General features: G+C 43.8%; 1 protein-coding gene across 1 annotated transcript; it reads left to right on the top strand.

The window, feature by feature from the left end:
• The first annotated feature begins 1,721 nt into the window (after window positions 1-1,721).
• RUBCNL (rubicon like autophagy enhancer) lies at window positions 1,722-23,953 on the top strand. The gene is made up of 16 exons (XM_074148704.1): window positions 1,722-1,811; window positions 2,424-2,548; window positions 4,637-4,745; window positions 6,843-7,511; window positions 11,624-11,709; window positions 14,984-15,191; window positions 16,074-16,178; window positions 17,437-17,479; window positions 17,845-17,977; window positions 18,390-18,535; window positions 19,358-19,422; window positions 20,106-20,344; window positions 21,081-21,142; window positions 22,600-22,753; window positions 22,882-22,972; window positions 23,479-23,953. The coding sequence occupies exons 2-16, from the start codon at window positions 2,477-2,479 to the stop codon at window positions 23,589-23,591; spliced, it is 2,295 nt and encodes a 764-aa protein (XP_074004805.1). The 5' UTR covers window positions 1,722-1,811; window positions 2,424-2,476; the 3' UTR covers window positions 23,592-23,953.
• Window positions 23,954-60,948: the final 36,995 nt, after the last annotated feature.

Here is a 60,948-nt window from a genome sequence, read left to right as displayed (position 1 = left end):
GTGGCCAGAGGCTACCTCTAAGTTTCCACAGCCCAAATCCACTGCCCTATTTCCTGGTCAAAACATCATCTGTGCTTGAAAAGGAAGGCAATTACTCCAGAGCATCTGAAAGACACATTTTCAAGGGCAGCTCTGTTTTGCATTCTGTTTACTGCTTCTACTTATTTCTGCATGGTACCATCTGGATTCTACCTCCTTTCTACTTCCTCATAGTTTGCAGTTTCCTAAGTTCTTGTGCATATTTTCTGCATTTTATGAACAATCAGCAATTTTTTTAGCTCCACAAATACAGCTCAGCATTCCTTCACTTTATTTTTAGCCCAAAGTGGCTACTAGGAAACACAGTTTGCTAGCTTTGAGCAAGCTAAGGCAGCTGACTCAGGGCCTGGCCTGGCAGATGGCTGGATCCCTTTCTAAAGCTAAGTGAGAATGGATCTTTGTCATTTCCAATGTGCCAGCTGGTTGGAAATCCCGGAATACAGCTGATCCTTGAGGTGTGTCCGCATGTTCTGCCTGCAGGCCTCAGCATCCCCCAGACCCCAGACCCCCATTTCTCAGACTGAGAAAACACCCTCCATTCACACCCAATGGACTTATCTTGGTTTTGTTTGGGTCTAGAACAGGATAGAACAGACTATTTAAGCTGGAAGGGACCTACAATGATCATCTAGTCCAACTGCCTGACCAATTCAGGGCTGACCAAAAGTTAAAGCACATTGTTAAGGGCATTGTCCAAGTGCCTCTTAAACACTGACAGGCTCGGGGCGTTGACCACCTCCCTAAGAAACCTGTTCCAGTGGTTGACCAGCCTGTCTGTAAAGGAACACTTCCTAACATCCAGTCTAAACCTCCCCTGCCACAGCTTTGAACCATTCCCATGTGCCCTGTCGCTGGATCCCAGGGAGAAGAGCTCAGCACCTCCCTTGCTGGATCCCAGGGAGAAGAGCTCAGCACCTCCCCCTCTCTTTGCAGACGACTCCAAATAACTAATTAATTGCAGCTTCCTGAGGAGGGGAAGGGGAGATGTTGTCCCAAAGTGAGAGACAGAGGGAGACTAGTCCCTAGACTCCCAAAGAGAGACTGTCACCGGAGACGTCTAACTCCTTTTTTGGGACTCTCTTAATCACATCCCAAGCAAAGAGTCTGACACGACATAGGGGTTCCTGGCAATACACACGTACGTAAAGAGAGCAGCATGGAAAGAAAAAAAAAGGCACCAAATGAAAATCGTCGAAATGCTACCACACTCTTCTTGCGCAGTAATGCTTTCAGACATATTCAGTATTTTGCATCTGTATAATGCTCCCAACATCTCCACGTCCCCTCCTCAGGAGGCTGCGGAGAGCAACAAGGTCGCCCCTCAGCCTCCTTTTCTCCAGACCAGACGAGCCCAGAGTCCTCAGCCGCTCCTCACGGCTGGTGTCTGGTGCTGCCTGGGTTTGGGTCGGGGTTGCTTCTGTTTGTTTAGGTTTGGGGGTTTTTGTTTTCTCCCGGTTGTGCTGCCGCACCCCGGGCTGCCCATCGGTTACCACAGGGCCGCGGTTACCACGCACGCCAACCCTACGGTCCCCCAACCACCGACCCTACGCTCCCCCAACCACCGCCGGGGCTGCGGCCGGGACCCGGCGACGCCGCCCGCCCCCGCCCTCCCCCGGCCGGCCCCGCCCCGGGGCGGAGCTCCGCGCCCCCTCCCACTCCCCCCCCCCCTATTTTCCGCCGCGGGAGGGCCCTAGCGGCCGCCGCTGCAGCGCGGGAGGTGGCGGGACCTGCGCTGAGCCCCGGCGGGCAAGAGACGGGCGCCGCGGCCGCAGGTGGGGACCGGGAACCTTGGGGGGGGGGGGGGGTCGGCGCCTTGCGGGGCGCACGGTGCGCGTTGCCGGGGCTGGGGGGGGGGGGGCGTTCGGTCGGCGGGATGTTTCGCTGCCTCTCCGCGGATGTTTCGAGGCTTTCCAAAGCCGTCCGGCGGGCTGGGAGCTTCCGTGAGGAGGGCTACGAGGCTTTCCAGCGCTCTTGGCGGGTTTTATTCCTCGTCGGTGCCATCCTCTACCCGGCACCGGAGGGGCAGAGCAGCCGCTCCGGCGCGGAGCCGGGGCTCGGGGGCTCCGTCCTTCCCTTCCTCCTCTTACAGCAAGCTGCGGGGTACGGCACATCAATACACTCCTCTTATGCCTGGGGAGGGGGAGGGCACAACGTGCCCTTGTGTTGTTTTGGGTTTTTTTTAAGAAAAAAAAAAAAATAATCTAAATTAGGTTCTTTCTAACCCAGATTCCCGTTGTTGCTGAGCTCTGCTTTTCGGTAAGCCTATAAACATGCAAGGTCAAGACCGAAAACCAGTTCGGAGTATGAAATGCGGAATCTGCAAAACACACGGAGAGCCGCGGTTAGCGCGGTGGCGACTGTAATTCCTTCTCTGCTCTTTCCAGGTACTTTACAGCAGCAACAACAACAACAACAAAAAAATGAATGTTTTCCCATCATGTCTCTCCATGCAGTAGCCCTCGCCAGCTACAGCGCACCAGAAGTCTTCAAGCCCCCCCGCTCTAAAAAGGTAAGGGAGGCATCTAAATGTTGGCTTAGTGTTTTTCTTAGCTGGGAGGGCTTCCCCCTCCCTTCCTCTCCCTCCCCCCCCCCCCAAAAAAAATAAAAATAAAAAGCTTTTTAGGTGTTAGTGGTCGTAGTAAATACTTTATTTTTAAATGCTGACATTTCATTGCGGAGTTATTTTTGGAAATACAGTATTGGGGAGGGGGAAAGGCTGACTCATTTATGCTGTGAAAGATATCAAACTGTCAGTGGTTTATATTGGTTATGGCAGTGTGTTGTGGTACTTCTCATGCACTGCTGTTGTCATATTTCCTTGTAAATGCTCTTTAATTGCCCCCCTCCTTTTTTTTTTTTTTGCTTGATAGTTGCATACTAAAGGAGCTCTTTCCTGATCAGTGATCTAATTAAAATTATAACATCTTGGAAGTAAATGGAGGTCTTTTACCCGAGTTCTCAGAACAACGGTTGCTTCTGATAAGATCTAAGAGATGGGAGGGTTGTTTAGAAAAAGATAAAAATCTTAAAACTTAGCACTCTTAGTATTTCTGCTTACTGATCAAGTAGTCGCATTCCCCCTGGTGTAAGGCAGTTGGGGTACTTGCATCCTAAGCTGTAGAGTCTGTTAATTGCTGATGTGAAACCCATTTTTTTTAAGTAATTAATAAAAATTAGTTCCTGTAAGAACTACTTTATCCAGTAATACCGACAATATGATATTTATATGTACAATGCCTGCCTACCCAATGGTTTCTCTAAGTTAGTACAAAGGGAGGGAAAAAAAACAAACAAGAAAACACTATTGGATGCTGAGAACAGTATTTTTCTAAGCACTGGCATAATCAAACACTAAATATTTGAAATTCAGCATACTATTTTTTGCCTGAAATCTTAGTCTTCAGTTAAAAGGGAAATTCTTTGTGGGTTTTAATTTCTTCTGCTTTCTGTGAGTCTGAAGGGTATCTGGACTAGATCTGCTCTCTGAGTCACCTTGCTTTTCCACGGGACCTTGAGGGGAACGTAGAGGACAACGCACCTTTTAACTCCCTTCTCTTTGTATGGGATCACAGGGTGCAGAGGAGGGTGAGAGGCATCCTGGGGATGCTTCTGTGTGGAGACCCTTCACTGGGGAGAAGGCACAAGATGCACCTTGGTTAAGTGCCTTTCAACGATGCCCCCCTCAGAGCAGGGCAACCCTTTGATTTCCCTGGTTTCTGTGATGTGCTCGGCAGGCCCTTGACACACTTGAGGAGCAGGAGACAAGTGTGTGACCCTCACAAGGAATTTGTGAGCTTGGGATGGAGACCTGTTGCTTTGCTGTCCTGAGTGTATCCCGCTCCCTTGTTGCAATTAGCCCCTTGGTGTCTGCTCTAAACTGCTTGCCCTGGTTTGACAATATGGTCAATCCGGCTTTGGGGTTCAAAGTGCCAAATCGGAAGCGTCGTGATCGGACAAAGCGAAGTGCTGAACTGGTATAAACCTGCTCAGTCAGTTCAAATGCATTCCAAATTTTTTGTCAGCTAATACCGTCAGGCTGTATGCCAGGTCAAGTATTATCTATTCGTGTCGCTTCTCGCTTTATGCTGGGCCAGCCACGTTAGGCAGACGCGATTATGTGACCACGCTTGCTCCCAGTCGATACGGCCGGGAGATCAAGCAGCACGTGCATCAGGTGCTTGTGGAGTCGGGGCCTTGAAGATTTAACCCATACGTCTAAACAGACCTGTGCTTCCAGCTACAGATCAGTGGTTTCTTGAGTTCTTTTCCACTTCGTTGCTGTTGTTTTGACAGATACATAGACACCTGGTTCAGCATTTTGTCTCTCATATGCCTTGTGTACGTGTTTAATTCTCCTACTTTTGGTCACCTGCCTTCTGGAGTGAACTGCGAGATGCAGAGTTGAGATGCCAGTGCTCTTCAGACGGTGCATGCTTCCGGGGAGATTTTCAGAAATACAGGCAGTGGTTAGGTGGCTGTCGGCAGGCCTTTAGCACGGTGTTCTTCCTGCTGGGATGGCTGTGAGACTGGGGGTATCATTGCCTGAGTACTGTCGCCTTATAATGAAATTGTCTGCTTGTGTGTTCTTGTTCTCTAGTTAAACCACGAAAGCCTAAAGGTGGCTTTCACCGAGTCAGCATATTCTTCAAATCCCTCAGCGAGGATTAGCTGCCTTGCTCCAACACCTCAAATCTCCGTTCTCTCAGGTACGCCAATTTCTTCTAAAACGCCTCCCTCCGGGGAGCTCTGCTGGTGCTTGTGGTGCTAGCAAAACCTGTCGATGTTTGTGTGTACTAAGCAAGTACAGTCTGCTTGGAGAAGGAACCTTGCTTATTGGCACTGAAGATGGGACAGCATCGAAGTATATTACACAATTTGAATGTATGGGGGCGGGGAGGGTTTACCTTTTAAACGGTAGTTTGGCCATTTTAATTATGCCGGCATTTTGAGTGCTCAAGAGTACAAATCTTGAACTGTTCAGATGATTCTTGGCAGGTTAACTCCTTGTTCATTCAAGAAATACTTTCTCGGATTTTAACAGATTACCGTAATTACTCACATGAGTATCAGTTGCAAAACTAAACTTGAGATATTTTTTTTTCATTGGAACTAACCATTTCTGGTAGTAGCTCAAAATGTGAGTGTCGGTTTGTTTGTGGTTTTTGTTGCTTTTTTTTTTTTTTTGAGCGTGGCAGAGCAGAAGCATGAGTTAAGTTTTTAAAACTTCTTTTTTCTCGTACAATCCACTAAGAACAAGTATTAAGCAGAGTAAATCAGGGTGGTGTTATGATTAGTGCTAGAGATGCTCCATGATGCTGGAGTAGTGGAGGTGACGAAGGATGAGAGGGGATGGAAAAGCTGTCAGGATGGGCTTTACAATAGGAGAGCAGAACAGAAAAATTGAAGACAGTGAGGCTAAATGTTTTGCCTTGCGGGGAAAAGATGCTGTTTTCAGCCCAGGGTAAGGAATTCCTGTTCAATTTAAATGTCAATAGTTACCAAAATTGATTTATTTTCCTGAAAAGATTAAAATACTTAGTAATTTTTTCAGCTCTCTCTTGATGAGGACTGCTCTTTATATAGACTTGCTTTTCCAAAGTACAAGGGAGGAGGGTTTGTTTTGGTTTTAATCCCTTCATTAGTAAACTTTCTTATCTTGTGGTTTGAGTCCATTTTGACTTCCAGGTGAGTGACTCGCAGAGAGGTTTACTGTTTTCTCTTGAGATATGTCCAAGGAGAGCAACCTCTGGGCAAAGTCTGCAAGACTTGCTCCTTTTTTCACCAGTGGTGTTTAACATTCCTCATGGTCTAACTAAAAGTTCTTTGCCCTGGAAATGAATCTTCTTGATTGTATCTATTCTTAGAATTTTACAACCGACTTATCTTCCCCAAAGGAGACAGTTGTTAACTTCATTGTCACAATGTGGTCGATAGTTTCTTCTTGAACACAGACTTTGTGTCTAATCTCTCCATTGCTTGGGTGATGGCGGTTCCTGTGAGGCTTTTTGTTCAAGGTATAGGATTTCAATTTAGTCTTGAATTGCTACTGGTTGCAGTGCACACTTCTACATAACGCTAATGTTGCCATGTTTGCCACTTAAAGCAGTTTTTCCATTTTTCTATTGAACTTCAGTTTCGCAGCAGATCGCATAGGACCTTGGCAGGCAGTGCTTTGGATTCCTTCAGAGGCATTATAATGAACTTGCTGTGACAGACCTAATTTCCTTTATGGGTTCACGTAAATGTTGCCACCCCTATGAATAATGGACTGAAGTTTACTTCAGCCTTTTCCACATGAGGAGTGTCTGACTGAACTGAAACATGCAAGCACTTTATCTTTTATTACTATGTGTATATTTTTTTCTTCCTGTTGTATTGATAAGTCCATGTGACCTTCTGTTTTACTGGCAATAGAACCAGTACCTGTACTGGTAACTTGTTCCTCATCCAGTTTCGTAGACCAATGATGTTTTCAAGCACGCTGACAATCAGTCACCATTAAAGTCTTAACTAATTGTGTTTGGCTAGCAGCAGCGTACTTTACTGTTGGCTTATTACCTAGCCTTATCAACAACAGAATTGCTTCCTGACTGCAGAAAGCAAGAGCTTTCTTGCAGGAAGAGGCAGCAGAGCGTGGTGTGTGAATTCAGTTCTTCCCTTTCTTCTCACCTGTGTTAAAAAGAATGTGCATTTTATTCATGTTGTAAATGAAAATTTTATTTTTTCTTTAATTGTGTTTTGTTTTTTTTTTTTTTTTTAAGGATTGTTTCCTAACCTTTTGGTTTCCCCTCTTTTCTGAACAGATGAATACTCAAGGCCAGCAGTGATTGGACATGCCAGAAGTTTTGGATCATACCCGGACAGTGCTGAAGCTATCAAAGACATTCTCATGTCTGTTTTGAATGCATCTGGTTTGAAGCCCTCTTTGGTGCCGGAGCAGGTCACAATGCAGGGAGCTGAGCATCTGGACAGTGACATGGAACGGTGGGAAGAAAGCAGTGATGGGGATAGCCATGGTGACAGCGACAGCGATTCTGCACATCACAACACTGTGTGTACACAAACAGACATTCGGTTTACCAGGCACCGGGCGTGTTGGGACAACACACACTGTGATTCCTCTAAACCTTCACCGGATACTTTCTTTTGTCCCCGTTATTCTGATGGGGATCCTGCTGCTTCCTCCTTGAATGGTTTCACTCTTTCGGACGTGTCCCCTCTGAAGCAGGACTGCTTTACCCAGGTGACATTAACAGGAGGCGCCGTGACATCGGCTGTTGTGCGTTCTGGAAAGGAACGTTATACCTCCCCCGAAAGAGACTTGACTTTCACAAGGTTTCTTCCCGATTCAGCTGTTGGTAAGCCAGCAGATCTGTTGAAATACCCTGATGCTTTGGAGCCTGCGCCCATCAGCAACAGTGACAGCAGTTCTCCCAATGGACTTTCCCAGTCAGAGCCAGTCAATCGAACAGGTAACTGTACTGGTCCGTTTTTGTTTTAAGATTTCGGTGCTAGGAAAGACAACTGCAATTGAACTGGGTCTTATTTATGGTGATTGTGAGTTAGATGAATGCTGTCATTCAAAATAGGAGAGAAAGGGAGAAAGAACTTAAAAATGAAGGAGAACCAGAGGCTTGAACTCGGGGAAATGGGAGATGCTTGTACTTGCAGTAGTTGTCTGTCTTGTGATGCAGAAATGCTTCTGTAATATGCAACTGTTGGTGAAATACAAAAATCGCTGAGCTGTGAGCAGTGTAGAACATCCATGGGATAAGGCTTCCACTGTCTTCATTTTGTCTTCACCGTTACCCTTCTCCCAAAAGCAGATAGCATGGGTCTGGGCGTTTGTTAGTGATTCACTGGTGTGTGCAGGCTCCCTGGGACACCTCCTTGTGTTTGGGGTGAGCTGGAGGAGAGGGAGCCCTTTGATTCCGGGCTTTTGGAGGCAGGGCACTAACATCCACTCTTGTTATAAATAAAACGGCTTGTACCGGAGCCGGGACTGTTTTTCCTCTTCCCTTTTCCAAGTGCACCCGCTATCTCGGATAGATAGATCCTGATCCACGTGGAATGGGGCTTTTTACCCCCTCTCCAGTTTCTGACCATAGGGATGTCCTACATGTTGTAGGACGTGTGTTGTCCCCCCCGAGGTGGCTGGCAGAGCAGCTGGCCCAGCCTTGGGCCTGCCCGTGCCTCCATGAAGGTGCGCCAGCCTCCCAGAGCAATCCCCTGGTGTTTAACGCCCAATGCTGATACGAACAGTCTTTGCTACGGCGAGATGATGCATTTTTATTTTACTTATAAAGGGTGTTAGCGATGTCTAAGGGCTTATTCTTACCAGACACTGAGCCCCAGAAAGTGGTGCAACTGAGGCCTGATTTTTCTACTGGAAAGAGGACAAATGGCAGGGAGCGCTCAGCCTGTCTTTGTATTATAAACACAAATGGCAAGGGCTCTTTTTGGGGTTTTGGGTTGGGTTTTTTTTCTTCTGCCTCTGGCCAATAGTAGTCCTAGTGGTAACACTCCATTGAGCTCCGCCTCCAAGCTCTGATCCTTGACCCAGAGCTCCTCCAAGGCCTCCAGCCGGTAGAGGGATCTCAAATAGGCATGTGTTATTGTAGGACTGGGAGCTTTTAAACAGTAATAACTCTATCATTGGGGATAGGATGTTGTCAACAGTTAGTATGGCGACGATTATGGTTGTTTCCTTCTGCTGCGTGTTTTGTTTTGAGAGGTGCTCGTCATGGAGAAGGAAACCACACCAGGCAGTCAGGGCCAGTCACACAGGTTTAGGTGGCCAGGTCTGGAAAACACAAGCCAGGCTCTGGCAGTCAGCAGGGACCGCGAGGCACATGTCTAAGAACAAATAAATTGTGTGTGACTCGATCTTCTGGCATGAGCGGGACATGCCACAAGCTTGCGTTGGGTCAGTAAGGCTGCTGGTTCTTCAGAAAGCAAGTGGAGGAATAGGGCAGCCAGGTGACTGAAGAAGTAGCATCCTTGATTTTACTAACAAGTACCCCTCACGGGAGCCAGGATCCTGTCAGGCACTGTGCAACGTGGTGGGCTCTGCATTAGACTTCGGTCTGTTCTGTACAAAGTGAAAATTTCTGCATTTATTTCATTGTGCTTTGTTGCTTCCAGCCATTAAACTCGCTACTGGTAGCCTGTGGCAGTGGGAGTGAGGTCTCATTCTCCCCCGCCTTGGGCAGCACTATGAGGGTGGGAAAAGCAAATGGCAAACTGAAAAAGCAAAAATAAAATGCCCAATTTGAAAGCACGAATTACACAATAGCAATGGACAGGACTGGCAAGTCAGGAGATGCTATCTCCTGGTGGTTTCTCACTTTTGTTTCTCACAGGAGAATTGGTGAGGGATGCACAAGGCGAAAGAAAGTGACATAAGATGAGTTAAATCAGAATAAATACATTTTTTTCAATTGGATTTTCTGCTAGTTCTGTGAGACTCCTGTTAGGTCTTGTTCATACTCTTTAAGAGCCTTCTGCAACCTTCTGAAAAGGCTCCATCATTGTTAATAAAGAGCCTGTGACTGAATTTGGTGTTCTCTGGGGGCTTTGCTGTGGCTGGTGTGTCACTGGCAGTTCACAGGGCTTGTTCTTTTAACCTCTGTATGCATCAAAGTCACTTCCTTCTGTGACTCTTAAGGGCTCTTTCCCCAGCCCCAACAGCCTCCAGGCAACAGTGCTCAGGAGCAGAAGGGCAACCAGGTTATTTTTTGCATCAGACTTGGAGTTGTGTCCCGTTGCCGGATGCGCTGGGCTCCTTCCCTGTGCTCCTTCCCACATTTCATTCTTGTCACTTAAAGATCCAAGGGGGATGCAAGAGATAAGCAAAAGAGAAAGCTCCCATTAGATTTTAAAAGGATACTTAAGATGAATTGGGCCTTATATTGTAAGGAAAAAGGAATAACTTTCCCATTTCCTTATTTCTGCTTATTATATTTAGTTCAGAGAGTTTAGTTAGTTTGTTATCTTTACTGATGAGAATGTAGGCTTTTATCAAGCTGTAGAGTCTTTAGCACTTACCTGTACTCACCGCACACTGCTCTTCTGGTGAGATGAATCATCAAGTAGGCATGAAAATAACCTAATTAGGTGATTAAATCTGTTTTGAAAGGTCAGATCATCAGCCTTTCCATTTTTCCTCCATGGTATACACAATGGAGGTATTGATAATTCCTGTACAAAACCACTACGTCTGTGTTGCTACTCTTGAGCACAGTATTGGCTTTCCAGCCTGATGTCACCGATGCTCAGGGCAGTGTGACATCGTTGCCCTAACTAAGGCAATATAAACGATCTAAACTAGGCCTGAGAGTCAGTGCCCTCTAGTTAGAGAAAAAGTTTTCATAAATTATTCTCATATTTTGTGGGACCTCTTTGTCCTTTCTGTGACTTCTAAACAAATTTAGGAGTGGCTATTTATTTTTTTTTTTCTCCATAAAGAACCTTTGATTAACTTGTGTTATCTGCAGCAACTTTAAATGGCATGTGTGGTGCTAGCATTTCAATGTGATCTATTTTATCTGGTAAACATCACCACAGTGAAACAGAAATTGCTTGGTTATAAGGTCAAAGAAGAGGTAGTAAACAAACACCAGTCAGTGTTGAAAAAACAGGAGTAATTTCCTTTTGTATCTCATTAGTGTGTACATCCATAGACATTATATATAGTCTTCATCATCCTTCCAGCGAATTTCTTGCAGCGGTGGTTGTGGATGCTTTGAAAACCAAACATGAGGGCATGATCTCACACCTTCAGCTCTCTGGGGAAGAAGATTGTCACTATATATTTTTATGTAAAAAGTAATTCATGGTACATCTGTAGAAAACCATATGCATGCTTTGCTGCTTAGTGTAAAGTTCTTAATGGGAAAAAGAGATGAATTTTTGTTTCACATGCTCATCATACTCAGCAGCGAATGCCAGGAAAACAAAACTGCGATTCTGAGAAGCGGCAAGTACTGCGGCTAATGCCTCTGCCCCAGAGGTACATGTCACCATGCAGCAGGGGTTGCATTTGGGGAGGGAGATTTCCTTGAGGTGTCGAAACATGACAGCAAAGCGTTTTTCTAAACTAGCTGTAGTCGCACAATGCCAGCAGTGATTCAGGAAATCTTTTAAGGCTGATGCATCTCTCTGTGTGCCCAGTCAGCAGTGGGATTTCTTCTTCTTCCAGCTGTTGTGGATGAGCAGAGAGCAATGTCGGCTGCCTGTGGTGTGAACTGCAGAGCATCACTGTAGCCCCAGCCCGAGGTCCTGGCCATAGTTTTCCCCAGTGGCTCAAGGTGTAGCTGGCAGAGGGCTGGTGTTGGGAACGCAGAAGTGCTGTCGCCACGCGGTGTTTAAACTCTTGTTTCTCTGGTAGTTGATACTCATGCTTCAGGTAGTTCAAATACCAACTTACTTATCTCTCCTCCTTGGCTTCCCCCACAACCTCCAGCCCCAATAATGGTCAGTTCTAGGAAAGAAAGTTTGCTTTCCTTTCTGGAAATCACCCTGCACCCATCCTGGGAGCTGCAGAGAAAGAAATAACTAATAAAAGTTCTTGTTGTATCCGTAGGTTCTACTTCTCCTTTGAACATAAGTGCTATACCCTTGAATCGGTCGTTGCAGGACATCTGCATGCTTCCAGAAGATGTGGAGAAGGTGAGGACAACAAAGACTACTGTCATAATGTTTTTTCCATTTTATAGTGCCAAAACCAAATGACAGGAGGCGTTTCTCAATAACAGAACTTTCTGATAGATGGACTTATCTTTACAAATACTGTATTTTCCATCTTCTGCCCCTCTGTGAGTGAACCTGCAAATCTAAAATGCCTATTTCTTAATTTATTTTTACTCTTAATATGTTAATTAAATATTTCAATTATTTTAAAATAATGGAAACACTTTAGAACACTATACAGTTCTGCTTTTCACTCCATTTTTTTACATGCGTTTCTTGTCAGCAAACTTTAAGATTATTATAGTCACTTCAAAGTTACATTAGAATGTTACATAAAATTTGTTGTGGCTACGTGCATATGGATGGTTTTTACCTCATTATTTTACTATCAGGCAATAGGGAGGGGTTGGGGTTTTTTGTATGTGCTTATGATGAGCATGTGAGACTGCTGTAAAAGAATTACAGTACGAATGACAAGCACACTAACTGTAACATCTGCAGTAATTTAAGCAGTTTCTCATGGTTTCTAATTTGCATAAGGTACCCAAATGATCTTGGGTGTTTTGCCAGATGGGCAGCCCATTTGAACTTATAAACAGAGATAAAGATGAGAACATAATGCTGTTATATGTGTAACTCTGCTAAATGTTAATCTTCTCCAACAATTGGAAAAGAGGGGTTAATGTTATAATTAGTTATTACAATGAGTAGAATTTAATATGAAAGAGCTTTAAGAACGTGCCTAGAAAAGGAGGGGTTTTTGCTGGACTGTGGATGTACATGTGGCCCATGTCTTGGGCCCAAGAGGTACTCATCTTTGTATGCAGCACTGGTTTTACTGGAGTGTCAAGTTCTGCATTTGATTTGAAGCTCTCAGTGTCCCTAAGGTGCATTTAAGAAAAAAAAACAACACAAAAAACAACTAACTAAAAAAACAAAAACAAAAACAAAAAACAAAAAAACCCCAACAAACTCTCTACACTAAATCACACACCAAAACTCCACAAACTTGTGAGCTAGCTTTTCGTGTTGCCTTTTGTGAAAAGTGTTTCAGAAAGGAGATGATATTTCTCTGATGTTAACATGGGAACCAAACCCGAAGTAATATGTTTTCAGTCACCAGGAGACCAGTGAGTAGATATCTGGATTAGAAACCACAGTCTGAGAACTATTGAGTGAGGCTAGATGGCATCAGCTACTTCTCCTGCGCAGATGATTGGGGGCTGATGTGATTACAGGTTAAAAGATATCAAGAGCTCAGTCCGTTATGAGTGAGGCTGCCTTTAAAAAGAAACCCAAATAAACAAAAGCCCCAAACCTAAAACCACTTTTAGGTTGTGAAATAATCTCTTTGAAATTTAAGAGACTGAAAACTAAGGTACAAGTAGTATCAGCAAGTCTGAGAGTTGTAGTCCTGTGCCAGGGAGGAGATGGGCCAGATAATCTAGAGGGACTTTCCACCGATGCTAGTGGGAGGGAAGAGAAATGAGAAAGAGGTTGGTATTTGCCGAGTTGGGACTGCTTCCTAGGGTGATAGACCTAGCAGGAGGCAGAGCTGAAGGCTGATAGTCATGCTGAGTGCAGGAGTGCCTATATCCTCTTTCACCTTTTTGCGATGCGGTTCTCTCCGATACACTCAAAACTGCTTTTATCGGCCGGACGTGCCTGTATACCGTGCTCTGCCAATAACTTGGGGTTAACCAGTGCTGCACAAACTTCTTAAATCTTCAAGCAACAGATTGATTTAAATCTTCAAGCTACAGATAAAGACTACATAGTCTTTATATCCCAAAAGGAAAAAGGCTGTTTAATTCTTTCCTTTGCTAATGGTGTGTCTTGAAGTTCACTGAAAGTTGTCTCTGGAGAAACTGCAGCAAGCGATGTTAATCAGTATTAGGGAAGAGATAAAAGTCTCTTTAAACACCCACAGGGACTTGTGGGCTCTCTCTAATGTTGAAATTAATCTCTTCTAAATGTGTCTGGCTATGGACAATAAGAAAACAGTGATATCTGTTGTGCTCCTTAAGATTTAGCTATTTCTAAACACTGATGTCTTTCTTCATGCTTGCCATACAGGTTGTAAGGGGTGTGATGAATACTGACATTGAGTGGTACAATTTCTGAGTATAAGCAACTTTTTATAAAGCTTTATTTATTCTGCACTCAGAATCTCTAGCATTAGGTACTGCCATGGTTCTCTTAGATGGAGGTTTAGCTTTGCACAATGCAAACGTGCAGTTGAGGGGAGAGGGGGACAGTCCTCTGTATATCTCTGTGTTTCTATCCATGCACCTATCTCTCCACGATGCATCCACTTTTCAGCTGAGCCTGGGCTGGGAGGCTGTGCAGGTGGGGCTGGTGGGGTGTTCTGATAGACCACAGGAAGCAAGGGATACAGTAGTGACACTGGGGCAGGGAGCCCCAGGCTTGTCTGGATGTCTCAGAGGTGCTAAAGGTGGGTTTACAAATTCCCTTTTCCTGGAGGATGAGTGACCTGGGAAGGCAAGATGGTAAGGGACACCATGGGGAGAAGTTGTCTGGCAGGGAAATGCTACAGTGAAGCTTTGAAACAGCTACCTTTTATTTAAGGTAGTGTGAACCCCAGGGGAGCTAGGTTCCCATTTACCCTTATCACAGACTTTATGTGCAGCCTTGAGTTGACCATGTAAGCTATCTCATTGCATAGCCCCTACTTCACTGCTGTAACTCTTAACACACAAAAGCAACGAAAGCATTTTACTAGCTTCTGTACCACCCACCACCAGTCCCATCTAAATCTACAGTCCCTTCAAAACCTGCCTCTTCTGGCCCCATCCACGTAAGCATGCGTTCAAAACTGCTTGTAAACATGGGTTTGAAATTAAATCCTGTTAAATAGGTTACATGGATTCGCAGTTGCATACTAAATAATGCAGTGTAACTAGAAGACTACATCTCTAAATTGCATACATATTCATCAATTAGGCATGTAGCCAACTTTCTTTTTATCTAATAGATGGGTAAGATAAAAGTAAATTGTATGTTTCAATTAAGGGTGAGACAATTATCTGGGCAGTTGTCTTTTGCATGTTGTCTCTAAATTGCCCTTGGGGTGTTGGTTTTCTTTTTGTGTGTGTTTAAATGAAAGGTGAGGTAGCCTTACATTTTCATTTCTTGAGTTGAAAAAGTACAAGGAAAAATTATATCTCTCATTTCATCTTAAGTAAATATCAAATATGCTGTGTACTAATGAGCATTCCAATCTTGTGTCCAGGAAAATGCACACTTTTTTGTTGCAGACATGATTATAGCATCGCTAGAAAAAATGAAATGTAATATCCTGAGCCAACAAGCGGAATCCTGGGGTGCGGAGGAGACCAGTGGATCAGATGGCAGCTATCACACTGATTCAGAGTTATCTTCTTACCCTGGAGTGAAGAAGTCTGATTCTTCTGTTGCCTCTTCAGACAGCGGTTATGAAGGCAAGTTACTTAGTCTATAATGCAAACTTTTCTGACAACCTTTGCTATTTATTTTTGTGCAAGAAAATGCTAAATGAATTCGGGCATTGCTTAGAACCAAGTCCTCTGTTATATTCTTTGAGTCTCTCGAGAGCTGTGTTCCCTGAGGATCATTTTGCCACCAGTGTTTTCCCGTGGGTCAAATTCTTCCTTTTGAAGGCTCGCATCTCTGTTTTATTTATTATAATCAATGGCTGTTTTTTTTTTTTTTTTTTTTACATGAAAACGTAAGGTTGAAGTGCCACATGTCAAGCACAACTGTCCATAGAGTGTGCCTGTCACTGGCTGTTTTCTCTGTGCTTAAATCTCTTTTTTGCAGGACTTGAAGCCTGGCTCTTCCCTTCTGTGTTTACTTCTGCACTATGCAGATCAGGCCACGCAATTGATTTAAGTGAAACTGCCCAAAGTATTCATTCACATATAGTTTGAGGCAATAAACTCTCCTGGCACTGTAATGCTTGAGTCAGCACATGCATTTTTAAGTAGATTTTAGCCTCTTGAGTAATAGGGATCTTAGGGATGAAATGCAAGTCTAAAGTCTAAATGACATAACTTTTGGGAAAAGTGAATGGTGTGCTTGCAGGTGAGAAGGGGAGACCACTAATAGTATAAAACCTTTCGGTTTAATCTGTAGAAGCTTCTTCCTAAGAAACTGAGGGACTTGCTATATGACAGACTCACAGGAATTGGCTTTCTGTGTGTGTGTATAAAAATAAATAAAATTGCCCTGTAAATACAGGCTGTGTATTAAGGTTTTGGTAAGCAATGAAAAATATAAATATAATTGCAACTACTCTATAAATGCCATGAAAGTTTCACTGGTGTTGTCTTTGTTCTGGACAGGCTGTGCTTTGCTGCCTGTTAGCTCCCCAGTGCATCTACCATCACATCATGAGGTTACTAGATTTCGTTGCCACAGTGACTCAGAGGATGAATATGTAATTATTGGTAAGACTTTAAAATTATAACCGCAGAAACAGCTCTATCTATTCTAACATCTGAATCTATTGCATTGTTTGGAAAATCTATTGACTTAGTAGATGTTACCACAGGAGAAATAACATGAGAGAAAGGAAGGAGCCATGTATGCATGACTCCTTATTAGAACAGATGGAGAAATACCAGTGATGCAGGTTCTACAAAAGAATACATTTTCTGGTTTGAGGGACTGAAATTACGCCTGAGGATTAAACCCTTAAATGATTAAATGAATGTGGGTGAGCAAAGTGTGAAACTGGCACAGCCTTGGCCAGCTGTAGCAGCATTGTTTGAGAGAATTTAGGAGATTATAATTTCCTGATTAGATACATTGATTAGGTTTTAGGCAGCCATCCCTCTGCTTCAGGACTAGAGCAGACTGTCACCAGTTCTCTGCTTCTCTTCAGGACATCCTGAGTTTCTTTGGTTACCTTCTGGTTTTCATATGTACCAAAATTGAAATCCATAAAAGTAGCCTGAGCAACATTTAACATGTCTTATTTTTTCCTGTTAACAAATGCTTTTTTTTATTGCTCCCTTCAGTTTTAGAGATTTGCTTATTTTTCACCTCTTCTTTGCCTAATCTAGGAATGAAGAACTAGCTCCCAAAATTTCATTTCTAGTAGCAAGACCTATTTTCACATGTGTGAATGCAGAGGCATTTGTCTTCAGAACAATATACATGGCCAAAACAAATGCAACTAATTTGAACACTTGTCTGCATAAGCATATTTTGTTACTATAAAAATATGAAGAAATGTGTACTTTAATTCCATTTATCTCACCTGTTAATAACTTGTTCATAGTGTTAGCTGGCATGTTTGTCATGGGTGTCTCCAGATATCTGCCAGGGTCTGAAAAAAATAAAGTGCACTTTTTTGGTTCTGTATATTAATATTTATGTCTAGTTCCTTGTGGCTGAGCCTGGACTATCTCCTTATTGATTAGCCCACTCCTGAAGCGAGGCTGATGGTGGTGATATGATGCATAGCTGTTAAGGAGTACTCTTCATCAGTGGATGTCAGAGATCTGTAGAGGAGATAAGACTCCTTTATGGCTGTTTTACAACCAGGGCTGAGGTTATTTCTCACACCTAGCAAGGGTTTGTAAAGTTGAATATATTTGAAACTGACACTGTGGTAACAAAGAACGTAGATTTAAAACAGTGATGAGTAACAGAAGCTTTGTTCCTTAGATGGCTTGATAAAATTTTCTCCTTTACCCACAGAACTTGAAGACCTTGAAAATCTGTCTGTTGTCCCAGATGAAAGGTAATTCTTTGTATCTTTACTAGAATAGCCCGGTTGCACTACCTTTTCTGCTGGACCAGCTTTCTGATGACTCTCCCGGCCGGGGCGGGGAAAGATGTGGGAGTGGTAAATGTGGTCCTCCCCAGGAAGGGGAAGGAATGCTGCTTGACAGCAAACTGTCTGTGGCACTTGCTTGGCAGAGCGTTTCTCTGGTCCCAGAGTCTTGCTGGAGGGTGGCGGCTTCGGCTCTGTGAGGGCCTGGGTGTATCAAAGTGAGGCGATAGGAATGAAGGGATGGGAGAAAACTTTTCAAGGATGCAGAAGAGGCAGCGGAGCTGCTGATGACGTGCTGCTATTTTTCACTGTTTGTATTGCCTAATTTTCAGATCATCTTTTGAACCCAGCAGCAATTCTGCTGAAGCAACAGCTCAGGAGTTGTGCAGAGCTTTCAGAAGACAGTGGTTGCAGACAGACCCTGCAGTTCAACTGCCTGGTTGCCTGAGCTCATCTAAGCAGAGAGTGAGTCTGAGCCGAAAACAGCGGGCTCTTTATTCAGTTCCCCAAATAATCCTTGTCTCGGTGCAGCTGCTTCACTCTTAGGGAAAAGGGGGAAGCTGCATTTAAAAAAAAAAAAAAAAAATCAAAATGAAACACAGACAAGTACTTACAGTTTGTTAGTTCATTTTAGATAAATTTTTAGAAAATTTCTTCTCCCTTTAGCAATTTTCAGCACACTTAAGATGTGTACATGTGAACAATAAAAATGTACTTTCTTCTGGGACTGATATGAAGGAGTTTAACTGAGGGGGAACTGCATGCAGGTGAAAACTGAACTTTGAAATCCTGGAGTATAAAGGGAGATATTTCATAGCATTTAACATATGTCCAGCTGATGGGGTGTTCATCTTCATGAGCTTGTCTTTCCCAATAGTCTGTGCTGAAAGAAGACATTCCAAGAGAGCTTGAGTCCAGTTTGAATCTGGCTGAAGAAATAAAGATTATATCCAAATTAAGAGGATCTTCTGGCTGGGCCCCACCAAGATCGCAGATTATATTTAATATTCACCCATCAGTCAAGTAAGTCTAAGGGGTCTGAGTGTTGTCATTTAGTACAGCATGGGGGATTTGTCTGAAACCTGCTGATGCAAGGAGCCTGAGTGATTTAACAGAACCTAATGTTAGAGCTAGTGCGTGGCACAGCCTTCTGTAATGTCTGCCACCAGCTTGGCTAGAAAGCAGATGGCATCTTTTTTCCCCTCTGTTGGCATGTCCTGATTAACGTGGCATGTGCACTTTCATATGTGATAATATACATACTGTTTGGTGTTAAGGTGGCAACATGCTTAGCTGGACTCCTTAAAAATTTCATTTTGTGAGACTACCGGGAGAATATTCTTAAGAGTTTCCCCACTCCCTTGCTGATATTTTATGGGTAGTAGGTTTTCAGAAAGGGGGGGAAAACAGGTTGCATTTTGGGAAACTGCTGTCTTACTCTGCATAAAGTGCTGTTACATGCACACAGAAGGCAAACTGGCTAATCCCCTGTGCTGCTGCAGGTCTGGTTGCCTTTTCAGTTGCAAACGTGGATATCCCCTTCTCTCCTCGCCCTTGATATTGATGCCACCTTAAGAAATGGAAAAGAATTTAATTCTTACAACAAGCCATATTTAGAAGCAGTAATTGATGATATATGCTCCACAGAATAGCTTAGAGGCTCCCACTAAAATAATAATCTGCGTCTCCATTCAGAACCCCCTTCTTCATGTGGAGGAGTAGGAATTAGCTCCTAATTTGGACATTTTCACTAGTCCCAGTGTAGCTCTGTTGCACTTCGGGAGAATGTTAACTAAATTGCATTGTGGATGCTGAAAGGTGTAATTTTTTTGCCTCTGTGTGCAGGAGAGATGCAGTGGTGGCTGCCCAGAACTTTACATGTGTTGGTTGTGGAACCCCGATAGAAAGCAGTAAGTATTACCAAGAGGGGAAAAAAAACCTTAATAAATCCATTATCTTCACCACCACAGAAGTACCACAATTGTAAAATTACCTGAGATACTTTGACAGCACTTGAAAGCATCATGATTTACAGGTCTGACAACCAGACCTTGCCTAAGAAAACTTTGAAGTGGCTTTCAAGGCTTACTCTGGGTCTGCTCACAAAAGAGCAGTGTTTGTGGTGGCCTGTAAAGTATTAACAGTCTGTGATGGCACATCAGCTCAAGCAAACTTGAGATGCTGAGATGGTTTGTGGGTTTTTACCAGCTTCTTTATATGAAAAAGTATTATACACATGTGGCTCCAACATCATCTTGTCTTTCCATTTGGTGAAAGTATTTTGTTGTGTGTTTTATCCTGTGTCTTTTTTGCAATGAAGCAATAGTAGTTTCTCTAGGATCCTATGGTGATAAATATAATCAGTTCAGTTTGACAAATGTGGAAATGGAAGTTTTGTCCTCTAATGCAAAGTACAGACCTTGTTCATGTGTTTACCACAATAATAAAACTCTCTACTTAAAAATAAATAAATAAAATTCCATGTTCCTCACTCCAGTAGACTGGTGTTATTTAGACAGAATAGGTATACAGGCAAGAGGTATGTCCCATAAGTATTAGAAATATTCACAATTTCATTGCTATCTACCTGCAGAATATATCAGGAGACTCCGCTATTGTGACTACCTGGGGAAATACTTTTGTGACTGCTGCCACAGCTATGCCCAGTCTCCCATTCCTGCCCGAATACTTTTGAAGTGGGACTTCAAAAAATACTATGTATGCAACTTCTCCAAACACCTACTGGACAGCGTATGGCAGCACCCAATTTTCAATGTGTCATGTATTAACAAAGCCCTCTACACGAAAAGTAAAGAAATGGACAGGGTGAGGGTAAGTGTGGCCTGTTGGGTTTTTTTTCTTGGGAGTTTGTGGGTCTGAGACTTTTGGGAAGAACTCTTTAGGGTAAGTTGGTTTCTCCACACTTAAACTTCTGTCACCACTCTTGGGACTTGCCCTCTCTCAGGTGAAAGAAAGGAGAAGTTTCCAACCTATGCCAGAGTTCTCATTTCCCTCCTTGTCTTTGGGAGGCGTTTCCTTATTGGTTTCCAGTTTTATTTCATGGGAGGGAGCTGGTCTCCTGCAGTAAATACTTACCTCTGCTTGGCAATTGATGGTTGGAAAGCTCCGGCAGTTTTGAATGACTCCTTAATTTTGTGGGCCATTAGAGAGAAACACCCTTGGCTCATCTAAGGGCTGTACTTCCTACAGCTTGAGGAAGGGTGCTGTGCTGAAGGTTACAAGTTGCCATACGCTCCCTTCTTGGCTGAGGAGATAATTATTTATTCTTACACAGGTTTGGGTCTAGCGTCTTGGTGTGCTGACATGGAGCCATTTGTAGCGTTAGGAATTGCTTCCCCTGTCAGTGAATAAAAGTAGCCTTTGCCTTCCATGCATTAGAAAATCCATTTGTTTAGTTATGTGCTGAGTGTGAAGTTCCTGTTTTTAGGTGTGGCTTGATGTACTGACAAGGGTTGCTGACTCATAGTGGTGTTACTTGCTTGTGAATATATAAGTGCAATTGTTTTTCATTTAATAATAGTTTTGTTTTTTCCCCTGCATCTTTTAGGAGGTGCAAGAACAGCTTTTTCATTTAAAAAAGCTTTTGAAAACCTGCAGGTTTGGTGAAAGGTATGGGCCATGATTGTGCATGAAAAATAGCTTATTAAAATGTACCAAAGGTGCTTATAGAGCCGCCTTCTCTAGAGACATTTGAGTGCAGTTTTAAATGAGCTAATATGATCACTAAAGAAAATTCTGATAACAAAACTTCCTTCAATTGCACTGCAAATGTTGAGTGAAGAGCATAGAATCAGAGAATTGTCTAGGTTGGAAGGGACCTTTAAGATCATCTACTCCAACCGTCAACCTAACTGATAAAAAAACCCATCACTAAACCATGTCTCTAAGCACTATGTCAACTAGTCTTTTAAATCCCTCCAGGGATGGTGCCTTAACCACTTCCCTGGGCAGCCCATTCTAATGCTTAACCCTTTCAGTGCAAAAAATTTTTCCTAATATCTAATCTGAACAGGTTTTATGTGGTAGCTTTCTGTTTCTTCTAACATACTTAGACATATGGTTTTAAATGCTGAATGATTCTCATTAGGTGTATATTTTTTCCTACTCTGCCTCTCTTAGTTTCTCACTCATTCTTAAAAGGTCAAAGATGTATATCTCTGAGATGATTTGTCTTCGAAAAAAATATTTAAAAAAATAACAAATGTGTTCCTTGAGGGTTTAAAGATATTCTCAATTCCGTTTTTTGTAAACGGATTCAGGTGAAGGTAGTAACCAAAAGTGATAAATACCAAAACATGACCTTGCTTGTTGCTGTAAATTAAAGATTTTTGGTATTCACCTTCCAAAGCTATGGGCACAACTAATAGGTAGACATGTGACTTGACTTTTTAAAAACAGACATAAGCAAAATATGTTTTAAAAGTAGGTTCTGATCTCGCTTTGACATGGACCTCTTATGCATCAATTAATGTTGTTTACCAAAATGAAATAGAAATGTATTTTTATGTCTCTCTTCTGGACAGCCACCTCTGATTCCATTATAGAAATAAGCATTAGGATCCTCACTGTACTTTCTACATTGGTAATATTTTAGAAGTAATAGCTATATTTTCAGTGTTGACCCCCTTAATACAAGCACAGTTTCACCCAATAGTGATCTGTGCAGGATAAAAAGGCCTCAAAGTTCTCTTTCAAAAAAAACCCTAAATAACCCCAGCTTATTGTGTTAGATACTACGTGGGCTTTTACTTACTGTTCCTGAGGTAGGAGAGAGCCCTTTACACATTGTTTTTGTTGTTTTTTTTTTTTTTAAGAATTGCTGGAGTAACTGTGCATGGCAGCTCCAGTGCCTGAGGAATGCACATTTAAAGCAGACATTTTATTCTAAATGCCAAGCCCTTCAGTTTTTATTAATGTGATCTCAAACTGGGAGGGGAGGTAGGATTTAGCATGAACTTGCCTTGTATGATCCTTGGGTGACTAGAGAAGTGACAGAGGCTTATTCTTCAAATATACTTGAAAACCAGCTTTTTATACCTTGATTTGTTTTTTCTTTCTCTTCGCAGTGTACTGAAAGAGTTTGAACAGGTCCCCAGCCATCTGACAGAGGAGCTGCATCTCTTCTCACTGGATGATCTGGTGAAGATCAAACGAGGGCAGTTACTGCCCCTGCTTAAAGACATTCTGAAGAGCTCCACCTCCCATGTGGATGGTTGTGAGGTAAGGAAAAGCCAGGGCTCTCAGTGTCCTTGCAGCTGCTAGTGTGAGGAATATCCCTGCTGACATTCCCAAATAACTTTTTTCTTAGATTAAAAGAAGTAAATCAACTCTTTTGCTGTCCTTTGTAGCTCTGTCAAGCGAAGGGGTTTATCTGTGAATTCTGTCAGAGTGCAGATCTGCTCTTTCCCCATCAGGTTGCCAAATGCAAAAGGTGCACAGGTATGTTCCAAACCAAATGTTTTTCTTTCTTCCCTGGGAGGATGTTGGTGTGTAAAACTGTTCAGACTTATTTTAGGAAAACGTTGAGAACTTGGCTCACTGAAAGCATGTGTATTTGAAAAACACAGGTAGCATGTGTCTTTGAAAACCAGCCTGTGGCAGCCGTCTTTCGTCAGTGAATTCAGAGAGCAAAACTTGCCTGAACATAATTATGGCTGCCAGGGGAGGCTATTTCTTGGGTCCACACATGAGAGCGGGCCTGGGACAGTGCTATACTGCTGATATATCAGATCTTGCTGACATTCATTGTAAATCCTGAGAATCTTACCAAAATGTTTAGTCATAGTTATTATAGTGGTTTTTGTTGTCCCAGCCTTGCACTGCTTCTGTTTACTTTTATACTTGGGTGAACTGGATAGAACATCCTTCAAGGAACACAGCTATTGATTCACTTTTTAATTTTTTTTTTTTCCTGGAATGCTAAAACCGCTTGTATGTATAAACAGAGTGCAAAACATGCTTTCACAAAGCATGCTTCAAGTCTGGAGGCTGCCCCAAATGTCTGCGGATTGCAGCTCGGAGGACGCTTTCAGACGCTCCATCACTGGTGCCTCCATGAAACTGGATTCCTCTGCTGATTTCAGAAGATGCTCAATGCCAAATCTTCAGGTGCCTGTCTTAAGAATTAAATAATGTTGTTTTAGACATTACTATTTTTAATGCGTGTCTCCTTTTTGGGGGGTTAAAGAAAAAAAAAAAGAAAAAAGAAGAAAAAGAAGACTTTGATATCGTTGTTGCAAACTCATCCTAGAGGAATTTCATCTTAACTGGGACAGAAAGACTGGATGTTAATTCTGTGAGCAGCCTTTTGTTTTGCCCTTGTATGTAAGAGTTTTTTATTATATTTTTCAATAGAAATTTTTTTCTTCTGTGCAATTCTGCAAATAATGTATAGATAGTAAATGACTGTTGGAAATCCTCGCCTGTGTGTTGGATTTTGGAAATAGGAAAAGGTCGTAAAGTACAAAATCTTTCTCTCAAAAGCTCTACAACAGAAAACGCTTGTCTGCAAGTTTTAGGCAGATGCTGATCTGAAAATCCGATAAATGCTTAATGTGAACCAGTGGATTTTAATTTTCTTTTAAACAGATTTACGCAACAGCTTGTGGTGGGTTGATCTTGGCCTGCTTCTAGGTACCCACCCAGCTTCTCTCTCGCTTCCCTTCCTCAAGAGGACAGTGGGAGAAAATAAGATGGAAGAGCTTGTAGATCAAGATAAAGACAGGGAGATCACTTACCAGCTACTGTCACAGGCAAAACAGACTCAAATTGGGGGAAATTAATGGAGTAGGGTGCTGAGAAACAAAGACAAAAACTAAAACAACTTGTGCCTACCTTACTCACCATTTTTCTTAGCCTCAACTTCAATTCATCACTCCCAGCTCTTCTACCTTCTCCCCTGCCCTAAGTGGTGCAGGTGGATGGAGAATGAGGGTTGTGGTCAGTCCATAGCAGCTCCTCTCTGCTTGTCCTTCCTCCTCATGCTGTTCCCTTGCTCCAGTCTGGGCCTTTCCTATGGACTGCAACCTTCAGGATAAACCTCTGCCTGCAGAGGCTTTCTAGGAAATGTAGTTCCTTCAGGAAATATCCACGTGCTCTAGTGGGTCCTTTCCATGGGCTGCAGGGGAATCTGCTCTGGTGCCTGGCGCACTCTTCTCCCTCTCTTTTCAGTGATGTTGGTGTTTGTACTGCTGTTTCTCATTCCCCTCTCCCCCACCGATGTGGTGTTCCATTTCTTAAATACGTTTTCTCAGAGGTACCACCATCTTGGCTGAGGTGCTCAGTTGTGTCCTGAGGTGGGTCTGTTGGAGCTGGCTGGAAACGGTTCTGTCTGGCATGGGGCAGTCCCAGCCTCTTCACACAAGGCCACCCTGCAACCCCCCCCGTTGCCAACACCTTGCCACCTACAGCCAGTACACTGCTCTAGAAGTTTCTTAGAAATGTGAGGACAGCGAGTAGAAGTGCTCCTGCTTAAATCCACCCTCACATTTGCAGACTGAGTCCTTGCCTAAAGGTGAAGTGCTGAAAGCGGTTTTCTTTCCTAGCCTGGTTGGTTGCTTCAGATGAAACTGGCTGAGGAAGCTGCCCCTGCCTTCAGAAACCCTGAGGAGCTTCTTGAACCTGTAAAACCATTATTTTTTTTTTTATTTGTGCCACATGAAGCATTAATGAACAGTGAAATCCTGAACTTGAAAGCACGTACCAGAGTTCTGATCTCTCCAATGGGGTGCTCTTACTATTTTGAATGTGGTGTTCTCATTTTGCGATTTGTTCTCCTCTCCTCACCTGCTACCTCCAGCTTTTAGCAAGGAGAAGATCAGCTGCCTGTTGCCAGGTCCTGTGTAAGTTCTCCCCCACACTAATGCTCGTGGTACGAGCAACCTCACTAACTCTTCCACTTAGGTATTTTTTTTTATGGCGGAGAACAGCTTACCTACTTACCCCTCAGAAGCGAGATTATCATCTCTTACTCAGGATTGTCAAACGGATACTGACGTAGGGTAAGACGTGGTGAGAAAGAGCCTGCTTATGCAGCTGACTGTATTTAATGTTACGCAAGAGTAAATTCCCATCCGAGTTGGGTGCACGACTAACTGAATCACATGAAAGGCCTTGCTGTAGGGATTTTTCTGCTTACGAAGGAGCTCACTTGAATAACCCTTCTGCGGGATAACCTGCAGGGCGGCTGAATACATCTTTTTCATTATTCATGAATTTAGAAGAGCTGGTTCTTGGCTGTGCTTTTCCCAAGTGTTCAAGTCTCGCTAAACAGTAGTGGTGTGCAGGAGGGGGAGCATCGGCGAGTGAGTTTCGGGCATCAAGTGTTGATACTTTACATCCACTCAGTTCAGTTGAGGTCTTCATAGAACCTGTACAGCTTACCCAGAGTAATTATTGCTATGTACCACAATGTAGATTGCAGCAAGAGAAGATCCTCAATGAGTTTGAGTAGCTGGTGGAAAGCAGAAGACCCAAGAGGATTGTCACACCTGTAATCCAAGTAAAACTAATTAAAATGTTATGCTGCTGAAGCTAAAGTAAGAAGGACCAAGTTGTGAGGTGCCAACGGATTGTTCACAAGTTGGAAGGAATAACAGAGACCACTATTTGGTGTTCTTGACTGTTAGGTTTGGAGGAGGATCATACCAAAACCCACATTTTTGTGTGCTGGTGTCAGCACAAGATACCACAGGAACAAGCTGAGGCCATTCAGCCTGAACCTCTTCTCTGGTGAGAAGCAAGCCATGGGTGACTAGACCTGTAGCCAGCAGGTGTTCTCAGTGTTGCTGAGGTGAGAGTTTCCTCTTATCAGCTGCTATACTGGGATAGCATAAAGCAACCACGATAAAACTGAAAGCATGCACTATATCTGTATTTGGTGATAAAGTGGCTTGGATAGGAAGGGGTGACTTCCATGCTCAAACCCTCTAGGTGTCTTTAGGGTGTAACCATCGAGTTTTGAGACTCATTAAGGTTCTTAGATCAATACTGTTCTTCCTGAGCATACCTGTATGGGGAAATTCTGAGTTTGATCATTTCTGAGGTTAGCCCAGATAGGACAGATCCAAGATGAGAATTTTTTTAAGAAACAAAAGCTATATGGCTACTGTGAACTTCTTTGTAGGGAGTAGAATCCTACACTCCTTGAGGAGGAGACATAAAAGAGTTAGGCTGTCTTACCAAGGAGCTGGACCACTTCAGAATAAGCTGCCTGCTGGCTAGAGAGCTGAACATGTTTCACAGAGGACAGAGACAAAAGAGACATGGCTCTTCAGCTAGGGAAAGAAAGGGAATTGTGGCACCTTCCTGTTTGCCTGAGCAATGAGGACCAATGCTCATTCTTAACAGTGGGTTTCCATGATACCGTATGGGTGCAAGAGGAGCACTCTCAGGGACACGAGGCAGAGAAGCCTGTTCCTAGTTAACTGCCTGCCTCACTCCACAGGCAGAATTCAGGTCAAAACAGTTTTATTAGTAATTTCCACAGGAGCAGTTTTTCAAAGGAACACAGTAACAATACCCCACTCTTGTTGCTCATGATTTTACCCGCTTTTCCACTAGTCAGTAATTTTATTTTATTTTTCTTTTATTGTATTTTTCTTCTTAGTTTCAGTTGTGAGCTGTCTGGAGGTGGAAGTGCTTTGCTAAGACTTTGTACACTGTGGTGCAGCCAGGATCTTTTGTGAAACATCATACAGCTGTTACTGTAAATAATAGAATAATGCTAATTGCCAGGTGTAGTATGGACTCACAAACACAGGTCTTGTTGCAACTGTAAGCAAGTACGTCAAGTAATTAAGTAGTTTAATGGGTGCATATGATTCCAGGGATGTCTGTCACACCCATTTGCTTTAAGAGAAGAAAATATCTACATGTTTTATGAGAAATGATATTTTGCTTGGTTTTGCACAGAGAGTACACAGACTCCTTCAGCAGGAGTCTTTTACCTCTTGATGCGCCTATTTTCATGTTTTCAACTTTTTTTTTTTTAAAGGAAATTTACCACACTTCCCCACATTTGCTCTGTGACTGCTACTTGATACAGTTTTCTTCTGGGCCGGCAATCTGAATACTCTGAAAAACACCTGAAGTCTTCTCTCTAAGTTATCAATCGTACTCACGTAGTTCAGTATTGACATAATCATTGGTATCCTTTGGTCTAGAGGATTTGCCCTCCCTCACGATTCTGAACAAAGCTACAAGATCCTTTCATTTTGTACATGTAAGTGCCATGTTTGTTCACGCACTGCGTGTCTGTCTGACCACAGCCTGAAAAGTCTTCCGAAGACTGCAAAATGAGGAGGTCATTAAGGGAAATCTAATCAGCCAAGGAGGGAAAGGAGAGGTAGGGAACAGATTTCCAGGAAAGGCTTAGGCGCCTTATGCAGCCTGGTGCAGCGCAAAGGAAACCGGACACCAATGGCCTGGATCCCATAAAAAGATGTGGAAGCAGGATTAAGGAGGAACTGAGTAACAAAACTGCAGTCTCAGGGAGGCCTTAATTTGATGGTCCTTTCCACTAAAAATTTTTCCGTTGCCTGGAGGTCATCTCCTTCTCAGGCCCAAAATGGCCCTAGTGGCTTGATTCTAGTTCCCTGCCTGCGCCTGCCTGGATTTGGAAATAGGGAATTCAGCCGGAATGATGGGCAGATGCTCACTGTAAGAGAGAGCTCAGGGAACAGGATGAAATGCTTGTGAAGCATCTTTCAATGTCAGCTCTCAGCTGGAAACATAACTTTATTCAAGTGCCCATTGTGTGCCCCAGCACTCTGTTGGCTGATGCTGTGAAGGGTGCAGGATCTGGACGCTCCCAGAGCTGTTTGGACAATGGACATTTGAAGGAGCTGAGCTGGACTGGTTTTTGGCAGCTGCTTCCGCTGTCCGTGTGTCACTTATCTGAAACAATCTGACTGGCCTTGCTTCCCCAACCAGCAGGAGCAGTTCCTCTTGGATTCCTTTCTCTGCTCTTTTAGTCAAGGCTTTTCCAGTTGTCCAGAGAGGCGAAATGAAACTGAGAGGTAAACCTCCACTGTTATCAGCTCTTCTTCTCCTAGGCCTGTTTTATTCACTTTCTACACCGTTTTTACCACTTTGCAGCCCAGATGAATTTCTTTCGGAGATGTGCTCCTTATGTAATAAAATACTTTGCAGAGGGACTGGTTTCTGTATGTGAGAATGCTATTCCATAACCCAAGGGTGACCCTGAGGAGGATGTTTTAAAGAAGAGGGAAGCAAATGCATTGAGGGTGTTGCCAGCCTGAAGAAAAGTGCCGTAGAGTGGCAGAGACCGGTCCTTGGAAAGACCTGCCTGAGGAGACACCACCAAGAAGCATTCCCTGGAAGAAATTGGGAGTGCCTTGTGTAAAGCAGAAGGAATGCAGTGTTGTGGTCACTTCAAAGCAAGTCAGTGGCTCTGCTGAAATGCTGCTGTTGTGCGTCAAGGAGCATGGTGTGGGAAAGGAGGATTTATTTGCCTCACCTGGAACTGGGTCCCATTTTACTGTGCTCTCATCTCAGTCCAGCAGTTACTGTAAATCAAGTAAGCTGTAAACCCTCCCCGGGTTCTCAGAAGGTGAAACTAAATCAAAGCGGGAACGGTTTTACTGGAACAGGGTATGTTTTCATGGCCTCCTACACATTTAATGGATGAGACAAAAGAACGTGAGTAGTAGTTTATGTGCTAACACAGCACAGAGGGTATATCTTCTCCTGTAACAGAGGATTCCTTAAGCTAACTCAGACCCTACTAACATCTGGCTGTAATAGCAATGTTCCCTTCACAGGCTACTCAGCACAGCACTAATGTGGCCAGGCTGCTTCTCAGCTGGGAATGAAATTAGCATCATGCTACATCATGCTAGAAGAAATTTTGTGAGTCTGTGACTGAAGCAGAGCCCCAGGGCTACTTGGAAGCGTAACAAAAGATAGAGAAGTCACTGAAGTAGGATAATCTGATAAGATGAGCAGTTGGAGAAGTGTTTGCATCGTTTTGCAGATAGCAAAATAGAAGCAGGGTGGAGATGAGGCTGAGACAGCCCCGAGGAAGTTGATGGTATAGTTGGAAGCACACCCCAGATCTAGGCATCTCAGCAGAGGAGCATTTTTCTTTAACCTTAAGGGACACAACAGTGATGGAGACAGACTTTTTCAGGAGGGATGAAATGCATAGAGAAGCCTGAAGAGGTCCTGTCTGTTCCCTATGGTGAAGAGAAAGTTCCTTCCCTTATGTTTCATCAATTTATTGATAGTGAGCACCACTTATCAACCACCTCTCTTAATGTGGGGGATCTGGGTGTCCCAGACTCCTCTCTAAATGCCTTTGAAGACACCTAGCACTCTGTGTTGTATAGCACTGTAGTAGGGGCTCCTTCAGGAGGTCTCAGTGGTCCAGCACAAGGTCTGTAGCAGACTTAGACAGGCTGGACCCTTCTGACCCCAATCCCCAGGATTTCTGTATTTGACAGACTGATGGGAAAGCAGAAATAGCTACCAGTATATCCTACACGCTTCCTATTTCAGAAGAGTTTTCTGGCTAGTTAACACATGTGCTTCCCCTTTTACAGAGCAAATGTGCACAACTGCTGCTCCAGCAGGTGCTGGCTGGAGATGGCCAGGACACTTCCCAAGTCAACCTTCCCTTCTCCTGCCAGGAGATGGGGAAATCCACAAACAGGCCATCACTGGTTCTGGATCTGGCCTCTGGTGCTGGGTGCAGGGCCTGTCTCCATAACAGTCTTGCCCCAGCACTGTGCTGAATGCTCACCAAAGGAACATGATGACTTACTGTCATATTTTCCCAGCAATTTTCCTCACACTTTTGTCTTCCCAGATCTCCTTTCTATGGGGAAACTTCAGGCCATCCTACCCAATCCTTTCCTCTCTGAGTTCCTGTGGACACATCAGTCACTCCTACCTTCCCAGAGGTTCTTGGCTTCCACAGCCACACCTTTTCCCTCTAGCATTTCCTCCCCTCTAGCATCTGCCATCAGTGGTTGTGTGGAGCCTTCAGCATTCCTTCCTTCACACCTTACCTGCCAAAAGGTGCACCTTGGTTCCTGCAGCTTGTTGCCTCCAGCCACCATCTCTCCTGGGTACTCATCTCAAGCCCAAGTACTCCCCTGCTTTCTATCCCTGTTCCTCTTCCAGAGAAGCAACCCAAGAACTCTAATTTTCCAGCGCATATCACATTACTTAGCCTTTGACTATTGCTAAGAGACTTCACTTTCTCCATGACTGAAATCCCCACTGCTCTCTGCCAGCTTTTCACCACTCATCCTTTGTTCCAACTTGACCTGGCTGCCAGTGAAGCCTGAAACACTTTTGAACAATTTAACTATGACTGTTTCTCATTGACCCTTCATCACCTACATAACTTCCCAGTTCAAGGAATTCAGAATTCCAGTCAAGGTTACAGGAAAAAACCTCTGTCTGATGGTGTAAGACTGAGCTAGATCACACATTTGCTTCCCACATCCTATTGAGGGCAGAACTGAAGTGCATGTTTTTATCTCAGAAAAAGGAATTGATTATAAATCCTCAGATTTTAGAATCCAGGGAGTCACACCTGCTCTAGATCTAGAAATGCCATTTACCATGTTTCATGAAAAAATGACACTTCTTTGTCTTCGAAGGTGAGCTGTGACCATATGTGCTGTAGCATCTGTCTGTCCTTAGGGCGCTATTTGCCAAGGCAACAAGTTCATAAGTGCTTCTAGTCTTTTATGTGCATTGGGTCTTACCGGGAACGCAAATGCTGAAACCATGCCAGTGCCTGAGGGCAGATTTCTCAAACAAAACCTATCATCCAAATTTGACAGCAGATGGCATAAAACTTATCTGCTGGTCCTGCAGCTCTGCTGTGTCACAGATCATTTCGAGCACGGCTCATGCAGGTACGGAGGGGGCAGCTGGTGTTTACTGTTTGCCGCTAGCTCATCTTGACCGACTTAAGGATGTTAAACAAAACCCCGTCTGATGAAGAGATGGCTTGTGTCTACAGAGGAGTCCTCTCCGAAGTTCTGCCTGAGTCAGGGGAAGGAGGAACAAGAGGAAAGTTGCTGACTCTGAATCATTTCTCTTTGTACCCCAGTGAACTAAAAGCTGATCTAGGGATTTCCTGCTTTTTGCAAAAAAATCTCTGTCCCCTCCCTCCACTCTGCTAAGCAGCATCAGAATGGGGGGGGGGGCGGTGGTGGTGGGGAAGGTGTGATCCCTGCCTCTGCACTATGACATTCAGTGCTACGGCATTTGGCACCTGGGAGTCAGGCAGACCCTGGTCCCAGGGTCGTGCTGAGGCTGAGTGGTGAAGGTGCCAGGGTGCCACTCAAGCAAGAAGCTCTGGCATGACGTATGGAATCACAGAATCATAGAATGGTTTGGGTTGGAAGGGACCTTAGAGATCATCTAGTTCCAATGCCCCTGCCATGGGCAGGGGCACCTCCCCCTAGACCAGGTTGCTGAAAGCCCCATCCAGCCTGGCCGTGAAACGTGGCTCATGTGGTTCATGTGCTGGGGCTGCAGGAAATTGTGAAATTTATACATAAGTTTGAACTGCTAGTTATGTGTGATGGTTCTAAGCTGCTTGTGGAAACCCCAGGTGGCCAGTCTGGTATTTGATGGTCAGCTATGTGCCTGCACAAGTAGGTATGTCATTGTGCCTGGTCCTGGGCTTCTCAGCCACAGGCAACTGGACACTGCAAAATAAGACATCGCTTAAATTTTGCCCTGTGCGCTGCCTGAGGACTTTGCCTTAAGCCAAGATGAGGGGCAAGAAAGGAATGAAGAGGGGTATGATTCACATCATCATCAGAAAGGCGTGCCTTGACCTCCAGAGGGATTTGGCACAGTTCACAGGCGGCAAAACGGAGGAGAGCAGTGACTTGCGTCTGTTCAACACCTCCCTTCCCCCCAGCCTCAATCAATAAAGCAGAAACCTCCATTTTCCTCTCATTGTGAGAGGTGCGAGCTGCTTGCTCAGCTGGACTCCAAGAGAGGGCTCAGTGTGGACGGCACAGGAGATGGGGCTGTTGCAGGTGACAGGAATAGCTGAGAAAGTATCTGAGCGTGCTGAGTTCAGTGAGAGGACAAAATGAGGAGCAGGTAAGAGCGAAAAGCAAGAGTTCGGAAGAGCAGGAGCAAGTCTGTCTGTTGGGAGTTTTGTAAATCGGATGGGGCAACAGTATGATGCTGTTAAGCACAGACGGTTGCAGGCTTTCCTGTTGTAAGCTTCACTTCGCTCCCCCTGTGCACTCGTTTCCTGTGCTTGCCTAACGCACAACTGGGCTGCGGCAAGTGGTGGCTTCCCAGGAGGAGGACACGCTCCAGAATGGACCAGGCGACTGCACCGCACGCTTCCGCTTGTCCAACACCCAGCCCTGCGCGTTGGCTGAGAAACCTGTCTGTATTTTACAGGTACAAAATGCCACGGGTGTAGCCACGCAACCAAGGAATACAGTACACAGTCCTCAGTCATGGCCTTGTCCTCCATAAACAATGGGAGAGGACATGCCGGTCAGTTATTATCCGTCGCCCAAGTCTTCCCCACTGGCTGTGCAAAATCGGTGCATGGGTGTGTGTCGCTCACAGCTACCTTCTCCTCTGCATGCAAAGGGAAGAGCTCTCGGGGCGTCTCGCTACACCATCCATGATACCTGTACCCTTAAGTCACCTTCCAGCTGACTGGAGCAGTGAGTTGAGAAAGGACTTCCCCTCTAACCCTGCCTGCCTCTGCAGGTAGGTCCACACACACCTCCTCATACATACACGCACACACACAAACACACGTGTTTAAAGGAGCAGGGCCCAGTGCAAAACCATCAAGAAATGCCTAGTTTAACTCTTACAACCGCAACCCCTTGTCTCCAAATCGGGCCACATCTGCGAAGCAGGAATGCCGTGTATTGATCACACACTAATAAGTCATTGCTGCACTATTTAAACATGACGTGAAAGTCAGAGTTACATTTTTAATGATCTTTTGATAAAACAAGGTAATGATTTTTCTTCTAACCTCGCCAAAGCTTTATCTTCTGCCTCCAGGGTACGCAATTTCAAAATCCTGAGTTAGTGGGAAGATCAAACTGAGGCCCCCAGCACAAGCTGGCTGTAATTTTAAGCTTTTCCAGTCCTCTCTGAGGAACTACGTGAGCATGAGCTCTGTAAGTAAGCTGTCACATATAAAATATGATGCCGATGCTCCAGCATGTAGGTCAGATGCTTTAAGTTACATGGCAATAAATACTGCTAGTAAAATGCTCAAGTATAGTTTCAGGGGGTAGATCTCCTCTAGATTTACATTTAAAGATGTGTTTGGAAGTGCCCTGGTGTAATGGGTTTCTGTGGCAAGATTTTGTTATCAGGAGAGCTACAGGGGTGGCTTCTGGGAGAAGCTGCTAGAAGCTTCCCCTATGTCCAACAGAGCCAATGCCAGCTGGCTCCAAGGCAGACCCACCACTGGCCCAAGGCCGAGCCTGTCAGCAATGGTGGTAGCGCCTCTGGGATAACATATTTAAGAAGAGGAAAAAAATCAACTGCACAATTACAGCAGAAGAGAGGAGTGAGAATATGTGGGAGCAACAACTCTGCAAATGCCAAGGTCAGTGAAGAAGGAGGTGGAGCAGGTGCTCCAGGCACTGGAGCAGAGATTCCCCTTCAGCTCATGGTGAAGACCATGGTGGGGCAGGCTGTCGCCCTGCAGCCCATGGAGGTTAACGGTGGAGCAGATATCCACCTGCAGCCTGTGGAGGAGCCCACACAGGAACAGCTGGATGCTCAAAGGAGGCTGTGACCCTGTGGGAAGCCTAACCTGGAGCAGGCTCCTGGCAGGAGCTGTGGCCCCATGGAGAGAGGAGCCCACGCTGGAGCAGGTTTTCTGGCAGGACTTGTGACCCTGTGGGGGACCCACGCTGGAGCAGTTTGTGAAGAACTGCAGCCCTTGGGAAGGACTCACATTGGAGAAGTTAATGGAGGACTGTCTCCCATGGAGGGACCCCAGGCTGGAGCAGGGGAAGAATATGAGTCGTCGTCCCCCTGAGGAGAAAGGAGTAACAGGGACAACGTGTGATGAACTGACCACAACCCCCATTCCCCATCCCCCTCTGCTGCTTGAGGGGAGGAGGCAGAGAATTCCAGAATGAAGTTAAGCCCGGGAAGAAGGGAGGGGTGGGGGGAGAAGGTGTTTTAAGATTTGGGTTTTATTTCTTATTACCCAACTGTGACTTCTAATTGGCAATAAATTCAACTAATACCCCCAAGACAAGGCTGTTTTGCCCATGACAGTAATTGCTGAGTGATCTCTCTGTCCTTGTCTCCACCATGAGCTTTTTGTTATGTTTTCTCTCCCCCTGTCCAGCTGAGGAGGGGAATCATAGAGTGGCTTTGGTGGGCACCTGGCATCCAGCCAAGATCAACCCACCACACCTGGGTGGAGAGGAAGGCAAATAAGGCTTGAAGGCTTTCACAGAGGAGATGAGAGAAGCACTAGTGTTGAACTGAAAAGCTGTGTATTCCCAAGCAGCAGCTTTGTTCACGTTTGATCATAGTTTTCATCTCACACTGTCTCAGAAACTTCCGAAGGCGACTTGCTCTGCAGGGAAAGAGAGACTGTAAGTGATTCAAACAGTTTAAACCTCTATCACATCACTGTTTTGTCACAGCATGCTATATGCATAAAATAAATTTGTAAACCAAGCCCCTGTTTCCCAACGGCATTACAACTTCACGGGAAAAGTACCACCAGAGGGGGCTGGTGGTACATAACTCAATTCTGCACTGCTGGGTGAAGTCCAGCCTTCGCTGCCCTGGTCCCTCAATGCCACCGCAGGTACGTGGCCGATGCAGCCCACCACCAGCCTGTGTAAACATGCCTTAGTGTAGCTGTAGCCACATAAACTGCAAAACCTGCCCGGAACCAGAGGCAGAACCCAGAGTGGTAACCTCAGCAACGTCACGTTGCTGTGTCCATGCTGCTCTCTACTCCAAAGGCGCATCTGCAGAGCCACCCGAAGCTGGAGAAGAGGAATCAGGACACGTTCATCTCGAGGAAGCAATGCCCACATGCACCAGCAGTTCCAGTGTCTGTGGAAAACAGAATCACATGGGGTTGGAAGGGACCTCTGCAGATCATCTCGTCCAACCCCCCTGCCAGAGCAGGTCCACCTAGAGCAGGTTGCACAGGAATGTGTCCAGGCGGGTTTTGAATGTCTCCAGAGACGGACAGTCCACCACCTCTCTGGGCAGCCTGTTCCAGTGCTCTGCCACCCTCAAAGTAAAGAAGTTCCTCCTCACAGAGCTGCACCGTGTGTTCGCTTCAAGCTCTGGCTCCTCGTTCTCACGTCTCCAACCTTGCCCACCTCTATTCCTATATTCCCTTAACTCCTTTTACTATTCATGGTCTGTGAAAGACGCACCAAGTGCCAAGCCTGTCTGCTGCTGCCAAGTTAGCAACACAGAGAGTACAGCCCTCTGCCCCTGGAGCCTGCCTGTGAGTCCGGTCCAGCAATCCTGGATGCATTTGGAGCTCTTTCAGTCTGGAGACACTTTCTATTAATTAGCCCTGGGAAGCTTTACAACCCTTCCTAAAATAATGGAAGCAATTTCTTAAAGATATCCCTAGAGCAGCTTAATGTTAGCGAACGTTTTTTCTTTGGCAGACACAGGTCTACTGTTCCTTAAAGGTGTACCTGTTCAGGCAGGGACTGACAGATACCACCTCCTCCATGCTAACCTGGCATGGCCCAGGTCTCACTTGGAAGCCAGAGAGTGAAGCAGTGCTGCACGGGATGATGATGATGATGGTGATGATAATATCAATTTGCCCGGAAGACAACATAACTGCAGCTCACAGCTCCTCCTCTGCCAGCCATCTCCAAGCCCAGAGCACAGGAGGTCATGTGTCCCCGTGGTTATCTGTGCCTGCATTCCCCCCCTTGCAGAAGCACCTACTGTACTCTGCAGTGCCAGAGTTCATTTTCCTCACCATAAGCAGGCAGGAACAGGTGAGAGAAAGCCCAAGGCTGCTGTTAAGTTTACTGCAGATCTTGCTAGTTCCTGGATTTGGTGATGCTGTGAAATGATTTTGAATTTCAGCCATGGTTACTTCAGCATGCACAAATCTTCTGGACTACATCAGTCCCAAACAACTTTAAGAAAAACAAAAATCTCCCATCCTTCTGTACCATGGAGCTGTTCCCTTGCTGCTCCTCTCAAAATCACGGGTGGCTGTTCAGGCCACCTGTTCTGTGGTAGGCATTGAAACTGCTGTGGTGTCTAAATCAATTTTCTACTCTATATGTGAAGATTTAAAACTTAGCAAATGGCAATCTGCATGCAAGTGACACACTTCCCTGTTTTCTGTGTTTGAATAATGCTTATTATCATTTGCATAAACTCCTTCAGATCTTCTCTCTTCACTTGTAATGCCCATGAGTTTTACTAAACCTTGAATTCCGTCTTTCAGTTCTCTTTCTGCTACATCCATTTCTGCTTCTGCATTTAAATTTCTCTAACTTTGCTCCCTCTCCACACTGCCGCCTGTTCCCGTTCCTGGCAGCCTGTAGTGGGGTATTTGCATGGAGAGGTCATTCCGCTGAATTAACTGGCTCCAGTGGAAATCCCAGCGGAGACAAAGCCGTTTGGGTTTTTTACAATGATCAGTATAGCAAGTAGAGAAAGGTTCACAAAGTTACTTTCATCCTTCAGCGCCACAGAAACCAGACTTCAGGTGTGCTGAGCAGAGTGAAGCCTCGCTGCATCCTCGGTTCAGCCTTTGTCCACAGGCACCTCAAGTCTCCTTGCAGCTCACCAAGGCGCTTGAAGACTCGTTGCTGCACACCCTTGGATGGGTTGCCATCCTGTGGGAACCGCACAAAGACAACACCGAGTGCACTTGACGTTGCTGAGGAGGAGGGGAGAAGGGAAACTGTGTCTGCACAACCGTGCAGCGGTTGGAGCACTTACCAGGAGGTGAAAAGCATTTTCTCCTCAGCTGAGGTGGTTTCAGCTCCTTGTAACCATATTGCAGCGGATCTCTCCAGCCACAAGTCAACAGGAATAAAGTGATGTGCGGTGGAAAGCAGAAGGGGTGGGGGGGAGGGAAAGGGGGACTACTACAGCTATGTAGCTGCCATCAGGCATAGGGTTAGAGTGAGAAGTCAGCAGAAGGCTCCTGCCTCTGTGGCCCAGCGCTCCTAGGAGCAGGAGACCCATGTGTTGGGTCCTGCCCTTGATGTTCCTGATGCAATTTATTGAACAATTATTTTGGGACAAACAATAATTGGCCAAATTCTGTGTTCTCTTCACTGGAGAGGTTTCCATCTCTCCATAGGAATGCTTGAGTTCAAAGAAGGCCTGTGTCATCAGTTTTTCATCAGTTTTTCAGTGGTTGCCAGTGAGAGGACGAGGGGCAACGGGCACAAGCTGGAACATAGGAGGTTCCACTCAAATATGAGAAGAAACTTCTTCACGGTGAGGGTGACAGAGCCCTGGAACAGGCTGCCCAGGGAGGTTGTGGAGTCCCCTTCTTTGGAGATTTTCAAGACCCGCCTGGATGCAGTCCTGAGTAACATGCTCTGACATGCTCTGGGCAATCCTGCTTCGGCAGGGGAGTTGGACTAGATGATCTTCATGGTCCCTTCCAACTCTAAAAATTCAGTGAAATTCAGTGAAATCTCTCCCTTAGCTTTTCCCTCTCCTGTCTGTGTCCCAACTGTCTTTATAGTGTTGTGTATACAACTTCTATGAAAAGCCATTACCAGTCTTTCCAAACTCAAGTCATGCGCTATTGAACGGCTCTTAAGACACACAACAAATCCAAGGCACTTCCAGCTGAAGGCTGTGAAAACACCAGGTTTTGGGCAAGTCCCGTGGGGCCATACCAGGAAGATAAAGCAATAGTCTCTTTTCCCGCTTGGTCCAGGTTGTAGCTGTGGGTGTTCCAAAGTCAAGCAAGACTCAGGCACTGATTTCAGTGCACCAGGGTCCAAAATCTGTTACAGACCTGTGATAAAATTCCTTGAACTTAAAAAAATGCTTGCCTTGGAACAGGCACAAGTACAATGGTTGTTACAGAGATCAGAACAAACCCCTTGAGATGTAGCCATGAAAAAATGCTGGATTTTTGTCATTTAACCAAAAGATACGAAAATCTGTTGCACTTAATAATTCTGCTTCTGTCGTGTTAAATGAATGATAATAAAATCAAGGGGCTGTGGGTTTGAGTGTTTTTTTTTTTTAAATGGTAGTTGAGTTTCACTATTTTTTTATATTGTACCACTTGCAGTGATACAATGTGGGAAACAACACAAAGGTTCAACTAAGGCCTCACCGAACAGTATTGTGGTCAGAAGAAGTTGGAGCTCCGATCCCAGTTCTGTTGCAGGCTATCTTCATTATCAGGTCACTTAGGCAAGGGGTTTTTGGTTTGTTTGGGTGGTTTTTTTGTTTGTTTTTGTTTTGTTGGGTTTTTTTTTATGTTTAGGAAAACACCAGGCATTTCAGATTTGGGGACTGGAACTCATTAAAAATATTATTTTTTCCTATAGTAAAAAAATGTACTTACAGGAAATACCAAAATGTATTTACAGGACTTCCAATAGCTTGCAATAATGTTGCAGTTTTGACGAATCTGTCCTGGAAGTAATTTGTAATCCAGGAATAAAGTTATCAGTTTTTTTTTTTAAAGCAATGACAAGCATCATGATGTAAAATGACATATTGCTAGCAGTGGGGAAGAATCTGGTCCCTCGCCGGGTATCACTGGAGGAAACACAGGGTCAGCATATAACTTCATTGATTTTACATAGGGCTGAGTCTGCCTTTCATTTTGATTCGACTATATATTCACTGATATGAAACAGACCATTCAAAGCTGAAAGCACTTTAAGAAAGGTACGGCAACAGTACACAGCAAGTGATCCCATCACACCAGCTGAGTGCCCGGCTGTCCAACAGAATAACATAACATGAGATCTTGTATTTCTTAACTATTTTATCCCATTTACAGTTCCTCTGCTGCAATCCAGATCAATTCTGACAAAGTACTGGAGTTAAGACTCAGTCTGAGACATGAGGGTTCTATGGCATGAGGATGAACAGGCATGGAAGTAAAAGGGAAGCCCTCCAAATCTAAATATGGTCCTGTAAAGTCGGATGAGACAAAGTCCTTTACCATACTGAGATCCACTGCAGCATCACAGACAGTAAAACCACAATGGGGAAGAAACTGGGTCAAAACCTTTGTGTCATCCTTCTCAGACTATACACATGCCCACAGCAGCTCAACTTCCTCACTCATGAATGCAAATTAAAGAAATCATCTGGCCTCCAAATGACTATGGTTCATCGCTGGAGAAGGTGGTTAAACTCCCTCAGCTCCATTTTAGCAAAGGCCCACACTGTTGCAAAGAAGTAATTACTCTAGCCTTAATGCACAGTCTGCACGGCTCCCATGGGGAAGAAGGAGACAGACACATCAAAAATAGAAAGAGATACTGTACAGTGGAGTGGGGTGGAGAGGGAGGGAAGAAAATGATTCTGCCATTCCCGGAAATGGAGCTGACGCCATTTTTGCCCCAGCTGTAAGCCTCAGGTCCATCTCCCTTCTAAACAGACTGGCTTGACGCACAGCCACAATACGAAGCTGCAACATGCATTTTGCCTGGAGGACAGGTGGCAGTGTAAAATCCTAGGAACATTAAATAGAAGAAAGTATTTGCATGCCTGATAAATCTCCCAGAAATGTAGTTTCACATTCACTCAGCTATACTCAAAACTTGAATTGAGCATACCTGCATGGAAACCATTACATACCCCACATTATACAATAGGATACCTTCGATCAACATGAATTTCATGTGAAAGAGTGGACCAAGTATGAACTTCACTTGCAGAATTATTGATTAGGGGGAATCTATGCATATTTCTTGCACACAATACTCCTCTGTGGGGCAAAGGAACAGGACATATTTCTGTATTACCATATTACTCATCCAATATTTTTTTAGTATCTTCTGTGATGTCTGTGTATTTTTCCTTCGGGTTGTCTCTGGAGAAGCAAAGGGCAGCCAGATGAGTGAGCTTCTGAGGTTGGTTCTGAATCTTCTCTTTCCATACCAAGGGCTGTATGAAGTTATTTTCTATTCTGAGGGATTTTAGTGGAAGATTCAAAACACCAGAGAGTAAAGCAGAGAGCTCTTTCCCTTCAATGTTCAAACATTCAAACTTTCTGTAATTTTAAGGATGACCAGGCAATTATAGGCTGGTCATACCATGTCCTACCTTGACCATGGTTATATAATGTCCCAATTTCCATTTGATTAATTAGTAAACCAAGATAGGATGTATGCATAAAATGCTATGTGTTTCTTAGAGTGCACTTTATGTACTAGACACAATTTTACATACAATACTTTTCTAATTATAATTTAAATACCTGGGTTGTCTTGAAAGACAGGGATGGGTGTATCCGAATGCATTAGATGCGTAGGCAGAGAACATCAACATTAAGGGCAACAAAGAGCAACACAGTCTCATGTGTGAATAATCCCTTTTCTACAGTTTCTACTGGGTGGGTTCCACACAGCCACATTTTAATAATTATCTCACCAACACTTCACACAACTTGAGAACAACTACATACGGTTTAGAAATATATTTTCTCTTTCCTCATGATGCAAATCAAGTGTATGTGCACTTATATGGTCCAAATGAGAGAATGATTGTATTTCGCATGGGGATATTCAACTTGCAGCTGTCATCCAGATGGTTGCAAATAGTGGCTGGCTCTACCCACAGCTATGTCAGGTATGCAACTGTTATTTGCTGGTTTTGTTTAAATGAATCTCTCACACAGGGCAGGATTAAGAAGGGGGAGAGATGGTGCAGTGAACCTTCCTGATGTATTCACTGACAGAACGAATACCCAAGTTTGGGCCACAGCGTTATGATGTACAGATCTGCTTTCATTTTATGTTGCTTGTGTACCTGAGGTTCCTGATGTCATTAGGAATAAAGCTAGTATCATTATAGGCAATGTCTAGATACCAGAGATCTCCTAATGAAAACAACCTACAATGAAAGAAAACAGAATGATGAATTAGAAACACAAATGACAGAAAATCACAGAGTTGGAATACTTTAGGCTGAAGGGAACCTCTGGAGGTTACCTAAACCAACCCTGCATCTTAGACCATTCCTAACTGCTACACAGTGTGTAGGCCTCTTTCTTATTACTTAGTATGAAAAAGTAGGATTGCTTCGTCTCTTTTCAGCATCCAGAACAGTGGTTCAGCTCTTACATGAGCTGAGATGACCTCTAGAGGTATTCTCTCCACTTACTGTAGATGTTGAGATGGGTCCCTCAATTAAATATCTAAAGCCAGGGGGATGAAGCTAGGTCTCAGCATTGCAAAATACTCTAGAAAGGGACTTTTGCATATTTTAATCATAGAATCATAGAATCATAGAATAGTTTGGGTTGGAAGGGGTCTTTCCAGCAAATGTTGGGGTGGTTGAAGTCCCCCAGCAGGATGAGAGCCTGTGAGTGTGATGCCTCCTGTGGCTGGACTAAGAAGGCTTTGTCAATAAGCTCCCCTTCATTGGGTGGCCTGTAGTAGACACCAACCACAAGGCTCCCTTTGTTACTTCAGTCTCTAATTCTTACCCGTACGTTTTCAACCTACTTTTCACATCTCATCCATTTCTTGATGTAGAGGGCAATGCCTCTGCCCCTCCTTCCTGACCTGTCCTTTCTGTAGCCATAGCCTTCGCCTGTAGCTATTGATAGCTGCACTCCAGTCATGGGATTCATCCCACCAGGTTTCAGTAACGGCAACTAGGTCGTTGCTTTCTAGCAGCATGGTGGCTTCCAGCTCCTCCTGTTTGTTGTCCATGCTGCATGCATGTAGAGGTACTTCAGCTGGGCTGTCGGCTGTGTCACCTTCCTAGAGCAACACACCTTATCTCCTTTGAGGTATTTCACTGGTGTTACCCTCTTGGCTCCTATAACCTCAGGAGCTGCTGGCTCATCTCCGTTACACTTCAAGTGCGCTGCAGTGTAGCCAGCATGTCTCAGAGCAATGTATTGACTAAGTTTTAAAATGCTACCTATTTTTACTGCTACACGAAGGCAGATGGTAGAGCTAAGAATGGAAGCCACAAGACCATTCTTTCTCAAAATATTTTCAGCTAGAGTGTCTATTTACTGAAAATGAGCCACAGCTGACTAATACATTTATGTAGTGAAGATTAAAAATGGCAAGGTACTCTTGCAAGCATTACAATTAAATTTAAGTACTTCTGTCTTCTACTACTGTGAGAAAGTCTTTTTTGTTTGGGTTAATTGCATGGCTGGAATGGAAATTAGTGAATTATTATAATGTAGGTGAAGACAGAGATCCTTGTTTGCACGCATAAATGCTGCAATCCTCTTAATAAAAAATATCTTACCCAGATGGAAGATGTGATAGCAAATTGAAGAAACTTCAGTGTGTGCATGCCATTAGGGATTTTTCCGATGGGTTGTTCCAGAGCACCAGGACTTGTAAGGTTTTAATATTAAACACCTGAGGAGGGAAGGGGGCAGTGAGCGGAAAAAACAATGGCTGTCCATCACAAAGCGTGGCGCAGTTCTGTTCTAAGTATTCTGTATTTCTAGTGTCAGTAAACTGTGCTGGAAGCACTGGGAAATAAGTATTGTAAGATTAGCTAGTACAAGTACTGTATACACAGATATAGCTAAGTACTGTAAGCATTACTGCAGATACAGTGTGAGATACAATTGCCAATCACTGACTGTATCACAACACTGTGATTGGGAATTGCAAAGCAGAGCTGCTAGTGCTGCTGTAAAGTAAAGACTGCCCAGCATTTCCCTTTATAAGCCTGGTGGTTTTTTGTTCCTGGTGTTGCATCCTAACTTTTTGTGATTAAATTCTCCATTTCTGTAACGTCTGCTCGAAGAATGTTTTTGCTAAAACCAGGTGAGAGGAAATCAGAAAAAATATTTTGTTTGGTCAGCATTTAAAAAAGACCTGAAAAAGCAACCTGATAATATTTCCTGCTTTTGAAAGGGCAGTGTGTTTCAGATCATGGATCAAAACCACAAAAGGAGTAGTGAAAGTTTTAAAAAAGGGGTTTGACTATTAGAAGCACTTTCATTTAAGTTACTCATGTGACTTTTTAAGGTCTTATATAGTTGGCTGCATATAGATAATGAGTCAGAAAGGCAGGGAGGGGGAGGATCACATTTTAGAAAAGTTTGAAAAATACTGTTTTAACTCCTTAGCTCACAAGCCCCGAGCTCCGGAGGGAGACATCTGAAGACCTAAACTGGTGCAAAGTGGGGCTTTGGACTAGATGACCTCCAGAGCTCCCTTCCAACCTGCATCTACAACTGTAATTTGCCCAAGGATGTAGACGTAGCCCTGGACCTGAACAGGGGAGAGACCATGGAACCATGGAGCTACCACTGTATCAGGTAGCATGGCGCTGTGTGTGCTGTCACGGGCAGTGCTTGTAGAAACAAGGAGCAGGGAAATGTCCACAGTGCCCTAAGATGAACACATCAGTTGGAATTTGCTCAAAGTGCGAGTTGTTTGCAATGTGTATAGCCTACATGTGGTCACTAAAGCTCTTCTAGATTTTAGTAGCTACTCATTCCTAGTGGTTCTGTTCACACTAAGCCTGCTCTAATTTAGATTTTTCCCAGTAACTGCAGGTGTTTAGCTGCTGCAGGTCCCATCTGGATAACTTAAGTGAGCTGGCCAGACTGAGACCACTGGGAATTGTAGCTACAGGTTGCTCCGTCCTGGGGGAAGATTGTGGGTAAGGGACAGGAAGACCTGTGCAAGCAGACAGGAGCCTGGGAGGGCAGCCATGAAGACTTCTGTGATTCTTCCCATGATTCTTGCTAAATTCCAAATAACCATAAAGGAAAATAAGTTGAATATTGTAAATTATTATTTTTCATTTCTTTTAAGTATCTGTGCTATGGCATTTGCTTCACTGATCAAATTGATACTCTTTGAAAGTTATTTTTTATATCTAAACCTTAAAATGTTAGCCTTACATCATTTCAGTGAAGTAATGGAAGATAAGCAGCACATACCTTTATAGGAAAGAAGAGTAAATTATTGAATGACAAGTTAAGGTGGACGAGGATATCCTTTAAAGGGGTCAGGTCTGCAAGGTGAAACAAAAAGCAAGCCTAAAAGATAAGTAAAAAATGGATCAGCTGCATAAAGAAACCTCTCAGCCTTTTCATTTAAATACAAAAAAGTAACATCCTTTAGAACAATTTCTCAGTGTTCACAGATTTACCATGAAACAAAGCCAGAAACACACACTTTGATTCCCCAGGGATGGAGTCAGCTTAGGCAGTGTCAAAGACATGCCTGGAGGCCATATTAGCATCTCAAAGCCCAGCCCACCTTGCCCCTTGCCACAAAATCCTCCACTGTCATTCCATCAAATCCAAATAACCTCTTCTCTTTTTCAAAGGTGGACACAGTCCAGAATTGGACTTTCTGCTAAATTTATCCACTCGAAGAGCAATCTCCGGCCACAGCTCATGTGATACAGTGGCATATGTGCACACTGACTGCTTACCTGCTTCAGAGCAGACTGCACCGATAGTGCATAGCACTGGGTCAGGAGTATCCTCTCTGATTTCATGCATAATTATTATTTTGCAAGGTTTGTTGTTTTTTTTTTTTTTTTCAGATTGCAATCTGAAATAAAGTGAGGACACTTCTCAAGGCCTAGCATACCAGTGTCTTTATAGTGTGTACACCAGCATGCAGGAGGGTAGAGGCTGACAAGCCCTAAAGCATTCAATTAATATGGAAAAGGAGGACAAATGATGTGCAGTTTTGTCCATATTGCTTACTAGGTTGGGCCCCTGCAATGAACCACCTGCAGCACTACAGCAGAGTTTTCATTGAATCATAGAATGGTTTGGGTTGTAAGGGATCTTAATGATCATCTAGTCCCAGCCCCCCTGCCATGGGCAGGGACACCTCCACTAGAGCAGGTTGCTCAAAGCCCCATCCAGCCTGGCCTTGAGCACCTCCAGGGATGGAGCATCCACAACTTCTCTGGGCAACCTGTTCCAGTGCCTCACCACCCTCACAGCAAAGAATTTCATCCTAATATCTAATATAAATCTCCGCTCTTTCAATTTAAAACTATTATTACCCCTTGTCCTATCGCTACACTTCCTGATAAAGAGTCCTTCCCCAAATATGCAATTCAAAACACCTCCAGAGCCCTGGCGGTGAAACTCTTTTTCATTTTGTTTCTCCTTTATTGAATTCTTTCTTTCATTTCTAACCTACGAAATTTTATACAAACTCTGCCAGGAGAACATTGCTTCTGCATTAGTATGACTCCTCCGGAAAGTATACAGTTATTGTTACACACACCGCCTTAAACTACATACATGCTAAGATAATATTTAACTAGTGTCACATATAATCTCAAATATACATTAATATATACAATCTAGCATCTAGTTCCTTGTATGCCAGACTTGGCTTATGACAAATACACAGTAAAATATATCTACATAATATATACTACCTATGAAATTGCTTGCAGTTAAATCTAAGGGTTACAATACAATAGGATAAATTCTAAATTATAGTAAATAGGTATGTCAGTGTAAATAATGAAGATTATTATCATGAAATAGGATTTATGTACTGCACTGGAGTTCAGAATTTTCTCAGATTCTTGGAATCTTTTTTGCAAGACAAACAATGCTTCAGTGCTGAGTATTTCCCAGGGTAGCAGTAAATGACTGTAGTCAAAGAGAATCATCTATATTTCATTAAAATTAAAAACCCAAATGGAAATTCTTCTGGATGTAAACAAAAATCTACAAAATGCAGTTATAAAGATGAAAAATATCTCCAGCAAAAATGAAAATCCATTGCAGATGTTCTCATTGCTATTTGTGAAACATTCAAGAGATGTGGTATGAACATGACAGTCTGAGATACTTGAAGGATTTTGTCGTGGAGTTCAAATTTGTTATGCCGATGAACTGTTTCAAACTGTGTAATACGTGAACAACAAGAGAAGAGCTCTCAAGTATCTGTTCCTCATCTGGAGCATAGTTCGCTAATTTGGCAAACAGCTGTAACAATTCCTTCTGATTTTAAATAACTACCTTTGATGATTTGGAAGCAAAACCAGAAGCACTTTGTCTTGTAAGCAATATGATAACCCTGAGAACAAGTATCTTGACAAAACGTTTGCTGAACTGTGTGACTTGTGGTGACTCTGCTTCACGTGCAAGTCCTTCCCTTTTTCAATTCACAGCACTTCTGTTTCTAGGAGTATCTGAAGCGGGAGCTGAACCCTAGAAATTTGTCCTGTTTTGGCTTAAAAAAGATGGTGGCATTGGTATTCCTTGGTGGGCCTAGACAGGAGGGCTGGCAGGCAATGTCTCTGGAGAAGAGGTGCATCTCTGGCCTTCCTCCCTTCTCCAGAGAGTGCTCTGGAAGCTGCACTCCTGGGCCCTCTGTACAAGGAAGAGTTTGGCTATTCGGTCACATTCCCCATTCAGATGGATACTGATTTCTTTGACTCCTCCAAGGACAAGATAGTCTGCTGATGGGATCATAAAAGCTTAAAAGCAGGGCAAATTTAGGGTAGTGTTGCTCTAGAAAAAACAAACTATGCCTGCTTACGGGTAAAAAACTGGCAGGATGGCCGGGCCCAAAGAGTTGTGGTGAATGGGGTTAAATCCAATTGGCAGTTGGTCACGAGTGGTGTTCCCCAGGGCTCAGTACTGGGGTCAGTTGTGTTTAATATCAATATCAACATCAACGACTCCATGCCCCAATGACAAGGGGATCGAGTGCACCCTCAGTAAGTTTGCAGACAGCAGCAAGTTGAGCAGGAACGTTGATCTGCTTGAGGGTAGGACAGCCCTACAATCAGGGATCAGGACAGGCTGGATTGATGGGCCGAGGCCAATTGTATGAGGTTTGACAATGTCAAGTGCTGGGTCCTGCACTATATTCTATATATCACAGAATCGCAGAATCACAGAATGATATGGGTTTGGAAGGGACTTCTGGAGATCATCTAGTCCAATGCCTCTGCCAAAGCAGGTTCATCTAGAGCAGGTTGCACAGAAACATGTCCAGGTGGGTTTTGAACGTCTACAGAGACAGAGACTCCACCACCTCTCTGGGCAGCCTGTTCCAGTGCTCTGCCACCCTCAAAGTGAAGAAGTTCCTCCTCATGTTTAGATGGAACTTCTTATGTTCAAGTTTATGCCCGTTACCTCTTGTCCTGTCACTGGGCACCACTGACAAAAGACTGGCCCCATCCTCTTGATACCCACCCTTTAAGTCTTTATAGGCATTAATCGGATTCCCCCTCAGTCTTCTCCAGACTAAAAAGACCTGAGTCCCTCAGCCTTTCCTTATAAGAGAGGTGCTACAGGCCCCTAACTCACTATATCACTTAGTTAAAATACTGCTTTTGCTGGACTCTGTAATTACACCTTTCAGCACAAAAGCATGAAAACCTATTTCCATATCTGACATGGTTCTAAGATGCTGAAAAATATTTCCTGTTGTCAAAAGAAAGCAATGTCAATAACATTTAAGCTTGTTTTGTATTAAGTAAATGGAAATGTCTTGATGACTTAGGAAGATATTATTATTGAATTCTTTTACGAATCTGCTTTACTAAATAAGCTGACATTTCAAAGGCAATGTGTCTCAGACAAATAAACAATGTATTTTGCAAAATAGAACTTAAGATATTTAAAAGAAAATGGAAAGTGTTGACCACTTTTGTAATTCAATTTCATTGGAAAATCTTAGACTAATTTTTAATGGTGGCCAAGAAACATCTGGAACACCAGAATACTCACTCTGAAATGAGGCCGTTCCCTGATTTTCATTTTGCTATTAATGTTTGGCATGATCCTGCGTATTGATCTTGCAATTTCTTTACACACAGATCTTCACTGCTGTACAGCAGACCAGCACACAGTGACCCAGAATCCTGGAGTTACTGGACATGGTGGATTTTCAGGAACAGAACCCCAGCCTCAGCAAAGCATCACGCCTCTCACTTCTCCCATAGACACAAGAAAGTGCAGTATGACAAATCTTTATTTCCTTTTTTGGCAGCCTCAGCAAAGCTGCAGAGGTCATTGCCTTTAGATGCTGTATAAAGTTATAAGACGTGCGTACTGTGTAATAAGGTGTGTCAGACCTCAGGCAGCAGTGGGGAGACTCTAGGAATAACCAAAGTCAGCCTGCTCCAGAAAAGAAGCAGCACAACCACAGCGGTGCAATGAGCTGAGAAGCAGGGCTGCGCTGTCTTGGCCACCCTGCAGACCTGGCCTGTGTCCCTGCATGGAGCTGCATCTACTGCATGGATGTGTCAGCCCACCCAAGGCCAGGCTGCAACATGCGAAAGCTGAATGTGCCCTCATAAGGTTGGAACAATGCTGTGGTATTTAAGTACTTTTAAGTAATTTGAAATAATGTAAGCAGCTTGTCTCAAAAGAAGAACAGAGGCAGCACAGCAAAGATGATTTCACCAGTGATGACCATGAACCAAGAATCTTTTTAGCGTGTGGCAGGGCCTGATTGTCTGCTAAAAATAACCTGACAAGGCTACTCTTTCCTCTCTCAAAAAGTCAGCAAAATGATAATAGCGTTAGCAAATAGTTCTCTTAATAGACCCTAGGTAAAGTGTAGGTAAGTTAAATAAAATAAGGGGGCATAAGGCATCATTTGAGGATCTCGCTCTCAGCTGGTAAAGTGGGGAGTAGCCCCATTGATTTGGATGCTTTGGAGATGATTTATATAGTGGAGGAATTTATATACTGTAAACTTCTCAGCTAAGAGGAAAAAAAAAGGTCTATAAATACTTTTCTCTACACCTACATAAGGGTATTGCTGGCAAGAACATGAAAAATCAATAATCGTTTTTTATAGTACCAAGAAAGAGAATTCCCAGCACAGTTTGCTCTGGTTCCATCTCTGCCATTGACAGTTTCCATTTTGGTCACACTTGAAGAAATGGATAATGAAGTAACATAATCTGATTTGATAATTAAACTTCTTATGCATATCGTACCAAAGAACCTCAAAATAAATAGGTATCAGACATAATTTGTAATGTATTGCTACAACAACATGGGATACTTCTTATTGCATCTTCGAAACACAGCCATATCGCAGCATAACATTTTCAGGTACCAAGCAGGTTTACTGTGAATACTGACATTTCAACAGGTTTTCTAGATGACGATAGAACAGGAAAGGGGACAATAACACCAATTCTTTCAAGGTCATGGAGAAAGGAATGGAATATTTACAGACAATTTGCACTGAGCATGTGCTTAAGATTAAGGTTCATTTAAAGCAGAATGTATCCAGCTGGACCCACGCTGAAGCAGTCTGTTCCTGAGGGACTGGACTCTGTGGACCCATGCTGAGAAGTTGGTAAACCACTGGAAGACCCAGCTGACTCATGCTGGAGAAGTTCTTGAGGAACTGTATCCTAGGGGAGGGACCCCATGCTGGAGCAGGGGAAAGTCCTCATAGCACCTCTCCTATGAAGACAGGCTGAGAGAGCTGGGGTTGTTCAGCCTGGAGAAGAGAAGGCACCAGGGAGACCTTATAGCAGCCTTCCAGTACCTGAAGGGGGCCTACAGGAGAGATGGGGAGAGACTCTTCATCAGGGAGTGCAGCGATAGGATGAGGGGTGATGGTTTAAAACTGAAAGAGGGGAGATACAGACTGGATTTACCGTGAGGGTGGTGAGGCACTGGAACAGGTTGCCCAGGGAGGTTATGGATGCCCCATCCCTGGAAGTGCTCAGGCCAGGTTGGATGAGGCTTTGAGCAATCTGGTCTAGTGGGAGGTGTCCCTGCCCATGGCAGGGGTGTTGGAACTCGATGATCTTTAAGGTCCCTTCCAACCCAATCCGTTCTATGATTGTATGAGTCTATGAATGTGTGAGGAAGGAGTAGCAGAGACAAAGTGATATGGACTGCCCCCAGCCCCAATTCACTGTCCCCCGGGGGGGGGCATTTGTGGTTAAGTCCTGTTGAGGAGAGGGAATGAGAGAACAGCTGGGTCAACCCACCACAGTCACCATACCCGCATCTGCAGTGTAAGCAACCAGTGCAGAGCCTCAGCAGTGGCTACAGCGAACAGCTATGAGTTTCTTGCTTAAAATACAGCTACTATGGCTTGCTGCTTTTTATGCAGTTTTGCAGCTGACCACGGGTATACAACACCAAGCGTCAGCCAGCAAGTGACACTGCAAAATGGCGTTTTATTATATATGGTCAAAAAGCAGATATCTGTTTCGTGCTTGTGTGATTTCACCCATCTTAGGTGTTTGTCATGGGGTAGTAAAATTGCCTTCTGGATGTTTCTGTCCCTCTCTCTCTGGGTTAAGGAAGAAGCATCCATTACTAGCTGCGATTAAGTGATTAACTTTAGGGAAAGTTAGGTGAGATGAACTCTCTCCTTGAGGTTTCAGTTAGATTTGATAGTGTCTGCCTCACTGTCATGGAAGGAATCGGTGGTTTACCAACTGCACAGAATTTTTAAAAACCAGTTTGGGCAACACCCAGAGTTAGGAATAAGAAAGAATGCGCCTGCCTGAGAAAGAGAGGGAGAAAGGGACACTACAGCGTCAGCTATTCCCAACTCTGATGGTCTTCCAGAAAGAGACAGGAGAGGCTGAGACAAATGCAAATTCGAAAATGCTTGGAATCTATTATATTCTTCTTTCAGTGCTGCTGAAAAGAAATACATCAGAGTACCCCTCTAACAAAACACCTTTTGAGAAGGATGAAACCTTCGGATGTTATCATCCGCTTACTCAAAACCAGTCTTCTAGTTGCTGGTGACAAAGCAACTACCCATGCCAAGAGTTTGGATGAGTGGTGTGGTCAAACTACAGTCAGCAGAAAAGTCTGTGGCAACCAGACAATGCTGCTTTTAGCCTTTCACAGGTTCGGGTAGAATAGATCCAACGAGGAACCTAAACCTTACAGCAAAGCATCCAAATGCTGCTTTTTTCTTCCAAGCTGCAGCACATCTCTCAAACTCTGAGCCACAGCAGAGGTCCTGCCAGAGGAATGGCTGCTCCCCGTGAAGCTGTGACTATGCAACCTGTGCTACAGAACCACGCTTCAGCAGTGAGAACCACCACAGAATCACACCCTCCGTGCCCAAGCATGTGCAAACCCAGAGTGTGACAATTAGTTGAGACTCGGCATTTTCACCTTTGGTATCACAACCATACATCAAAACGCCATTTCCACCTTGTGAGTGACTTATAGTGGAAGTACAGAAATAGCTGTACACCTGCTTCTAGAATACCACAGTAGAAGGATGAGGCAAACAGTTCCCCCCGTGACTTTAATAAATACAGCTTTTTCTTTTTTTTTTTTTTAAAGCTGCATAAATTTCTTGATCTGGTCTGCAGCATGGCCACATGAACGCTTGTTTCAGCACAGCTGAAGAGGTAGATGGTGCTGTGCAGGGGAAGGAACAAGGTGTCGGGGGTATTTTTAAACCCACACAACGCGACACTATGACCGGAGAAACAGCTTAACGCACCAACCGTACACAGTTTGCGTTGGAAGCCCAGGCCTACGGAAACTTGACATGAGCTCATTCTCTCCGAACATTTTTTTTTTTTTTTTTGCCATGAAAGCAAAGTGCAAGCTGTCTCGGCACTAGAAGCCTTCTGCTACCGAAGAACTACTTTACTCTATAGAGCAAATACTACTGATGTGCAGTCTAGGAATCACGGTAGGATACCGGTGTGGCCAAAAGGCTGGTCTCAGCCTGTTGTAATTTCTTACAAAGAGGGAAAAAAGATACACAACGATCTAATGAGGGGGCAAGAGAACAAGGACAACTTGGTGGTGGTGGTGGGGGGTGGTGTTTGTTGGTTTTGGGATTTTTTTGGTAAAGGACCATCATTATTTTATTTGTATGGATACATTTTTTTACAGAACATTACCAAAAATTAAGTAATATCTCAACCTTACGTTCTATGTTTAAACATTTGCCATTTCTTTTAATTTTTTAGTAAACAGAAGTTCCTATCTAAACAAATACAGAACACAGTCCTATCTGCTGGGTCACATTTCTACCAACACACATAAACATACCTAAGTAAAAAAAGAGGGAAAAAATGATTCAGTGGTGTATGTGTGCCTGAGAGCTCAGGAATTTGGCTGCAGGGCACTTGCCTTGAAGGAAAAAAGAAATACCCAGGATCACTTACAATACTGGGCCGGGACACATAAAGCATTACCTTCATGAGGATCACCTCTCTGCATAAGTATCAGCGAAGTAAGGATTTTGTAGGACCTAAAGTAGTTGCAAAGATCTGAAAAAATCAATATAATCACATCTGTTCCTCATGTGAGGAAAAAAAGGAATTCACCTACACAGTATATTGACTGATGGGTAGCATGCAGTAGAAGAGTTAGATAACAAGCAAGATGGAAAGGGCAGGTTTTCCGAGGTACCTGATGTTTTATGTAGTTTAAAGAAGAACGTTTGAGCAATGTTCTACTGCATGTGAAATATGGCCATTTGTATTGCTGACAAGTCCCTGTTTAGGGGTCCTGAACCCATTCTGCTAAGTGCCACGAGACAATGCAATGAGATCTTCTGCCTGAGAAGCAGATGCGACTCCTTCCGTAAGTGTTCCTCTGCATGGTCCTATACCACCTAAACCTCCGGCTAACCCTACTGAATGGGAAAGGGACAACCACTCAGGGAACTTCCAGATCAAAAAAAGCACCATGAAGTGGACTTGTTTTAAGGTTGATTATACAAGTGAGGTCAGTTGTGGTCAAGCAGTGAAAAAAAAACCAGGTGAATCAGCTTCTGGGAACTGTCTCAAAAGCGACTGCAGGATTTTTTCCAAGTAGGCATCTTGACAGAATTGCTCACGCCTGTGCAGAAGCACTGCTTCAGCCCCTGAGGTCTGGATTCATCCTTCTACTGTTTGGCACCCCCAGCTGAAGCACCACCGCCAGAAGTCTTTCTGCTCCTGATCCATTTAGTAATACAACAGGATATACCATTCTTTTCTTCATAAAAGGGGAAAGACTTTTCAGAGGGTGAACCATACCTTCAGCCAGCTGAACGACTCACTGAAATTGCTTACCTCTCTTCACAGACTACCGAGAGGCTTAGAAACTCTGCTTTCCTAGTTCACTCACCTCCGTTCAATGACTAATGTGTGGTGGGATCTGGACACTGGGCACTGAGCCCTAGCGTCCCACACCACCGAGGCAGAGGCTCATTTCATGCACCTCACACAACAGATGGATTTTGCTGCTGGGACTATCCCCAAAGACCTCATTCTGGAGGTCCATTGGTTCCTTAGCTAGTTCCCAATTTCCAAACAGTACTGTACCCAGTGGACATTTAGTCCCGAATATTTTTATCAACAACTAAATACTTAGTATAATTCATTCAGCCTGTGGAGTTCCACAAGATTGATGCTGTTCCCTTTGCTAGAGAGACTCATTTGCAAGGACCTGCCGAGGGAGAAGTTACTCTTTATAACTCCCTGCTACAACTCAGCTCTCAAAGAAAGCTGGGACCACCGGCTTATCTCCCTGGCTTTCGTGCCCTCCACCACAGCGGTTGACAGCTTCCAGCCCTCTGCTGGGCACAGCCCACCCCCTGATGTTTCTGCTGCCTTCTCAGCCAGCCGCTTCACTGTGTTACATCCCCGCTTTCTATACTCCCCTGCAGGGCAAAACACACTTATGCCAGACCACGCTATGTTTTTTTCCTCGCCCGGGGCTCCCACTCTCAGGTCTCAGTCTCACACTTCCTGAAGCACAAAACGATTCCACCCACGCAAGATGATGGAACTACCGTTGCTGAAGAGTTGCCTGCTGATCAATGGGCGTGCTGCTGTATAAATATCTTCCAGGTGTAATGGTTACATCTGGAGAAATGATCCTTGAACAGACTTTACTGCGCGGCTCTTAGATTCTTGTCAGGTTTACTATATAAATACACAATCTATAAATAGCATCCATCACTAATATGTACTACTACAAGGAGAGCCATCGCAACAGAACTTTGTTTCAGGATAAAAGGTTCATCTATCACTTTTAAAATGGTTTAAATCATCGAAGCACAGCTCTGGTAATGAGCCAGAAATATTTACATCTGTTCAGACAGAGCCAGACTGGAAATGCATTGTACAAAAATAGATTTTACCAGCCTTTCAAAATAATATCCAGAAGGGCTTAATAATATCAAGGGCCCAATAATTATATCATCTGACTTTTCAACCTTACTTCTCTAACTGCATTTTCTTTACTATTTTTAATACTGTTATAAAGGTATTATTTTTAATATATTACTGTTGTTCCTTTTGAATTAATATTACATAATGATAATAACAAATACAGTATGACAGTATTCTAACAAAACAAAAGTCAAATTACCTACCACTTATTTCAAACAACATAAAAATGATTTTGATTTATTTTCTTTCTGTTTGCCTGCTTTATTGACTATGTGAAGATTGAGGAGTTTTAGCTATTTAGATACTCCTACAGAGTTACAGAAGCCAGATGGAAAAAAAAAAAAAAGCAAAAAGCTTCCTTTGGGCTCTTTAACCCAGTCTGTAGGGACAGCATTGTTTTTTCATGCAACCACTTTATTCTGCTGTGCTGACCTGTGAAAAAAAAAAAAAAACACTGCAAAATTTCTGTATGCTGTACTTCTACAGCAGATCCTGTGGCCTGACATTTTTGACAGAAGTCAGTGAACCTCTTCAGATGCCAGGGTCCTTCTCTACAGATCTGTTTTCAGGATTGGTGCCTAGTTTCCAGCTTTTTTTTTTAAATTTTTTTTTATTGCCTAGGTTAAAAATGTCTTGATTTAAAAAAAGGGCTTTTGCTATTGTTTTGCACTTTTATTTTTAAAGGTTAACTCTTAAATATTTAATCAGTAGCTACTTTATATAAACTGGAAAGAGCTTTTCATTCACATATACAGGCACACAAAACGTCAAGTTATTTCTGAACCATAAAGCACTGCAAGTCCTTTCTTTTAATTAGAAATCCCTGATGCTTTTAAAAGAATATAAGCCAAGATACGTCTTTTTACATGGATGTATATTCTGAGAAGAGCAGGACCATCCCCCAAAACCTCCTATTTTCATTTTGTCTGAACCAAAGTTGTATCTCCCTTGCCCTATGGTCTGACTCAGAATGAATCACAGAATGATACGGGGTTGGAAGGGACCTCTGGAGATCATCTAGTCCAATCCCCCTGCCAAAGCAGGTCCACCTAGAGCAGGTTGCACAGGAACGTGTCCAGGCAGGTTTTGAATATCTCCAGAGATGGAGACTCCACCTAGAGCAGAACGGACGGAACCTCTCTGGGCAGCCTGTTCCAGTGCTCTGCCACCCTCAAAGTGAAGAAGTTCCTCTTCATGTTCAGATGGAACTTCCTATGTTCAAGTTTGTGCCTGTTACCTCTTGTCCTGTCACTGGGCACCACTGAAAAGAGACTGGCCCCATCCTCTTGACACCTACCCTTTAAGTATTTATAGATGTTGATCAGATCCCCCCTCAGACTTCTCTTCTCTAGACTAAAAAGACCCAAGTCCCTCAGCCTTCCTCATAAGAGAGATGTTCTAGGCCCCTAATCAGGGGGGGCTACTTTGTAGCCCTAACAGCTATACTCCATGTGATCTAATTTCTTTTTTCTTGATGCCAGCAGTTTTTCCTGCTATCTCTCATATTTTTGGATGAGCTAGGGGGAACGCTTCGGTTATGTGGTGGGTAGTGTTCAAGTCCGACAGGTGGAAGAACGAAGTTCCAGGGCCTGCCCTGATCACTCTTCCAGTATTTACCTCAAGAGCCTCCCAAAGAGATGCAGGTCATAGGGGTCATGCGGCCATCTTATTCACACTGCTTTGCACCAGTAGTTTAACTTTCACTCTATCTTCTTCTATGTGAATTTTAGAGAACACACGGAATTTGAAACTATGCACTACAGGAACCTCTGGAGCACCCCTCTTATGAGGAAAGGCTGAGAGACCTGGGTCTGTTTAGTATGGAGAAGAGAAGGCTGAGAGGGGATCTCATCAGTGTTTATAAATATCTAAAGGGTGGTTGTCAAGAGGATAGGACTAGACTCTTCTCAGTGGTGCTGGGTGACAGGACAAGGGTCAACGAACGCAAACTGTAACACAGGAAATTCCATCTCAACATGAGGAAAAACTTTACTTTGAGGATGGCAGAGCACTGGAACAGGCTGCCCAGAGAGGTGGTGGAGTCTCCTTCTCTGGAGATATTCAAAACCTGCCTAGATGCGTTCCTGTCCAGCCTGCTCTAGGTGAACCTGCTTTGACGGGGGAGCTGGACTAGATGATCTTCAAAGGTCCCTTCCAGCCCCCAAAGTTCTGTGATTCTGTGATTCTCTGAACTCTCTTAGTACAATTTGCCTTTACCAACATTCTCCCTTGCTGTAGACAGTTTAGACCGCAGCTTAGGATGCAGAGGTCTGTGAAGTAGTTTTGGCTGCTCAACCATTTTCTGCTTTGCCTGTGTTCCTGTTGGATGAGTGAAGATATTTCAAAAATTCAGAAAAATCTGAGAAGGCAAACCAAAAGAAATATTAATCTCTGTTTTAAGGTGCTGAACTATTAATGTCAGCTCAGATAAACCAGGTGATAAAAGAATCATAAAACAGGAGAAGTGGCCAAAAAGAGCATTTGTTCTCTTAGCGACTGATTCAACAGTTTTTCCAGTCACCATTAGTGTTTCAGGAAACAAAGCAGTGATATTATTAAAAATAAAAAGAGCTATTCTATTAACTTTGGAATGCTTGCATTAAAGAATGGTTTTCAAGCACCTCTGTCACAAAAGATGAGGCAATTGGAGTATTTAATCTCTGAGCCAAAGAAGGAACAGTAAAATACAGAAACGCCCTATGTCGAGCACTCTGAAAGTTCCCGGAAACAGTTTTCTGCTGGATAAACAGATTTAATAAAAGCAACAGTTAACCCTGGTAAAAGGCCAAGTCTGCAAGTAACAATTTTATGCTTCTTTTTGGCTTCCTATTAGTTTATGAATGCATACAATGATACTGATTTCAAAGAACCCCTGACTTGTTTCAGAAATCCTGTTATTAGTAGCCAAGTTTAGCAAATCTCTAATTCGCAGTAATTTTCAAGATTATCTACATTCTAAATTGCAGAGTTTCGGGGTTTTGTTTTGGTGTAGGGCTAAAATCACCTAAGACATCACCATATACCATAAGACCATTATAAAGACTTGGTCCTAAAGAACTGGAAATCAGAAGGAAAACACAGAAAGGAAAGCATTGATGAAGGAAGGTGACTGGAGAAAAACTGAAAGTGCCATCAGGAAACTAACAGCTCACAGGAAGATTTATGAAGATTAAGAAAATTGTCACATACAGCTAGAAGCAAGTACATCTCTAGGGAAAAAAACATTTCAGTAATTTATTTTGAAAGTAGCTAAGCTTTAGACTTCAATGCAATTTTGCACGTGGACAAGATTAATTTAGATGAAGTGTAGCATTATATATAACTGTGATGAAAAGAACAAACACAGTCCTGAAGCACATAAACAGGACTGAGATCAGATTTGACACTCAGCTAACAGACTTGAATTAAACAAGGGGATGGAGAAAGGAAGACGCAGGGGAAGTTTGAGAAGGAAGCCTGCAGTTCAATTATAGCCATGCTGAGTTTGAATAAATGGTCAAACATTGCAACGAGATGAGCTACCGCTGCCCAAAAATAACCATAATCTGGCATGGTTCATGACGTTAACCAGAGGTTGGGGACAGCATTCTTGCAATAAACTGGAGGCACAGGAGGAAGAATAATACTAAAAAAAACCGCAATCAAACAACCCAACAACAATGCAGGACTTCTCTAAAAGCCAAAGAAGTTGAGCTTCAAGAATGGGAACAAAATACTCTATAGCTATGTCTGGATTTTCTTGGTGATACATATCATGTTATCACTCCAGTCTTTCACTCTTCAAGATAAGGGCTCTGGCACCTGCCACATGGATCATAGCACAGGGAATAATTCATCTTGGAAGATACCTCAGGAAGTCTCCAGTCCAACCTCCTGCTCACAGCAGGGTTAACTATGAGGTCTGAGCAGATTACTCAGAGCTTTACCCAAGGATGGAGACCACACAACCCCTCTAGGCAACCTCTGGGCCTCCTTCCAACACTGATAAAAATCAAGACACTAAGTGCACACGTGGTTAGGGCACACATCTAATGATAGATAAATGTTCTTGTTTCCTCTCATTTATAGGTAACCTGTGTTGAAACCAGCTGTCAGACAAAGGATGGTGAGAAATGTTCACAGATTTGGCTAAATGCCTTGAGGAGCACTGCCTGCAAACTACCCAGGGGCAGAACAGACTGGAAAGAAATGAAGGCCTAAGATGAAAGTGGAGTGAAAGAACTCCTGACAGCGAGTGCACACAGCACGTGCAATTGGCATAGTCAGGGAAGGAGGTGAAAGCACCAGAGGAAACCCAAAGTTATGGAGATGAGCAGGGTTGATAAGTAGGAAAGCAGGAGACTGGGTGGGGGCAGTGGAGCAAATGCAGCGCAGACAAGAAACCCTAGTGTTTCTGGCAGGGAAGAAAGATAGAGTTGTTCAGGCTGCCAGAGACAGGAAGGATAAAAGCAAGCCAACGGGAAAGGGAACATGATTTTCTCATGAGATAAAACTGACCATTATAGTTGGTGAGATTCTAGGTAAAAATCAAATGAAAGCAGAACCGAGAAGTACAAACGCTGTGGCCACAAAAAACATGGCTGTGGTCACTACTGTAGGTGTGTAATTTAATTCAAGACACCAGAGAGTTGAGCCAACAAGACTTGTCAATGCTGAAGAAGGAAAGAAGAAAATTAGTAGTGCGGAAATTCAGCCTGGTGAACATGCAGGAGCAGAGCGAAGGATACAGGAGCAAAGGAAGGAGACATCTGTGATGAACCCTGCCAGGCAGAGACCTTGCTATGAGAGAAGAGCAAAGTCAGGAGCAGAAGAGGGGGAAGGAAACAATTTACAACAAACATTACAAAGAGGTAGAGTGGCACAGAGCAACTTCAGATGTGGATCAAAAGAAACCTTGATACAGCTGTGTTAACCATGGCCAAACACCAGGAACTTCCTGCTGCACAGTATCAAAACCAGGCTAATGTTGATGAGGAAAAAGCATCTGCTCTGCGTATCAGCTTAAAGCAAAACTCTTTACAGAGGTACCCTTTAAAAAATGTATTTTGTTGAGCAATATAGTAACTGTACAGTGTAATACACAATGTAAGACACAATGTTGTGCTTGGGTTTGTTCTTCAACCTGAATCTTTCCCACCTCTAAGCTGAAACTTTCCCTTCTCCTTATCATAGTTTTTACATCTTTGTTTAAAAACTGCTTTGCACAGCACTGCCTGAAAGAAGCAGAATGAACCAACCTTTGAGCAGACTTGGCTCCTGCCTCTGATCTCAGAAGAAGCAGCTCAACCTCACCAAGCAAACATCTCTAAATACCATACACACACTTGGGACTTCTTGCTTTCATAGAATCGTTCAATCATCTAGGTTGGAAGGGGCTTTAAGATCATAGAGTCCAACCATTAACCTAACACTGAAAAAAAATCATCACTAAGCCATGGCCCTAAGCACCAGGTCTACCTGTCTTTTAATACCTCCAGGGATGCTGATTCAACCACTTCCCTGGGCAGCCTGTTCCGGTGCTTGGCAATCCTTTCAGGGAAGAAATTAATAATATCCATTAAAAATATCCACTAATATCCATCCTAAACCTTCCCTGGTGCAACTTAAAGCCATTTCCTCTTGTCCTATTGCCTGTTACTTCGGAGAAGAGACAGACCTCCCCTTGCTACAAGCTCCTTTCAGGGAATTGTAGAGAGTGATAAGGTCTCCCCTCAGCCTCCTTTTCTCCAGGCTGAACAATCCCAGTTCCCTCAGCCACTCCTCATAAGACTTGTGCTCTAGACTCCTCACCAGCCTCATTGCCCTTCTCTGGACTTGCTTCAGAATCTCAATCATAGAATCATAGAATGGTTAGTGTTGGAAGGGACATTAAAGCTCATTGAGTTCCAACCCCACTGCCTTGGGCAGGGACACCTCCCAGTAAACCAGGTTGCTCAAAGATCCATCCAGCCTGGCCTTGAACACTTCCAGGGATGGGGCATCCACAACTTCTCTGGGCAACCTGGGCCAGTGTCTTACCACTCACATAGTGAAGAATTTCCTCCTAATATCTAATCTAAACCTACCCTCTTCCAGTTTGAAGCCATTACCAATGTCTTTCTTGTAGTGAGGGGCCCAAAACTGAACAC

Source organism: Numenius arquata, chromosome 1 (assembly GCF_964106895.1).
Source record: "Numenius arquata chromosome 1, bNumArq3.hap1.1, whole genome shotgun sequence".
Lineage (NCBI taxonomy): Eukaryota > Metazoa > Chordata > Aves > Charadriiformes > Scolopacidae > Numenius > Numenius arquata.
This window is presented reverse-complemented; position numbering and strand designations above follow the sequence as displayed.

Excerpts from the sequence above, each read along its gene's own strand:
- RUBCNL (XM_074148704.1), top strand. The coding sequence starts at position 2,477 with ATGTCTCTCCATGCAGTAGCCCTCGCCAGCTACAGCGCACCAGAAGTC. Across the intron at positions 4,746-6,842 it reads TCAAATCTCCGTTCTCTCAG|ATGAATACTCAAGGCCAGCA; the intron begins GTACGCCAATTT and ends TTTTCTGAACAG. Across the intron at positions 22,754-22,881 it reads CCCATGTGGATGGTTGTGAG|CTCTGTCAAGCGAAGGGGTT; the intron begins GTAAGGAAAAGC and ends TGTCCTTTGTAG.